At 36.5% G+C, this 72,089-nt stretch overlaps 1 protein-coding gene across 2 annotated transcripts; it reads left to right on the forward strand.

Moving 5' to 3' along the window:
* Positions 1–24,166: 24,166 nt before the first annotated feature.
* Positions 24,167–52,297, forward strand: LOC142336016 (endoribonuclease Dicer-like). Of its 2 annotated transcripts, none has more exons than XM_075384482.1 (12): positions 24,167–24,598; positions 29,384–30,003; positions 30,506–30,863; positions 31,133–31,668; positions 32,054–32,263; positions 33,165–33,298; positions 33,535–33,688; positions 36,546–37,073; positions 40,083–40,261; positions 43,150–44,206; positions 45,461–46,021; positions 51,911–52,297. In XM_075384482.1, exons 3-12 carry the CDS (start codon positions 30,688–30,690, stop codon positions 52,198–52,200), a joined length of 3,825 nt encoding a protein of 1,274 aa, XP_075240597.1. In that variant the 5' UTR covers positions 24,167–24,598; positions 29,384–30,003; positions 30,506–30,687; the 3' UTR covers positions 52,201–52,297. The 2 variants fall into 2 exon arrangements, with proteins under 2 accessions (XP_075240597.1, XP_075240598.1); XM_075384483.1 differs by having other exon boundaries at positions 29,384–29,985.
* Positions 52,298–72,089: the final 19,792 nt, after the last annotated feature.

The raw sequence follows: 72,089 nt of genomic DNA on the forward strand, positions 1-72,089 counted from the left end.
CCTTTCAACTGATTCCTGACAATTCATTTTGGTGGTACTTGCGACCTGATAATGACTCTGACATATAATGAGCTGGAATGCATTGGATGCTTTTTAATTAATTTCAATAGTCCCTAGTAAATTATTCATTCTACATGTGCAAAGAATGAGCAGTAATAATGGTCATTTGAAATTTTTTTTGTTTATCGACAATTACGTTCATATGCAACTTGATATGAACACCTGATTTTGATCACCAACTGTGTGGTTTTTTATCTTCCACAGGTTTTTTATTTATTTTTCAGCAGATGTGTTGTTCTGCAAGAATAGTGTCCTTTAAAAAATTGTAGGGCTAACAAAAAAAAACATTTAAGATCTTTAGCATGAGAAGATAATTACTTTGTCTCCGATATTAATAATGGTAATAAATTTCATATCAGAGAACCGAACGTAACATTTGTTTTCTCATTGAGTGTATGGTTTGGCTCACTGACTACAGCCAGTAGGTTTCCCTGGCTGCTGATTTTTGTTAATTCAATGTGACTGGAGTCAGTGAAACAATTTATTTTAATCGTTTGAACAATTGCCTATCAAAAGCTTGAACGCAAATCAAAATTTCCCGAGAAACCTTTTAATGATAATAACAATTATAATGGTATTAAAATTTAAGTGGTTGAAAACAAAACGTAAGCAAAGTTTTGATTTGAGCTGAGTATAGACACTCAAAGGGGTCAACTTCTGTATACTTATCATACATCAACCATATTCAACGTACCTTTTTTTGATTGTCAATGTTGTCCATATAACTCTTTTCCAAAATCTGGGAGGATATGTTGCAATTTTCATGCAAAAAACATTCAAAAACAGCTAATTTATAACAAGTTATAAGCGCGTTGTAAACATTTAATCAGAAAAAACTAACCACTGCCACTTGGTTTCAATGTTAATTTAACACTTTTCAAAACACAATGCAACTCGAGTCAATAATGCGACTGTTTTCAAGAGAGAAAACATGTATTAGTATTTTTTATATTAATGTTTTGGAGAGTCTGGAATTTTTTGTTGATATTCAGTAAAATGTATCAACTCAATGTTTCCAACACAATGAAAAACTAAAACAATCATTTAATACTTTTTCTCGAAATCCATATTTCAAATACCATGTCGACGATAAAACTAACATGAAATTTCGTTTTTCGGCCAGAGACAAAATTTGTTTTAATGCCAGAAAATCTCCAGCCAGTTTTTTGAAATTAAAGCTTTTATAATCCTATTAGAAGTGCCGTTTTGCAATAGAACGAGTTTAGAACGCATCGGAAATTTGACAAAAATGTTATTTACGAAATTCGCGAGTACGTATTTCACCACCGTGAAAAACGTTGTGTTAGCACAACCAAAAACGTATGGTTGACTCTTTGCCGAAGTTATATGTGTTTCTGTCCCAACTGATTACTGAAAATTAGATTTGGCACTATTTGCAATCTGTTAAGGATCCAAAATGAAAGGAGTCATAGAAAGGTCTCAATTAAAGAAAAAAAGGGGAATCAAAATAATATGAATCATGAGCTGAAAAGCTTTGGCGTCTTTTTTATAAACTTTAACGGTGCTTATTCTCGGGAGTACTGTTTCCGTGCCTGTTTGCGGAAGAGCTTCTAAATGTAAAATGGTTTAGGATACAATTGTTTTCTATGAATTGAGATTGAACCTAACAAAATCCTCGCACAGTATGACAATTGTGATCGAGGACTCACAGCTCAAAAGACTAGAGATCTCAAACAAAATTTTTCTCTCTTTTTTCTCTCCCTCCCTCCATTTCTGATTCAGGTGGAATCAATTACTGGTTCAAAATTTCTGGTTCAACTTCTCCCTACATTTTTGGTTTAGGTATCAACGGCGTAGTCAGGTATATACCAGAGCCAAGTCCATTCAAAACTCTTGGTTTTTACGTTGGTGGCAACAAACTTTTAGAAGAATGACGAATACCTTCCCTCCTATTCCCATTCGAAGAAGTTGCTGTAAACTCAGCTGTCTAGCAGACAATTTTTTTGACTTAACCAGCAGTTTTTGTTGTTCTCTACATAACCCCACGCATCTCACAGAGCCGGAGCTTGAACGTCTTGAATAGACATTAAATGACGGCGAGTTTAAAAAAGACATTTTCCACTACGCAACTACCAGAGCATATTTCAGGCGATCACTTGATTCCTTTTTGGGGCTACCCGAAAAAGCTTTCCCAAAACTAAATTTCGGGGAGCAATACTATGTTTTTTAACAATTTTTGTCTCAACCAATATAACCGAATCCTGCGAACAAAAGTTTTCTCGCAGAAATATCCGTCAAACCATATGAACATCGGAAAGTTTACTAGTGCACTCTCTACAGCGCCTGTTTCTGCTTTCTTTCTAAAGTATAAATAAACCACCTGAAAGGACATTCTCAAAACTACATTTCGCGGAGCAATACAATATTGTTTAACGATTTTTGTCTCAACCAATATAGTCCTATCCTGGAAACAAAAATGCTCTAGAAGAAATATCCGTTAAACTATATGAACACCTGAAAGTTTACTGGTGCACTATGTACAGCGATGCTTTCTGTGGTTTTTTCGAAAGTATAAATAATCCATATTTTCTTTTTGTTAGGATTCAATGTCTTATCTATAAATTTTTGTTTTCAACCGCAGTCTCCAGAGTGTAATTGCAACCTGAAAACCGGCCACGTTTTTCTTGCTTCCTACGTCAGGATTCAATGTCCTGATAACATTGAAAAAGTTTCAATTTTTTGTGTTTAAAGCTGGCCATTCTTACATTGTAAAAACATCTTGTTCAAGTTTATTTCTCATGACAAAAGCAGAAGTATGACTGGCAATCAAATATTGAAAATAAAACGATTGAATACTTGCCCAAGAAACATTTAGGCACAATCTTCCATTTTCCATTGCGTAGCATGTGGGGAACGAATGCACCTCACCAAAAATATTACTGTATGTCAAAAGTTAAATTTAACATCAAAAGTACAATGCAGAAATAATACTAATAAGCCAAAAGTTCCCGCAGTCAAAGAATAAGGAGGAAAAGGTCCTTGATGTAAATGTTATTTCGGAAAAAGACAAAAACCATCAAGGATTTAAAACAGGAAGTTAATCAAATACGAGATGAAGCAGAAATATTTGGAATTCAATTCAAAAAAATTGACAATGCTATTAAAAAATGCTATGTACAATTACCTCCGAGGGAACCATATCATGTACTCTCCTCAAGTAAAAAAAGTTCTGAGAAAAGTTGTATGATTGCATGCGATTCAAAGGCATTCCTGAACTAGTTTCCACTAACAGCATAGATAGAGATGAGTTTTTTTTGAAAACGTAAAATCTATCGGGAAGCATTTGAAAGCCCCTGCAACGTTACGGGCCTTAACTAAATAGGCAAATACCAGGAACATAAAAGTTGCACCTCATTAGTAAAAACTGACTGTGAATATGCAAAAAGTTTATTTCACTCTCAGTTGCTTATAATGGATAAAATGAAGAATCAATTTGAACCAGTAATTATAAGTAGAAAACTTAATCCAAGTAAACAACCTGTCAGAAACGAGATTCTCCAAGTAAAAAGAGGATTGAAAGAAAACAAAAAGTGGACACATGTTCAAACAATTGTAAAAACTACAAACTTACATGAATGAATATTTAATTCAGAATGGAAAACCTTAACTGAAAATTTTCGAAGAATAATCAATCTAAAACGGATAGCAAGACTTGCAAACTGTAGGACAAAAAGAACTATATTTCTTTTATTGCGCAGAAAATTGGTATTTTCCTAAACGACTATACGAAAAAAATGCACACGTGACTCAAACAATAAAGATAAAATTATCATTGCAGTCCGTAATATATCTCATTATAGGGTTCCTTTATTTACTGAAAAAATTAGCGTTTTGACAAGAAAAGTGTTTTAACGGAAAACGTTGTTAAGAAAACGTTGTTTACGGAAAACGTAGCGTTGTAGCGGAAAACTGTGACAAGACAGTTATCACAGTGACCATTAACATTGATAACACAATTTGGGAAACCCTAAATTCTAATGACGAGTACAAATATCAAGTACTTGAATGAGTAGGCGAATATTATTCCAATGAAAATCTGGAATAAAAGAAAATAAACAAGTTTAAGTGTTCCTTATTAAAAATCTCAAAGATGTAACCAAATGTTCAGCTTTGATTTTGACAGCTCAGAATAACAACAAGACAAGTTTTTCTGCTCTATTGTAATGTTTTCAAGGTAGGTCTATAATTAACTCATAAAAAAACTCAAATATAATCGAAAAAAGTTTTGCTTTCAAAAGAGTAGTTTTGTTCTCACCTAACGCAATAATTGATGGAAACTTTTTGAACACCTGCCGCCACATTAGCAAGAATGTATTGAAAATATTTTAGCAGAGAACGTCCCAGAGACAACTAAAAACAGGGAAAATCTCCCAAATTGAGTTTTAAAAGAAACATCATTTAATGAAAACCATCGACTCATTAACGCAAAATGTTTTGAAAGAGTGAAGTCAGTCAGAACTACTAATATTAAGGAAAAAATTCAACTAGAAATGAGCTGGTCGACGATCAAACTGAGTTTGAACAGAAAAAAATTGCTCAAAATTATCAGACTTGCAAAAAAACTTGATCGCAGTCGATCCATAAAAAGATTAGGTTTTCCGAGAAATGAAACACAACAATAAGAAATTGAAGGACGAAGCACCAAATTAAGTCCATTAGCAAAGTTTTTGCGAGAATTTTCCTGAAAGGATTCAAATCCATGTTGCTAGTGTTCACTGCTGCGCTCTTACAAAATTATTCGGAAAAATTGTCTTTGGTGAACTGTATGAAAATGTATAAGGGATACTGCAAAATGCACAAGGTAGTTGATGCTCTTCCTAAATCGTCTTTAGAACAAACTTGATGTGTCTGGATGTCAAAAAACCTTTGATGGTGTCCCAAGTGTTGTCTTACTACAAAAAATTGATCTGATAGAAAATAGCGATAAATTCATGAAAATTGTTGCCAGCTATGAAAAAAATAGCGATTGTAGATCGGAAGCTGTGCAAGTAACATGAAGGTTAAATGAATGACCTCTAATGGGTCCTCTTTTGTTTTTTTATCGTTTTTGAAGGGCCATTTCTGCAAGTATATAAATTGAGGCTATCTCCTGCCCACCAAAGATCAAGACAAACTCAAGATAAATGGGTCTAAATTGAACTGTAAAATTTCCTGAAAAATTTGCTCTAAAGCAGTAAAAGCATTCCATTCCTTAGAAACACATCAGCGTCTACAAACCTAAATGCAAAATTCAGTGCGTACACAGAATATGGGATCCCAAGATTTACATATGGCACTAAACTAACTTAAAGTGAAATAAAAGAAATTGAGAGATTTCAAAAGAGCGCTACAAGTTGAATCCTAAATGAACTACCAAATTCATTCTTGAAAAACCCAATCTGCTTCCTCTCTATTAAGGTGTAGCTTCACATCAGCTATATTATATATATATATATATATATATATATATATATATATATATATTTATATATATATATATATATATATATATATATATGGAGAGATAAAGAGAGAGAGAGAGAGAGAGAGTTAAATTACAAATTGTTTTGTCAACAAATTTATTAGTAAAACTCAAAAAAAATTTGCGATCAACTGGAGAAATTAAGCAAATAAATGATAACCAAAGATCAAAAAAGTCAGATTGAAATCTTTTGAGACGTTCCAGGAAACTGTTAACTATCTCTGAAATCGCAATGATGGCTAGGAATAGTTACAGCAAAAGCAAGTCCTCTGCAATATTATAGAATGACTTCTCTAGACATCATTTGGAAGCCAACTCTTGCGCTTGGAACTTTTTGTGCGACTGCAACAACTGCAAGCCGATACAGACGGTCAAACCAATAAAAGGAAGTTAACCCGAGTGCCACGATCATGAAAACTGAACTACAACAACATACTAACCTATGCCCATTCACATTTTTGTGAACAGAATTAATCACTAGAACAATCTTTGAGTACCTTTTTTTGACGAGAGGGTTTCAAATACTTTATTGACGGTATAAATGATGTATAAATTTTTACTTTGAGCACGATCCTCAGTAAACGAGCTTAACTCGATGGATAAATTAACTGTCGAGTGAATTAGTCCCTAGAATTGACAGTTTTGTTCTTTTTGACGTCTGTCTTTGCAAAAGCCGTGCAAGATAAGTTTGAATAGAATTTAAATTAAATTTTTTGATTGTTAGCTACACGCTTCTGCTGTTCGGCCCTTTGGTGTTGTCCATACCACTCACATCAATTCGAAAGTGTCCTACTCTTGAGAGGCTAATTGCTTTTTGAGTCTTGCTTTGAAACAGTCCAGTGAGGAGCTTGACAGCACTTCAATTGATTGCTGATTCCTCTCATTTGGTGACTTCGCTAATAAATAGTTCTTTTGCAATTCAGTTTTTGGCTTCTTGCTAAGGATTTCGCACTGATTCCCCTTGTATCTCTACAATTCAATCCAAATAAGCCAGTTGTCACCAGTGTTATACTTCTCCGTCAGTATCTTGCAGATAGCTATCATCCTGCCTCTCTTCCTGCGGTACTTTATTGTTGGTGGCCTTGGTAACTCGAGTCTGTCTTTTTATTTCTTTCTTCCGATCTCTCTCATCATCGGCTTTGTATATTCTTTATTAGAATTACGTGTTTCTTCATTAGGGGACATCGGACTTCGTTTGCTTATTCAAGGTGCGGTCGAAAAAGTGCCTAGCTGAAGAAAGGCCTGCTGTGTCACTTTGCGGAAAGTTTTCTCGATCAATGAAAAAAACGGTTTTGGCATTCGTTGCTTCTGATATTAACTGAGGTTCCAAGGTTGGCTTATACCGATCAATCAGTGCCAGCTTGTTCTTCATGCGTTTCCGTTTTTCTTGGAGTAGTCTCTGATCGTCATCTCCAGTGACTAATCTGAAAAACTTAGCGTCATCTGCGAAAAAGTAAGTAGGTGACATCGTGCAATCTGGCATTGAGTTTAAGTACATGATAAAAAGTATGGAGCAAAACTGGCCCTTTCAGAACACCAATTCTTACTGGTTGCCAATTGGAGTAGGTCTCATTTAATGCAACTGGTTGTTTGAGCCAATATTTCAATCCAACCCACTGTTTTGCCATTCGTTTTGTACTGTTCCAGCAATCTGAGTACGCGACCGTGAAGCTCAGTGTCGGCGGCTTTCTGAAAGCTTAGATATATGAAGTCTACTTCGTGTCCCTTGTCATGTTCTTCGGTCATTTTGTCCATGGCATTAGATAAACTGATCTTCCGGTCATAAATCGAAATTGCATTGCGCATAGCAACTTGTATTCGTTTAGATAATCCATTACGTGCTGCCAGATGAAATTTCCCATGATTTTGCATGAAAATGGATGTTAATTTCACCGTTCTGTAGTATTTTGGCTCCATTTGGCAACTTTCTTGCACATAGGGCAAATGTTAGCTCTTAGCCAATCTATGGGCAGATCTCTAGCAACCCACGGTAAGCAATAATTGTGTTTTAAACACTGAGACGTCAAATTTCTGACTTCAAACAACACACTTGGGTTTATATTGTTCGTTCCAGCCCATTTCACTTGGGATGAAAAGGTAGCAAGCTTCAAATGAGAACACTGCCGCAAGCTTTTTGTCTATTTCATAGCAATCCTTCGTTTGGTCCACAATTGATTTCATTGCATTGATTGCTTTCAGTATCTTTATTGTATTTCACGGAACAAGCGATCTGACTATTTCATCAGACTATTTCATCAGTTTGTCTCTAATTGTTGTGATAAACTTATGAAAACCTAATTGTTGCGAAAATTTTGTTAAACACCTCCGGCGGTTTAATAAGATCTCTTCAGATTAATTGAAATTAAAACATCAAGGCAAGCTGAGTTGTACTGTATATATACATCTATATATATATATATATATATATATATATATATATTTGAACACACATATATTATATATATATATATATATATATATATATATATATATATATATATATATATATATATATATATATGTATATATATATAAATATATATATGCAAACAATTTTGGTATGAAATAGGAGGGCAGAAATCATCGTGTGGAGTTTACTGGGTAAGGGGTCGATGGAAATGTCTGCGACATCTGGACAAAAAATTGGGTACTGACACTAGTCCGCTAAACTTTTTTTCACAAGGCCCTTCGTATGTTGTTTCTGTGTTCACTATGAATTGAAAAAGAAGTGTTGCCATGCAGTGGAGGACCTGTCTTTAGTCAGAGTGGCTGAAAATAATGATCGAAACGGTCGCAGGGATATGCGTAGTTTTGATGAGGATGAGGATGTCGTTGGAAAAGTGGTGAGTGTAGCTGAAAAGGTTCGTGTCATAATAATTTCACGTAATGTTAGTACATGAAACAGCTTACGAAGCGTAGATAAAGAACCAAAGCCAATAACTGCCAAGTTTGTTAGCTGTGACAGTAAGCATCAGTTGATGGAGAAAAAAGGAATTTGAAAACTAGTAACATTTTTGTTGACCACGACCCCGACTCCAAATCTTGCAAACATTACTAATGAACTGAGGAAATGGGAAAACGGGGATATTGTTCCTTCTGCTAATGATAAAATTGTTGTCTTTATTCTGGGTTCAAACAGCACACTTTGATTTATATTGTCTGTTCCAGCCAATTTTGAGGTGGCAGTCTTCTCTAACTCTTTCAGTACCTCAGTCGGTATAACTCTTTCGGTGAATGCAATGTCGTCAGTTATGCAAAATTTGCTCTCAGCTTGAATATCCCAAGATCCCGGTGGTTCCCAGGTAAAAACTAATGAAAAAACTCAAAATCTTTCCGGAAACTTTGCTTGTATATTACTACAGAGCCTACTTCATTAAGGATCGTGGTCTTTATTAGTCGGTGGTTGCTCTTGTCCAGTAGGGCACAATATTCTACGTTAGTGGGGATAAGCGTACTGTCCATGAACTGTAAACCACGAAGGGATGACAGAGTTTCGATGAAATTATCTTCTTTGATGTGCTCATTGTTATGTTTCACTATACGTTCCCAATCTGTTTCTGGAAGATTTAGATACCCTGCTCCTACAACATTTAAACCTGAGTTTCCAAAGTATTGAAAACCTTAAATGAGTTCCACGTCTTTTTCAGAGGACTATTTTGCACTACAGTAACTTGGGATAAAATTCACAGAACAGTGGCCAGCTGGGGTTGAAAAACTTACTTTTCTGTGACGTTCCAGGGTGTATCTTGTTCTACATAGTGAATCTCATTACCAACGTTTACTAGCATCCCCCGTTAACTTTTTGTGAGTTTCATGTTTTTTGGTTCAATATTAAATCTTGATTTTTGTGCCAAAGAAAATTACAGAAAGCTTTTTTTGGTTTGGTCTCAATTGTTGCGATTATATCCAGTTTTTTGGCTGAGCGCTATATTTCTAGGACTAACTCCTGCATTTTCTTTGGGTCCAATGTGTTAGCGTTTGTAGACTAGAACTCAAGGTTTCTTCTGAATCTGTTTTTGCCTTGGTTCTCACACGTTTAATATGTTTCCCCCTGACTATGTGCAGGTATTATCTTTTTTCCAGTAATGATAGATTTTTTTTGCTTTTTGTACAAATTCGCTAACGAAGTCTCGATTTTGCATTCAGATAAGAGTCGGATTTCAAGTGACCTCATTTTTCACCGTGTCATTTTTATTTAATGAATTCACTTCCCCTGTCATGGCCCGAATTATCCCTTAATTCCAGCTTTGTTCAATGATTGACAGGAGCATCACATGGGGACACTGTCGCAAGCTTCACTGTGCTCTATTTGATATCGATCCTTCGTATGATCCAGAATTGCTCTAATTTCTTTGATTCCTTCTACTATCCTCATTTTTTTTCCACAGAACAACTTCTTTTCTATCAGACCATTTCATCAACTTGTCTTTAATTGTTGTGATAAATTTATTGAAACCTAATTGTTGTGATAAATTTATTAAATGACTCCGGCTGTTTAGTAAGTGTCTTCATATTAAATAAAATTAAACTTAAACAAATATACTATAAAAATCTCTGCAAACAATTTAGGCAAGAAAGAGGAGGTCAGAAGTCATCCTGTGGAGTGTACTGGCTCAGGTGTTCATAGGAATGGCTACATCATCTGGAGAAAAATCTGTCTGCTGACACTCATCCATTAAACTTTTTATTAAACTTGTATTCAGTCATAGAGGCTGAAATGACGGGTGATCAATACGGGCACAGGGAAAATGTGCGTATCTTTGGTGTGGATGATAAGTCAGTTGAGGATGTCTTTGTAATAGTGGTGAGTGTAGCTGAAGTGGCCGTGTCGTAATCACTTCACATGATGTTATTATATGACACCGCTCACCAAATGTAGGTAAGGACTCAAAAACCGATAACTGCCAAGATTGTTAGATGTAACACTAAACACTAAACAGTCGATGGAGATAAAAAGGAAATTAAAAGCTATTAATAGTTTTGTTGACGACAACCTGACCCCAATTCTTGCCAAGATAACCAGTGAGTTGAGGAAGAGGGAAAACGTTGGTAATGTTCTTACTGTTGATGAACAAATTGTTGAGTTGATGCGGGACAATGAAACGATTATGTTCAAAAGTCTGTACAAACTCCAAAAGTGGGATAATGCGCTATTCTGTTTTAAAAAATGCTTAAAAAATGTAATTGAAACATTGGAATATCTGACGCCTCAATTTGCGTAGCGAAGCTTCTTTTGTGTGCTGAACTGTTTCTGAACCGCTGTGGTGACATGCAACTAAATCTGAGCTTTGAGTGTCGGAGATTTTTACGTGTTGGAAAAATTAACTTTCAAAACGTATCTGAAAAGCGTATGCAACTGAGGCTTTTTGTTAATGACATGGAACAAATTTCTATTTCGGGTTCATCAGAAAGTTGGTTGACAGCTGATGATAAAACATCTGTAAGTAAAGTAGTTCCCAAAACTCATGAACTATTCAGATATCATAGAAGTGCAACAAAATCAAAAGTGCAATAAGTTCAAAAAGAAAGGTGCTAGTGTAAAGTTTTTTTGTTCTTTAAACTTGCTCTAACGTATAATAAAGTAAAGATTTTAACTATTTGACCGGTCAAAATACGCATCATTGCGGAACAGATATTGGTTCAATTTTTCAAATCAGTGCGGGCATAGAAAGCTTTTGAATATATTATACAGCATCTCAAGTTATTTTAGACTGATTTCTTTGAACACTTTTGACTAATAAAAACAATTCATCGTGTAAAATATTTTCTATAATTCTGTTGCAAGATAATAACATAGATTACCTCAAAAATTGCGAAAAAAAAGTCTTAACTCAAAAGATCTACCCTACGGTTTCACAAAAGCTGGCCCAAATTTTTTTACACATTGATGTAGGATAACACAAACTCACATATATTAAGAGCGAAAAAGCTGCCGAAGATAATAGCTTTGTGTTTTACACTTTAGCTGAAAACCTGGCCGAAGATGGCCAAAAATTTCATCGTGCGAAATTTTTTCTATATTTCTGTTGCAAGATTATAACATAGATTACCTCAAAATTTGCGAAAAAGAAAGTCTTAACTCAAAAGATCTACCCTACGGTTTCACAATAGCTGGCCCAAATTTTTTTACACATGTATGTAGGATAACACAAACTCACATATATTAAGAGCGAAAACGCTGCCGAAGATAATAGCTTTGTGTCTTACACTTTAGCAATACCAAAAATATAGTATTCTCTCTCTCTGCCATTATAGCCCCTCCCCAAGCCTAGTAGTCAGATAACATATAACCCCCCAAACCTGGTAAACATATCAAAATGGGGGCAATAACTTCATGGGGGTGGTTATAATGGGAAAAAACCCTTTCCCATTACTTTGCCATAAACAAATAGATGTGGGCTTAATTGGCCTGTGTAGCTAATTGCTGCCGCATTTGTTCCAGATTTGAATTATGCTGAAATTTTTACTCTCAGCCAGTCTTGTGGCAGTTGTCTTGTGGCATAAAATACAAAAACCTGGGGGGGGGCAGAATAGATCCCAGGTCTGATTGATCCAAAATGTTTCACCTTTCTGATGATTTTAAAAGGTGAATCAAAACAGCACAACAAATCTCCAAGCTTAACGATGATGTCTATTTCGATAACCCTTCATTAAGCTGATAGTCTATTTGATAACTCTTCATTAGAGAAAACATTCATGAAAGTTGGTTGGTGTGAAGATTATGTAGCATGTGCTTCGATTTCAAAGACAGCTGTTCCTGGTTGGGTACGAAGAGTGTACAGGCTGAGCGTTGGTCAAGCATGTTTTAGCTGTTAACAACTCCGTATACAATGGCGCATCCTACAGCAGAGAAACATGGCTCCCAACCTGGACCCAGAAATATAGGACATACAAAATCTCAAGTTATTTTAGAATGATTTCTTAGAACAATTTTGAGACATAAGTACAATTCATCTTGCGAATTGGTTTCTGTAATTCTATTGGGTAATTGTAACATAGATTACCTCGGTATTTGCGAAAAACATTTTTACTCAACAGATCTACAATACGGTTTCACAATAGCTGCCCCAATTTGCCTACACTTGTATGTAAGATAACAAAAAAACTCACAAAGATAACACTTCAGCTGAAAACCTTGCCGAAGATAATAGCTTTGTATTTGTCAGCCCTTTCAAAACTGGCTGCTTTGGTTCTGTATTGGTTACGGGGCAAGCGTTCAAAAACAAAAGAGCGTCATAATAAAACGTTTTGATAGGACAAATCCGATAGGAAAGACAAAATCTGGTTTTGGAAATCACTGTCAGATATGCTATGGTTCGAAGTATTCAAATGCCATTTATAAGTTTATTATGTTTGTTTATCTTCTATCAAGTGCAGTGGAAAAGCATGCAACCCTTAAGAAGGTATTTAAAAAAAATGATTCAAAAACTGTTGAGGGGACGTGGTAACTGCGTGATTGTTGGACAGTGTATTGGAGTTTTTGTTTGAATTCGTTGCCAGAAAATTGAACACTATACATTAGGGTTTGAGACAAAAGATCCAATGTATTGAAAGAAAACCGAAGCTCTCCTGGAACTGTTTCCTATCCTTTAGTACTGCTAAATTTCGGTGGACTTTTATCAATAATGTCATGATGACAATTAGGCAAGCTGTAATAACTGAAAAATGCAGAAAAACTTCATTGGTGATTCGATTATTGACAACAAAAAATTGCCGCATTTTTTTAAATTTTTAAATCTCAAACCTAGGGCAGTTTCTTAGTGAGAAAATAGAAGAGATATCAAGTCTTGATGTTTTTTTCTCATCAATTAAATTGTCGGCAATAACGGAAACAGATTGTTTTGATATCGTTAGATATATAAATCCCAGCAAGCCCGATGATCCTTGTAAAGTAAAAGTAGGGGGTATTATTGTTCTTAAGCAAAATTTATCTACCCACTTGACTTTATCTTAAATCAATGCTCTAAGGACATTGCTCAAAAGAGCTGTCATAACACCAATCTATAGAAAAAAAATACATCATGGACCCTGTAAACACTCTTCCTATCTCGATAACTCTTTCGTCTTTCAAATGTCAGAACAAAGCTTACAAAAGCTAACCACAAGTCATATTAAGTGTAGAAAATTACTATTGCAGCTTCAAATTGGTTTTCGGTGTATGCTATCAGCAAAAGATTTTATTCTATTTTTCATTGAATCAGTCCAACGTCAATTTTTAATGGCAGTTTTGTTCATTCCGCTTTGCTCGATTTATCTAAAGTTTTTGAGTCAAAATCACAACAAATCTTTTTGAGAAAATGACAGTCTCTAAATGTTTCAATTTTGCACAACAGGTCAAAGTTTTTTAAGGTTCGCTTAAAACAAGTTTGTGTTAGTGGAGGGCTAAAGCATGATTTTCTTTGGGGGACAGTTTTAGGACCACTTTTTTAAACTTATAAGTAAATGACCTCCCAGAGCAAGTAAGTGAAACTAGTAATTATTTGGATGGCTGTTTTTTTGTTTTGTAGTCACAAAACTCCGATATCACTTAAAACAAATTGCAGGAAAACTTTATAAGTTTGTAAGCTTTATTTTATTTAATAGGATGAACTTCAATGCAAAAAAAATGAGTTTACTGCGTTTTCCCTCAAAAATCATAACTGGATTAACGATTGTGGGAATGTAGTTGTAGGGAAAGCAGTAGTAAAAACAAATCGAATCAGTGTAAGTATTTAGGTGTCACCATAGATAGCCTCCTTCGTTTTTTAACAGAAGTGAAGAATCATGCCAAATATCGGAAGTAATTTTAAATTGACAAATCGGTTTCTTATACAATATTTATTTTGTCAAATATTTTGTAGGCCTAAAGAAGGGCTAATTGCAAAGTAATTTGAGAAGTTTTCAGTGTTTTTAGCGTTTTAGCGAGTATGAATTTTATAGATTTACCGAGAGGGTGCATATTTTAGCTGCAAGATAGCTTCACCACGCTGTAAATTGTCTCCCATATTCAAGCAAAATACTGTTTTCAGGGAAATTTACATCGGTTACCGGATTCTTTTCTAACAGAAATGAAAAAAACTGGTTCAAAACGCAAAAAATCTCCTTCACAAAGGTCATCTGAGCAAGAGGAAAGACTTTGTAGTGTGGCACGACCTGATAAATAAGACAGTCTCACGTCACAGGTCAAAAAACTACCAACCCTGCAGCGTGCCGCCGTTGACATCGTTTCTTAGATGGAACAAAGACCGCTTTAGTGCTATTGTTTACTGTCGACGTATAGGCAGAGAGGATGTTTTTCAGGAGCTGCTGAAGTTTGAGAAACTGGTGCTAAGCGACACCAAGCACCTGATTTCGAAGAGAAAGAGGAAGACGCAGCCAGGAAAGTATTCCCAGCTGCATCAAGAAGCTGGGCTGGAGAATAGGACCATAATACAGTATTACGTCATCAGTACAATTTAAGAGGGCTGTTCCAGAAAAGAAGAAAGGAAAAGACAAGAACTTGGGCAAAAGGTTGAGGAAAGCGAGAGCCAAGGCAAGGAATGTGCAACAGACACAGACTGAGGAGGAGCTCCTGAGCAATCGGGCTTCATTGCCTCCTGTCATTGAGCTTCTTTGAGGTATGAGGTTGCTTCTACCAAAGACGTGGATCCGGTATATTTCGGAAAAATCAAATTGTTTACCTTGATTACTTGAAAACCCTAAATAAGTTAACTAGCTGAATTGAGTCTTAAACACAATGCCTTAACAATGATATAACTCCGAATTTTTTGAGGTTTCGCGCTTCTAAAAATGACATTTTTTCTGAGCAAGCGGTGCACAGTTTTCAATTAAAGCTCATGAAACGAAAAATAAGCCGTGCTGAGAAAGGCCGTAAAGTTTTCAAGGAAAAACACAGGTTGAGACAGATAGGAGTAATTTTAGGGAGAATGTGAAACCAGAACTGATGCAATCCGTTGTTGGCAGCATTAGTCGTGAAATGAGGAATCACTCCGCAATGGTTCAAAACAGACTTAACGGAAAACTTGATAAACTGTCAGAGAGACAGGACAGACCACTGCGGAATGGCTCCCATAGTAATGTTGTGATAATGGATGGCCGTGAACTCCCAGAGTTTGTACTTGACATCCTATCGTTGGGACCCAAATCCCTGTGAGAGACAGGTTTAATGAGGTGCACTTCTTTGCAGACGTAGACAAACTTGTACGTGAGTTACAAGAGAATAACACTGAGGGTGAGAAGTTTTGTAAAATTGAGGCGTCCGCAAATTGCTATGCAAAAAATGTTCGCGAAACCCGAGTGGATAGAAGGGTCAAAAAACTGCAAGATTACCTTAAAGCCAATGATTTGCTGGCAGTACCATTTGACAAAGGCTGCGGTTTATGTGTGATCAAGAAGTCAACGTAAATAGAAAATTTTGATGAGGTACTGAACTCAGATCATTTTCAAAAAATCAATGGAGCAAAAGATGATATTGTGATCAAAAATAAAAAACAGATCAATAAGAGCCTGCAACAATTAATGAAGCAAGGGAAAATTAGTGACAAAATTTATCAAAGACTCAGGTCAAAAGGTTCACAAACAGCCAGGCTTTATGGCCTGGCAAAAGTATATAAAAAAGATACACCTCTCCGACTTTCTGACATCCTTTTTCCAGACACTACCGGGTGCAAACATTGAAACCAACGCGCAAGATGCTAGAAAGGCCTTAGAGTCTCTCACTCTTGAAGATGACAAGCCGATAGAATCTTTTGACGTAAAAAAAATTGTACACCATCTTTCCGGTTGGAGAGGCTATAGAACTAGCTCTAAGAGAACCCTAATTAAGCAACCTAGCTCCAGATATCCCAAGATCCGCCATTGAAAAATTGCTAAAGCTTGCGGTGACGAATGTTCACTTCAAATGTAATTGGAATTGGTATGCTCAATCAGGTGGTCTGGCAATGGATGCATCACTGGCTGTAATACTAGCGAACGTGTGGATGAAATTCTTTGAGGCATTACTGCAAAAACCAGAGCTCATTGAAAATACTTCCAGATCCGACCAAAACGGGAAGCGCAAAGACTGTAACAAGAGAGTGACTTTCCGAGGAAGAGGAGTAGAATGTGAGTCGTGCAAAAACTGGCTTCAAGCAAGATGCCAAAAAATATCGAATGAGGAATACGCCAACATGCAAGATGTTGTTTGGATTTGTACTTATTGCAGCAACCAACAGACAGTGGGGCGTTATGAGGAATTGAAATTGTTTAAAAGGTATGTGGATGATATTATCCGCACAGTTCGTGGTGACCCGAACGAGTTTTTAAAATTTGCAAATTCATCACACAACAACCTGCAATTTACCTTAGAAAAATTTACATGGAAGGGGATTTGACTTTTTTTGACATAAACGTAAATGTGAGCAGCGAAAGTAATATCACCTGCCATTGGTATCAAAAACCAACTGACACTGAAATAATACTGAATTTTCGCAGCTGTGCACCGCTTCAGCATAAGAAAAATGTCATGCAAGGGACGGTTCATAGGGTTTTTAATGCAACCCCTAATTGGTTGGCCTTCGATGAGGCTCTTAATAGGAACAAAACCTGCTGGACTAAAAATCAATATCCAGAGGAATGTTCTTCAAAAACAGTGAACCAGACTCTAGAAAAGGTAGTAAAGGGCGATAGAGACCAATTGAGAAGAACACCAAAAGAGCCTTAAAAAAAGCAAGACTCGATCGTATGATAAGCCAATTATTTTTCTTCAATACAGAGCCAACCTTACTCAAAACTTTGCAAGCAAATTGACGAAACTATGCAAATTGCAAGTTGTCTTTACAACGCGGAAATTAAGATCATGCCTCCCCACCCTGAAACCATCTTTCGATAGAGACCTGAAATCCAAAGTGGTATATGAGATCAAATCTAATTGATGCGGATTCATCTACGTTGGGCAATTAAGCCGGCATACTACCACAATGATAACAGAACATCAAAAGAAGGATTCACAGGTAGGTCAATATCTGGTTGAATTTCATGCCGCCACGATAACATCAAATGAAAAATTCTTGACGCCTGTTGGACAATAGAGAAACTAATGATTATCGAAGCTCTATACATCAGCAAGCTGAAGCCCGGCACTAAACACACGCGATGAAAATAAGGGGCGGGAACTTACGTTTAAATATTAGTTCAAATCATAATGTTGACTAGATGAGGATACATAGGGCAAAAAACCTTTTGTGCATGACACAACGAAATTTGGAAAACCTCCTCAAGAGGGATACCTGAGTTTAGAGCAAATTCGGAATAACCCTAAAAAAACAAGAACATGACCAAAATCAAAAAACCCGGAATAGGAATGTTTTTAAATAAATTGATAACAGATATAAACATGAGTTGTAAATAGGCTAAAAATTGCATATAAGGAAAACGTTTTGATTGAATTTTTTAGAATAGTTCCTAGAATTGTTTTAAGTGTGGTCTCAGACGAATGTAAAGGCATATTCATTTTATCTTTTAACAATTTGTAAAACAGTTTTAACCTGACGACGAACGCAAAGTTCGAAAATGTTGGTTTTAAATATCGGAAGTAATTTTAATTTGACAAATCGGTTTCTTTTACGTTCGGTGTCTTCCCTGGAGAAACAGAGGAATTGGGTTTTGAGGTGTGTATTTTTCTTTCTAGTACCAAATTGTAAAATGAGTTAAGAAAATGTAAAATGTATTGGGTATAACACAGCTGATCGAGTCGAAAGTTTTAAAGTACTACTTCCAGTACATTAGAAATATGCAAAGAGCCTTTCAAGAGCAGCTTAAATTACCTACGGCTAGCTATAATGTTAAAAATGTGAGTGAAACACTTATTTATAAAAAAAGATGCAATGAAGACCTTGGGATTCAAGGTTACAGATTTAGTCTTAAACTTAATTTATTACCTGATTTATGGCTAACAAAAGGTTTATAGGTGTCAGAAAAGAATATAGACATTTGATTAGACAAAGCTCGGGCTTCGAGCCAAATCAACGAAAATGACATATCTTTGTTGACTTTGCTAATTCACCACGCTAATAGAACTGATATTGGGTACCGACCAAAGCAAGGATTGAATTCAATCATTAAACACCAAACCTACCATGAGAGCTAACCACCCTATTGAGTACTAATTGATTTAAAGCAACTTTTCTCCATTTCTCTACTTAATAATTTAACTTGTAATTTTGCATTATAAACAAGTACCACGCTCAATAGCTAAAGATATAATATATTGCGCACGGGCGGCTACTATAACAAGCGCTCTTACCAAAAAATCTTTTTAGGGAATATTGCAATTGTTTCTTCCTGTTTTAAGATGCAAGTGTTAGTTTACAATTATTAAAAAGTCTATTGAAAAAATTATTGATAGCCGAGTACACAGCAGTTCAAATGCAAAAAGCTAGCACATGGCGTGATTTCGGCTTCAAATGACGTGTGACTGGTTAAACTTAAACAAATACTTGTGTTTCTACATAAATTATTTTCACTTAATGTATATATAGCGACAGCTCTGTCTGAACAGTAATATAGTGTTCTCTCTCTCTCTCTCTTTCTCTCTCTCTCTCTCTCTCTCTCTCTCTCTCTGTACCATTATAGCCCCCCACCCCATCCCCCAAGCTCAGTAGTCAGATAACCTATAACCCCTCAAACCTGGTAAACATATCAAATTGGGGGGCTATAATTTCATGGGGACGGTTATAATGGGACAAAACCATTTTTCATTACTTTGCAATAAAAAATAGATATCGGCTTAATTGGCCTGTGTATTTAATTGATGCCGCATTTGTTCCAGATTCGAAATATTATTAAATATTTACTCTCAGCTGGTCTTGTCGCAGTTGTCTTGCGGCATAAAATACAAAAACACTGGGGGGGGCAGAATAGATCCCAGGTCTGATTGATCCAAATTGTTTCACCTTTCTTTTGATATTAAAAGGTGAATCAAAACAGCATAGCGAATCTCCAAGCTTGACACTGACGTCTATTTCGATAACTCTTCTTTAAGCTCATAGTCTATTTGATAACTCTTCATTAGGCAAAATACTCATGAAAGTTTGTTGGTGTGATGTTTATCTATCATGTTGTTGTTGTTGTTGTTGTTGTTGTTGTTGTTGTTGTTGTTGTTGTTGTTGTTGTTGTTGGGGACTTACAGTTGTTTTGAGGGGTCTAAAGTCGCCGTCATCAAATTAAAATAATGTCCAATAGTTTCTACAGTTTCGACAATCGCAGAACAATTGCCAAGTGCAAATATTTCGCTCAGAAAATTTCTTCTCGAAAAAATTCCACATTGTTCGAAATATTCGGTTTTTCAGTCCAGATGGTTCCCTTAAGTTTATTAAATTTTCTAGGCGGTTTGAAATTCGACAAGTTTTAAAGGTGAATTCGCTTCGCGCTTTCTCTGTTCGAGTTTTCGTCAGTTTGAAGATTTCGTTGTTCCTTGTTTCTTTCGTATGTACTTCTGGACGCTCTATGCCGCTAGTCTCTCCATTCAAAGCTTTTGAAACCAGAATAAGATCGTTATGCAGGATAAACATTGGTAATGGCAATATGTTTAATAGTCGAAGCTGGCTTTTGTTTTCTGTATCTTTTGTTCCCGTTATCCATTTGATTACCTTTTTTAAAACTTTTTCAGAAATTGAATTGCAATTCTTCCTCCAGTCAAGCACGTGAAACCATACAGCAATACCGGCCAAATAAAGGACTTATATAATCCGAATTTCACAAACGTGTTTACTTTAGTTGCAACATTTCGCTTAAGCATGTACAGAATTTTATTTGCAGTCTTTATTCTTTCTTCATTATGTTGTTTCCAAGATACATCAGCCGCCACGTGAATACCAAGATATTTGACAGTTGTGGATTTTTCCCATCTTTTCCCATCAATTGGTGCTGTTAGTCTCTACCTCTGAAATTCAGATACGCACACTTATCTATTGCCAGCTCCATTTTGTTTTGGATTATCCAGTTCTCAATCTCATGCAGATCATCTTGGACTTCCCATTAGTTTTTTCATACAGCCAAATTTTAAGGATCATCAGCTAAAATAAAGGGTTCAGAAAACATCAGGACATCTGGAAGATTGTTAATAAATATACAGAACACTATAGGGTCTAGGTGTGACCCCTGTGGTACCCCGCTTGTTATATCGAGTATCTTTGAACTGGTATTGTCCACAAGCACATATTGTCGTCGATCACTCAAGTAGTCGATTAAAATTTCAAGCAAACATCCTCCAACTCTAATGTCAATCAGTTTTTGAATTAACTCATAATGTGGTACTTTGTCAAAAGCTTTTGAGAATTCAGTGTAGAAAGCAATAATCTCTGATTGATTGTCGTGATCAAGAGCTACATATGTTCTTTTGAGAAACAGCAGCTAATTTGTTTGCACAGATCTTCTCCTTACAAAATCATGTTGACTCTTAGTTAGAAACTTTCGAAAATGATTGTACAACGCAATAATTATACATTTTTTTAGAATTTTGCTATCAATGTTCAATTATGAGACAGGCCGGTAGTTTTCAACTTCTCTTTGGTCTCCTTTTTTGAAAACTGTTGTTATGGCAGCAACTTTCCAGCTGTCGGGTATTTTCTGCAGTCTCTTTATATTCCGAAGGACAGAATGTATGATGTTGAGAGATTCTTGCTCGTCTGTACTTTAGTGAAAAAATTGATTTAACATATTTATTTGTTCGCATCGAATTGAACTTTGAATTTATGGCGTGAATTGATCGCGTGGTATCATTCATCAAATCTTTGGGCAGGCAGGCAGATTTGTTTAGGTTTTTCAGATGTATAAAAATTCTGTCTGTTTTTCTCTATCCCAGTAAGTTTTATTGGTACACCACTCTGTCTTCTTCAGCTGAATCAGTGACTTAGTGACTTGGTTTTCCAGTTTTAGAACCAACTGTTTTCTGTAAGCTGTTGGTTTATTCTCCAATAAACGTTTCTGTGTCTTCAACTTATTAATCAAATTTGAAATACCACAAAAAATGCAAGGTGGCAGCGATTTTCTATGCCTTGTTCTTTTTGGGTCATACAAATCAAAAACTCCATCAAGATACCTTGTGAATTCTTCGCTCATTTTGTTGTTGGTGTAACAAATTGACTGGAACGGTTTTTCAACAAGATGCTCGTTTTTAGCGTCATAGTAAGCATTATATATCCTTTACAATTCTGTATTAATGATTTTGTTTCAGTAACTGGGTTTTGTGAGGATAGAAGAATGGCTTCATGGTCAGTGAGATTACAGATAGATGGAAAAGATTTGTCTAATTCAGCTGATCGATGACATTTTTGATAGAAGGCAGTATACAAGATGTTGTTTCCACATGTCGGTAAGTCGATGAGTTGCCGAAACAATTTTCCTGCAAACATTTCGATGACTTTGTCTTCAGTCTCGTTGGGACTATACAGTGTCATCCAGTTTGCTTCTGGAAAATTAAGGTCTCCACAGATGACAATTGGTTTGTTTTTAGGAATGTTTCTCAGGAGCAATTGGAAGTCCTCTATCGTGTATGGATATGAGCTTGAAATGGGTGGGTTGAAAAACGCATATAGAAATACTTGAGTGTCATTCAGAATAATTTTACACGCTACACATGAGTTGGGTAGAGTGGAATTTATTTTTTTCCGATATCAGAGTATTTTTCACAGCAATGAGCGTACCTCCATGCGCATTTCTAACGCCAATTGTGGCCCGATCACTTCTATAATTTTTGTAATCTATAAAAAAGAGTTCCGAGTCATGAATGTTATCGTTCAACCAGGTTTCGCAAAGACATAGAACATTATAATCTGAGTTGATTATCGCATTCATGAACTTTGATCTTCTTTCAATATTTACTAAGCTTCTTGTATTTAGTTGGAGGATATAGAAAAAGCCTCCTAGCCAGGGGACATTCTGTACAACCAACTGCACTTTGACCCCATCATTGTAAAGTTCAAGATTTCGAACTTTCAATTTCTCCTTAGGTACACCTCCGTCAAGCAGCTCCCTTTGTTTTTTTAACATTTGATTTTCTTTCTGTGCGTCATCCCTCGTCAATGCTGGCAGCATGTAAATGTTTCTTTCATCCAAATTATTTCTGAATTCTCGACTTTTTGCAAGAGTGATTCTTGTTTCGTGTTCATTTACCAAGGTTACTAATACCGCCCTTGGCTTTTTTCTATCATTTCGAAACTTTTCAAGTCTTTGTTTTACCGAGACATGTGCATTCGCATCTATCGAATTGAGCAGATTGTTAACTTCATCGTTTGTTGGGAGAAGATTTTCGCATTTCGTTTTATTAGGATGCTCAGGTATCCCTTGTATTCTTATAGTTTTTGATATTGTGACTATTCGAGTTTTCATCAGTTTTGACGTCTTTAGGTTTTCCTGAAGTAATTTCAACGGCAGCAACAGCAGCATATGTTTTTTCAACTTTGTCACGCGTCATTTTCGTAGCATTCCCAATTTTCTCATCCACCAAGTCCGTTAGTCGCCTTTCCATAGTCTTCAGTTTTTTCCCCAACATCCAAGCTTTCGATTTTTTCAGCAACTTTTGCCATGGTTCGACAACGAATAAAATTTTCCCTTTCATTTTGTTCAACACAATTATTGCAGAGTAGCATGGCATTCTTACCAAGCTTTTTAATGCCAGTAATTGCAGCTGGAGAAAGAGTTGTACATTCAGGAGTCAGATGCATGTTACAATTATAATGCCAGCTGTAATTGCCCCACAAGTATAGCTCTTTTCGTTTGCGTTAACGGCCTTCTTGCAAGTTTTACAATTTTTCCCCATTTTGTGTTCTATTATTTTCTGAGCAAAACCAAGGAACTTAATCTCTAGGAATTTCTCAAAAACTAATTTTAACGACTGGTACTTTAGGTTAAAAGCTGTGATCCGGACCAAGGAACTTAATCGATAGGAACTTCACAGAACTTACGGTTTTTCTTTCGTTGTTTTTGGGGTTTGCTATTCTTCTTTTTGCAAATTCGCTTCAAATCACCGTTGTTTCGTACGATTGAGAAGAGCGTTTTCAATTCGAGAAATGGATCCAAGTGAAGCTTGCTGTACTTTTTCAACACTTTCTTATCTTTTTGCTTTCGGTGAGATAAAAGATTCTTGACAATATGCAACACTGGCATCTCAGTTTCTTTCAATTTGCTGTAGACGTCAGGGGCGCCTTCTCTGACACAATAAACAATTCCAACTATATCAACCTTTCGTTGTAGACGTTCGATTTCAACTTTTAATTGATCGCCGTTGAGGGGTGTTCTATTATCGCTTTTCGGGATTGTTATCGTGTTATTGATAATATCGTGCCACAATATAATTTTGGTGTTATTACCGTGTTATTGATAATATCGTGCCACAATATAATTTTGGTGTTACGATTTCAAAGACAGCTGTTCCTGGTTGTGTGCGAAAAGTGTACAGGGTGAGCGTTGGACAAACATGTTCTAGCCGTTAACAACTCCGTATACAATGGCGCATCCTACAACACGAAACATGGCTCCCAACGTGGGCCCAAAAACATAGGAATCGGGTCTTTCCCATTATAGCCCCCCCCCCCCCCCCAAGAAATTTTAACCCCCTGGTATATTTACATCAATGGGCGGGGGTGGGCTATAATGAGAAAGACACGTTTCGTCATAGGTAAGTTTTGTTTTCAGATAAAATGGCGGACGTAGATCGAACTTTAATCGGTGTAAAAAAGGTTTTGGTTGACGTAGATTGCTCGCGTTTAAATTCTAAAATCTGTCAAACTATCAACATTTTGCGTTCTCGACAGCGAAAAGGATTTAGTGATGTTGAGCGAACAGTGATATGTATATTTTGTGCCAACATTGAAAGAAAACAAGAGCTAATTAGTTATTCTAGGCGGCATCTGCCAAGTGAATTACGCATATCAAATTATGCAGACGAAAACCAAATTACAGCTGGTAGCAAATCTACATCTATTGTGGACACCATTTCTTCTCTACAAGGGTTTGTGGACTCGGAAGTTAATGAGGCCAAGCACTCAGTTCTCATCATTGATGATTGGTGCTGGGTGCAGAAAATTTGGGCCACAATTGGTTAGAAAATCATCGTATTTTTGTGCATACACGTTACAAATTTTAGAAGTGAAACTGAATTGAATAGAGCAAACAACAATTTGCCTTGTTTTGCGAATTGAAGAGAAATGTTCCCAGGGTCTGCCGTACACGCAACAATTAAACCGGTGTCAGGAGAATTTACCCAATCTTATTTGACCCAGTGCCATTATATCCAATACCACTTTACCCAACCTGTAATTTTACCCAATGCACTTTGCATTTTCGTTCAAAAATCCAAACATGGCTACGAAGAAAATAAGAGAAAACATACCACTTGTCACCAAACATCTGGCTAGTTTACAACCATAGATCTCGAGTGCAACATCCCATATTATCAAATAAAGTTGAATTCTGGAAAGCCATTTGAATATCTGATCTGATTTTCAATCAAAAGTTCCAAAAAATAGAGGCTGAGGTTCTAGACTCGATTGACACTGATCTTTCCATTTAGGAAGCTGAAATTTTTGAAAGCCGACAATTTAGCAAAATTCGTAAATGTCACATAGATCCGTAAAAATCCATGAATACCACCCATAATGTCTTGGAAGGATATGAAGCTTACGGCCAATAAATAGATTACTTTGTACCGATAATGTCATAGTGCTCTCGGGCATGGTTTCGAAAAAAAAACTGCAAATGAAAGATATTGAAAACCTACAAAAAATTGCTACAAAATGGATTTAATTCAAAACAGAACTATAAACAGCGACTTTCAAGTTTAAAATTAATCCCTTTCAGTATTTATTAATAGCCGCGAAGGGATAGCGGCTATTATTGGGGACATCGTGGTTTTACACTCGGAAGAGGAGTATTGGAGAAGTCCTTTTTTTAATCAATTTTATCGGAGTGATTTTTGAAGCTGAAATGAAACGCGTGAAAAAATTTGGAGTGATTTTGGCGCTGAACAAAAATGAAGAGCGGAGCGAAAAGAGAGTGGTTTTTGTTCATACCGCTGTTTTTGAGAGAGCGAGAAACTCATGTGTGAAAAATTTTCTCCAAGCGAGCGAATTTTGTTGACGTGCGGCTTTTAAAAGCTTTTTTTGCAACTTTTGTTAGTTATGAGGCTTGATTTATGATATTGTATTAGCTTCAGGCTTTTTTTAATAGGAATTGAAGGTTTCAAGTAGTTAATTTGATTTTTAATGCTAATTTGGAGGTTTTTGATAAGTTTTGCTGATTTTTAGAAATTTATTGATTTTTACCCGTTTTTTGTTTTACTGCTTTAAGTGGGATTTGAATAGAAGCTTGTTACTTAAGGAATTTTCAGATACCAATTGATGAAAGTTTTGTTTGTATAAATCATTTTTTAGGAAAAATGACAGGAAAATTGAAAAATTTTAAACCATTTTTTTAAATTTTTTTGCAGGTTTTCTTTTTTTTAAGCTTAGACAATTTTCTTACCATATTATGACTGGCGATTGCTTTGCAAGCTTTTCATTGATCTAAATGCAAAGAAACCTTATTCGGTGTATATGTTTCCTTGTACTAATAAAAAAAAACTCATTAAGTTTTTATTGTTTTTTTGTTCAATTTGTTTTTGAATGCCGTTTCTATTCTTCCTTATTTTTTTATGGCATTTTTGGAGGTTTAGGGTTTACAATAGTTAATCTAGTTGTTTAGTCATAAGTATGGGCAATTTTCTCCTTCGAGTCGTTTCCGGAATTCTTCGGCTATATTTTTTTTTAATTCGTCGTCTCCATCGATGATTCTTATGACCTGACTTCTTGGAATTGACTTTTTCAATGACTTCAGTGACTGCTACTGCTTTGCAGTTAAAATTTGTGTGCGTGAAGTCATTTCTGCTTTTGGGTCAATTGCGTGATTTTCCTCGCTCAAAAAATGACTTCTGAACTGACTTACGGAACTTTAAATTTTATTGAACATTTACTAGTTAAAGACCAATAGTGTGCATCTAAGTAGTGCCAAACTTATATGCCCTAATTCTTTTGTATTAGTCTTGAGTTTTTGATTTCGAATATCTTTTTTGAAATAGCTCTTTAAGGGTGTTTTCCTTATAGAACGTATGTGTCAAAGATTGACAGTCCGAAGCTAACCCGAAAAGTCTAGTGGTCTATTGAAGGACTGGTGGTCGATCTGTCTATCATATTTCTTTAGGTGTTTCGATTCATGGAAGGCCACAAGCGTCTATCGCGGCTATTTTCCGGCAATCTGCTGGCTATGTTATTGAAATACATGAATATTTGTACCTTATTTCTTTGAAAGAAGGTAAACATGGCATCAAACCTAGAATTTTTTCAAGAAAGTACTACCCGTCAACTTTTTTCGAAAATTTTTCCGTCAAATTAAATGAAAGAAATGATTCATTTAGCAAAAAAATCAAAGCCTAAAGCTGTTAATGCTAAAATGTCACGTAAAAACTAATTGTACAGTAACTAAAAAGCCGACTAATTTAACGGGTAAATTTAACGAGAAAAATAATTTAGTTGTCCCTCAAGGTCATATTGTAGTTCATCAGATTTCATGAAATTGAACGATATTCCCACAATTTACTGCAATCAAAAGATTTGGTTTCAAAAATTTGCTCCATGTATATCCCTGGATCTCTTTGGAAATCCCTGAATTGTGATGCAAGCGATTTCCTTTTTCTTGTTGTAATCTGGAAAAGCAGCTGGCTAGAAAAGCGGTTGAACTGTAGTCTTAAAAAAATAATTTGTGAGCGTCCGTTGATCAAATAAATTGAACTTGATAAAAATTGGTTTATTCTCTGTTCAAATCCAGTTCAAATCAGCAATGCTGTAGACGAATGGTGTTTGGGAGCGAACGATTAGTTTCTTTAACCCCAGTTCAACTGGTTCTCTGGAGATATCATTGGATTTTTTTATATGTGGGTTAAAATATGTTGAATAATTAAAGTGATACCAATAATCGAATGAACTAAAATTTCTAAATTCGATAGTTTCATCTGAGTTTAGTTGAGATCAATAATTTTTGTTCCTGAGCCTTCAGAACTTTAAGCTTGACAGAAAGCGTAAATAAGTGCCTACAATGCTTCTTAGATATTTGCATTCGTTGCTTAATAGCCGCACAGCGATAGGTGAGGCTATTATTGGCCTTCTCTTGGTTTTTTATTACAATTCAAAGAATTTGAATTGTATTGGGGCGCTGTCTTTTTTTTTTTTAAGATCTGTTCACACATTTTCATGATTTTTGAAGTCAAATTGGAGTAGTGATTTTGGTCACGCCGAAACAGGAAATGGAGCGAAAAAGCGAGTGGTTTTGCGGCGTGAATTTTTTTCGCTCTAATTTTAAAGTAGAGTGCGAAAATGGTGTTTGAACAAAAATTCGGATTCTCGGTAGTGGTTTTTTGTTCACATGCGGCAATTTCACTCTGATTTTTACTGTTTTTTCGATTTTTTGGATCGGATTTTTTTCTAACTGGTTTTCCCAATCCATTCACAGCTCATTCTAGGCCTAAATTTTTGTTTGAATTAAATTTTCATTTCTCGCTAGTGGTTTTTTTTGTTCACATGCGGCACTTTGACATTGTTTTTTTGTTTTTTTTCTTATTTTTTGATCTGATTTTTTTAAAATAGTTTTCTCAATTCACTCATAGTCCATTCTAGGTCTAGTTTTTCTGGTTAGTCAATGAAAATTCTTTGAATTGTACGTCAGGACTTGTCCTGCTATGTTTTTTTATTTCGTCGTCATGATTTTTGTTACGACCATATGACGTCACAGCCATTTTTTGTTCATTCGTTCATGCAATTTCAACTGAATTGCATGTGTGACGTCATTTTTCGCTCTTAGTGGAGCGAGTTTTTTTGTTCATGCGCGTGATTAAATTTTTGGTCACACTTGACTTACCTCACTCTCAAAAATGACTTCCTCACTTTGAAATTGACTTTTATTTACTTTAATTCAAAGAGATAAGGTCAAATGGGTGTGTATCACTCTAAATGAAGGTTATTTGAGATCAGCTAATAGAGGCAGCAATAACTTATACAGATTTTTAATCAAAATATAACAGATCAGCCTTCAATGAAAAGACGAATTTTTTTGGTCTGTCTTTTTTACTGTTTTTTTAGACTGCCGATCTACGAATCTATTGCGGCTATTTTCTGGCAATCTGCCAGCTATGTTTTTCTTTATTTTCGACCACATATGTATCCTGCATTGTTTCGCTTGCTAAAACAAAAGACTTCTGTACTTGAGACACTCAAGTTGCGCTTATAATCTAATGGTGCTGAACTAAGGGCAAGCAGTAAAATGAGTCAAATGGCTTTGTCGCTTCCACTTGGTTAAGTGTATTGACGTTTTTTTGTTGAGTTGAAATTGATAAATAGTTCATTTTCTCAATTGTGAAAAATATCGAAATATAGCTTACTAGGATCTTTCTTTAAATAAGTAATCCTATTTATTACTTGGCAAGTATCTGTTTTTAGCCAGTGTATACACGCATTTTTCAATGATTTACGCAGTGCGGTTCAACGGTGTTCTTAATTGACAGAAATGAAAGAATTGCAGTAGTCCTGTCGGATTACTAATTGCGAATTAAAACGACAGTACGCATATTAGCATTTACGTATATCATGACTCTTTAGAATTTTGGTTTATAAATTTGATATAAAGTAGTTAATACCAAAATTCGCCCAATAAGACTTGGCTTATTTCAAACACTTTTTCGCGGAAACTAGCGTTAAAAGATTGGTTTGCTAAAGCGGCTATTTACCAAGTAATGGAGTTTTATTTTATGCTTGAAGAGACCGTAAATTAAATCTCGAATGAAAATAAAATTTGTTTCAGGTGAAATCACTCGGCATTTCTCTACCACCATAGCATTTGTAACTAATGTTGTAGAGAAAACCTGTCATCATTCTCAATTGAGTGATCTATTAGCCAGTAGCCAAAACGTGTTGGAATGCGAAGTGAGATTGTTTGATGCAAACCGTGTGTTTAACAAAACAAAAGTAGCTACATTTCAAAAGAAACTGAAATTTGTGACCGCAGAGACATACAATGCTGACAGTGAGTGCTTGTCTGAAAAATTTCTGGATGAGTATTTAATGAGAATGAAGGCAGTCTATCCAAATTGCGAAGTTACAAATAGACTTTCGGTGGATATTTTGAAACCAAGTTTTTCCTATTCACCCTGCCATTTGCTGAAGTCTATCGATAGATGTCTGTCCTGCATCGGACCATACGGTGCTTTGGTGGCTGCCAAGAAGTTCAAACTGGACATCACAAAATTAATGACAATGAAGTCCTCAAAGGAGGCAACAGCTGAAAACTCACAAATGCTACCTTTTCAAGATCTGTCGCTGAGCTATCAAATAGCGTGTTCAGTTGAGCTATACTGTCTGGATATGTTAGATGAAAAGAGTGAGGAAACGTGGCGAGATCTCTTTGTAAAAGGAATCATATTGGTCAATGATGTTTCTATTTCGCATGGCTTAAAGTAATAATCTTCAGGATATTGTGTGGCTCAGTAATTACTAAGAAAACCTAATTAAATTGCAACAAGACATAATTTAGAAATCCGGTCGTGTGTGGTAGCACTATTCGTTCTGAAATTCCGAAAATAGGAAACATTGAACACTATAATTAAAAGTATTAAAAATAGATGTTTTCCTCGCCCCAGTTTTGGACATTCTATGAAAATATTGTGTTGCATTGTTGTGTACTTTCTAAGAAAAAGACGTATGTATTATATGCTCGTGTAGTGTTGTTGGGAGGAATCTTAATAATGATTTGCCGGCTTCTTGAAACAATTGTAAATCATTCTGTTCATTTTAGTGGTTTCTTAATAGCTGTTTGTACCCCCCCCCCCCCCCACCGCCATTAGATCGAGAGCAACTCGTCTGACGTTAATCGGTTTTGTTACATATTTTCATTCTGGAAGTCATTGACCATTATTGATAACCCTAGTTGTCGACTGTGTCAAAGAACAATCGAAAGGTTCCATTCTAGTCTTGTGCTGTGACCGATTGTTATGCGTAGCACTCGCAGCTTCTCTCAGATTCTGTCTGAAGAATAAACTGGAAAACCAGAAGTTGGAGTCTTCTATCGGTCACATTGTTGGCAGTTATTCGCTGGACAAAACAGTTCAAATGGTTGCAAGGCAACAACATTCCGACATTTGGTTTGAGTTCGGCAAAGGGAAGTTTAAATTTGTGGTTGTGACGTACGATGAGCTGAAGGGTTTGACGAAGCGGCCGCTGCAAAAAACAAAACTTCTGTGCTTTGAAGCTCCTCAAAGTGTCGAAGACCTAGCCTTGTTGTTTAGGTACATCATTTCCGTCTGATTTGTGCTTTCGACCAAGTATAGAAAAGGTTTTTTTGAATTAGTTTACGATCAAGTTAAAATGACATTTTGAATATTTCAAATCCATTCATTAGGCTGTGAGCAGATAGAAAAGTTTTGAATTTCAATAATTTCAAGGTTTGAATTAAATAAAAATGGAACCTTTGTGGATTAAGATCCATCCTAATTACTGAAATTTTTAATGATATATTGGCTGTCGAAAGGTAAACAGGAAAGATTTACTGTTTCAGGACCTCGGAGCAAGTCAAAATATTCCACAATTCGTCCGATTCTGCAGTTCAGGCTTCGGTCTCCAATCTGATTGAGAAGGTCAAAATAATTTCACCTTACATCAAAAGCAAGTACTGCTACGTTTCGCCTCCGATTGACAATGATCCTCTTAAGACAGAGCTTTATCAGAAATATGAATGTCTATGTGTACAGCTTGACGCTTACGTAAAGAAGCAGACGTCATTTCAAATTCTGAAGAAACATCAGGATAAGTTACCGAAAGACACTTATTATTTTCCCCTGACATCATTTAACATTGACACCGAAAATAAAAAGATAAAGTTGTTTTATTCGCGGTGGAGAACGGATGTGAAACAATGCGCTGAAACTAATCTGCCGGAACCAGATTTGGTGGCGTTGAAAGAAGCTGCTAAAAAGTTATGTGATGAAGCTTTGCAAGAGGTGATACTTTCGGGCGAGATTGATGGACAGACCAAGGAAGTGTATAAGAGGTCAAAGCTGATTCGACACGTTATACAAGATCTGAATCAAGAAGGTTAGGAAGCTTCGAATAATGGCAAGCTGTTATCTGAATTTTTTCGCTAAATGATTGTTGGTGATCTCATGATACTCAAAAAATACAAAGTAATCGTTATTTTGATTTCAATCTCTCGTTCAAAGAAAAGTTTTCTAGGGAAAGAGTTCATTCCCAGACAGCTATGCTGGTATAAAAGATAGCTGAAAAGTTTGTCGAGTATTGTCTAAAATGAAAAAGAGAAATATTCAAATGAACAAATTATCATCATAGAGGTTATTTGATCGAACTTAAAGGCTTATATAAAAAAGTGGCCATAATGAAGTTTGTCTGGATCATTCTTATAATTGTCCTTCGCGTATATTTGTCACTCTAAAATCTTGAAAGTAGAATTTTGATTGTACAGAGGACGAGGATATCCTGCTGTCAATAGAAGCAGACACGACAACAGACAGTATGATGAAGGGACACCAGGGTAGCAAAAAGAGACGAAGAGTGTACCCTAAGTCGTTCCCCGCTCACTTCACAGCAACGTCCCTTCCCACGGAGTCCAAACAGTGTTTCTTCTACACAGTCGACGTCAAAATGTACAAGCGCATGCAGAACTTTGTGAAAGGTCAGTCAGTAAATAATGTTGCATAAATTAGGCAATGTTCAGTTTGATTGATATATTCAAATTTTAGCATTTTAAATGAATACTTCATGATTCAAAAAAAATCTTTTCTGTAAATACCCGCCCGCCTTTTGTTATCAGTTAAGATCAAGCTAATAACTTATCATTTTCTAATTGCTCTCGAACGAAGTTTGAAGCAATTATTGTAAACGTGTACTGGACTGTTTTTGCACTTTGTTCTAAAACATTCTTTGACTTCTTTAGTGACTTTTGCACACCTGAGTTCTTCATGTTTTAGTGATCAAAGTTGCTCTCATTCTGAAATAAGTTTTGTTGCTAATAAAAAAAGCGATTGTAAGCGATGAGAATCAGAGCCATTGTAGCTTAGTGGTTAAGCAGTCAGACTGCCATCCTTCAGGTTTAGGGTTAGAACATCCTATGGGGTCGTTTTTGTTGCATCGATAAAACATTTCTAAGCTACAGCACCTCGAAATTGATTTGCCCCTGCTTGTCTTTCGAAAGCAGTTAGTCGATTTACGGTTTATTACAGAACTCTGCAAAACTTGTTAAATTTGAAATTTCGGGTCTTTCCCATTATAGCCCCCACCCCCAGCTTTGTGGTCAGATAACCTATAGCCCCCACCCTCCCCCTCCCCCCCCCTCCCCCACAATCATGATAAATTTTTACATGGCACGTGCGTGCTCTGTAGCTGGGGGGAGCATAACGTACTGAGGGGGGGGGGGGGGGGGGGGGCACAAACCGAAAAGATCTTATATACTAGAATGGAGGGGGGACTATAATGGGAAAGACCCAAAATGTCTCAAAGTGAACAAAATTAGCGTTAAACGTTAAGTATTAAGTTCATTTAGCATCTGTGAGAGTTTAATTGACGCTGTGCTTAAGGCGTGGGTGACAGCAATGTCAGGGAGACAGAACTGCGGTTCGAGACTGACCAGTGTTACGGCATACTGACTTCAATTCCCTTTCCTTCCTCCCTGCCCACTTTCACAGTTCACACAAGAGAAGGCGAAGAAGAGGTTAGATTCAATTAGTTTATACGAGCATTCAAAAATTATCTTCCTTTTTTCTTTTACTAGTCCTTTGTGCAAACATTGTTATAACCGTTAACGCATATTAACAATGAAATTTCCCCCTCGCCAAGCTATACCCTCGTTGTAGTATAATCAATGTAATTAGGGGCTCCCGGGGAGGGGTTCTGTAATGAGAAAACGCTTTGTTTGAATTGAACCTAAAACATGTGATACTTGAGCAGGTGTCAATATCTCTGCGTCAGTCAGTGTGGCTATCAGATGACGAGATAGACTCAGTGGAGATATTCCACCAGTATGTGTTCAATGAAGTGCTCCGAATTGAGAAAGATGTCCTCCTTTTTGATCCCAATGAGTCTCCTCTGCAATATTATGTCGGTTAGTTGAAATTTGAGTCGTAAGCAAAGGAATTACTTGCTTGTTGGTGCAGATCAGGTCTTTTTTACGACTCGAAGAGGAGTAATAAAGCGTAGGATGTTAGGCAAAAAGTCGATTAGGCGAAATGAATTCTTGTAGCCATTAGGCGAAAATTCTGAACTAAAGTTTTGTGGAAATTAGGCGAATACCAATTAAAATACTGAAATGAGGTACTGTACTGCAATATCCGCTCGACATTATAGTATAATTAAGAGAATATAACATCTGACTTCGTAGAAAAATAGCTTGGAAAACACACAAAAATTGCCCAGACGTTTCGAGTTTTGAGCTTTTTCAAAATGAAGTTTAACTCTAACTCCCCCAATTTTATTCTTTTTTCGACTGGTAGCAGTGAATGACTTGCATTAAAGCTATTAATAAGTAGTTTAAACATTCATCATTCGTTCCCTGTTACTTTTTTAAATATCAAAACCATTGGCCGTGATGACAATGAGTAGAGTAAATGAGATGCAAAACATTTGAAAGCAGTGATACACACATCTAATAGATTTTTGTCCAATTTTTCTAAGTTGGTGTTTTTAAGTCAATTACTAAAAAAATGACTCTCTCTGTGCAGCGTTACGTTTTACGTTTTTTAAATATTCATGTTATCATTAAGTGACTTAGTTTTTCGCTATAATTCTTTGAATATTTTTTCATAATAGGAGTTCAACAATACGAACATTTGCTTTTTTCAACACCTTTGACTTCTGACTTGCCTCACTCACTGTTTCAACTGGATTCTAAATTCTTTCACGCATTGAATTAAGCAATGTAGTGAATACGGTCAATGTCAAAAGAGCAAAATCAATAGAAACTGGATAAACTGAAAATTCCCGGTCAATAAATCATAAAGCATTAAGTTATCAAAGTTCATTAGAGTGATTGCTAGCTGATATTAGTATTAAGCATTAAGCTTAATACCCTTCAGTTTATATGCTAAAGTAAGAATAGGTTTAGAATCTAACTGGAACCACACTGAACTAGAACAGTTTTTGAAACTTAGGAAAAATTTTTGTCAATTTCTATCTTATTTTTTTCTGTTTCAATCCCGATGTGCGTCTAGCGCGTCAACGGCGGCTATTTTTTGGCAATCTGCCGGCTATGTTTTGTTTGTTTCCGGTTGATTTCCTAATGCTGTTTTGCTAATTTGCTTGAAGTAATCTTAAAATTTTCTGTGGTACTTATTTTCTGCTAATATTTTTGGGGTGGGTTTTATTAATTTTATTTTTCTTAGTAGAAACAATTTTCTACTTTTCAGTCTTGTTCTCTTTTTATCTTTTCAGTGATAATTTAAGTTTTGTATTCTTTTGTATATTTTGTATTCTTTTGTCTATTATATTTACTAGAAGAGAAATATATCTCGTTTTTTTTCCTTTTTGCTCTAATGCCAAGTAGAAAATTTTCCTTGTCTCAAGTTTGTTTTCTTTTGAATAATTCAGTTTAGTTTCTAAGAATAATATCAGCTTTATGCTTGCCAATGTGGTTTTTGGGCAGCTAAGTTAATTACGGAGTTCTAAATTTTTAAAACTTATGTGCTATTTTTGACAGTTTTTTCATCAGTATTTATTCATCCAATGATTTTTGGCTCCTTTTTCAACGTAATTAGAAAAATTTCTAATAGAACTATTTTTTGCGGTATCAAGATTTCGCTGTAAGTTTTTTCGGTCAAAATTGTTATAAGTTTTAAATCTGTGCGGCTTCTTTTCTATGATTTATGAATGTTTTCATGCGTGGCTTGGCTTGGTTCAGTAATGTCAATCTTATTTTGACAGCTGTAAATTTTCACAAAATGTATTAATCAAATCTGTTGGGAAAAGAATAAATGTTAAAAGAGAAAAGATAATTATTTGGAACGCAGACGGTGTTTTTTGTGAAGTGCCGAAGCTTCGAGTCGCTTCCGGATTTCTATGTTTTATAGCTGCGAAGCTGAGCGTAGCTAAATTTCGTCATCTAATGCCCTTTTCGTTTTACATTTTATCACGCCTCACAGCTCGAAAGATCGTTTTTGATTGCAGGTTCTTGTCGCTGTTTAGCTAATTTTTATGTGCGTGGAGTCATTTGTTACGCTCAGGGGCGTAGATTTTGCTGAATTGTTTGATTAGTTTTTTATCATAACTTACCTTAATCTCTAAATGAATTTTGAAGGTCATATGATAGGACTCCGGCGGTTCAAAATCTACTTAAGAGAAACTGCTTAACAAGAGCAAGTTAAACAAGGCTTTGGGAAAAATATGGGATTTAGTTTTTTAAAACTCACCAATCCCTCTTTTTTCACTTTTTTCTGATTTGGTTTCATACTTAGCAAATAAACTATCCAAGACATTGCGTCTTGTAATTGATCAATTCTTTATATCTTGGATATATCAAGAATATTCCACTCCAATCAAAATTAGTGGAATTAGAAGGCGCATGGAAAAATTGTAATGTGGGTAAAACAGGCTACATTTTGCCCCTCCTACCTTTGTGTAGAATGGTTTTACTTCAGGCAGAACAATTGCAAGGATTATATTATGAAATATTGCTTCAATTGCTCTCAAGCGAAGTTTCTAGCTAATATTTGGGTCCTGTTCTTTTTTCTGCTATTATTTTTCGTTTGGCTTTTATGATACAGAAACTAGTAAAAACCCGGAAGTAAAGGCTCTGAGCAGCTCTCCTAGATTTCAATTAAGCTTGAAGTGAATAATTCACGGAAGCTGCTAAGGTAAGCTTCAGGGGAAAAGCATTCACGTGAACGACGATTGAAGTCCTTGACTTTTTAATTAAGCTAGATTTATAGTCAGAATAGTTTGAGAACAGTTGGTTGGTTTTGTTTCAGTTCTCGCTTCGCAGGATGAAGACGGCGTTTTCATAGACTTCCAACTGATGTCAGACATCATTGCTGAGTCTCAGATACCATTCAAACAGCAGCATCCATTCAAATTCAACCCTCACGCTTTTCGGAATGCAGTTGTCTCGCCGATCTACAGGAAACAAGAACGTCCTCACCGAATGTACGTGATCAAAATCCGAAATGACTTGAACCCGTTATCAGAGTTTCCTAGAAGTAGTTTGTATGAGACCTATTCGGACTACTACAGAATTAAGTACGGTGCTGATATTACCAACTTGAAGCAGCCTTTGCTCGAAGTCGAGTATACCAACTTACGGTTGAATCTGTTAACTACACGGTTCGGTCGCGTTGCCAATTGCAAGAATGAGAAATTGGTTAAAGTTGGAGGTCTCGGAGACCGCGATAACAGCGGTAGAGAGAAATCTGTGGTTGAGGACGAAAATGACAAGCAGTTCTTTGTTCCTGAGTTATGCTATATATGGCCCATTGCAGCACCACTGTGGAAAAAAACAGGTCAGTTATGCTATTTAAGTTGCTGTGTTTCAAATTACTCCCAAAATTTAGTTTCCCGCATTTATAGTTATTGTGTGTCTTTTTTAATAGCTCTAACTTGAGAGGAGCTATAATGCGTTGGTCTTGTTGTTTTTACAATCGAATAGTTTGAATTGTATTGGGGCGCTGTCTTTAAGATCTGTTCACGCATTTTACTGATTTTTGAAATAATGATTTTGGTCACGCTGAAACAGGAAGTGGGACGGAAAAGCAAGTGGTTTTGTGGCGTGATTTTTTTGCTCTAATTTTAAAGCAGAGTAAGAAATGGTGTCTGAACAAAAATTGCTTGATTTTTCTGATTGAATTCTTCCTCTAACTAACGGCATTTGCTCGTGTGACGTCATTTCTCACTCTGTGGCCAGCGTTTTTGAAGTAATTTGTGTGATTAGACTTCAATCATACGTGACTTTGATCTTACCTCACTTAATAGAATGACTTTTGCATTTTTAAACTTAAGCTTACTTTGAGTTAGTTTTAGGTCAAAGGAACTCATATGTGTAATAAAGGTCACCAATGAAAATTTTTCTGCGGAATGAATTTTACAAGCTTAATTAATTTATCGCTGAACATTTTTCACATAGCTTTTTGAGCATTGTCTTTAACGTTTTCAACCTATATCTATCTGTTTCTACCTCTTTTACGCCACCCAAGTCTTTTTTGACGACTATTACGGCAAACTGTTGGCTATGTTTGCTACATGCAAATTTTTCGCTTGACAATTTTGGACTTCTGATTTGACTCAATATACATTCTTGCTTTTTCCTTGTACAATAGCATCTACCGTTGTGTTGTTTGGGTTTTCTTCATGATTTTATTTTAAATTTAATTTAATTTGATATTTTGAAATCCTAAATTGCCCTAATATATCATCTGGAAGCTTTTTATCAGCGGAAAGAGTTTTCAAATTCTTCGTATTTTGACTTAAATTTCAGAACACCAGGTTTTTGGATTCATTTTTTCAGCGGTTTTCTTGCGAAAGAGAGGAACTCACCAACTCAAGATTTTGCCATCCCGCAAACACTCGACCCATGCTCAAAAAGAGTAGAATTTTTCATCAAATTTATAACTGTGTTCGTGCCATATGAACTCATAAAAACTCAAACGTACACACACGTGTTCAACTAGAAGCACATAATCAAGCACGCCCATAAAGTCTCTCAGACATGCACACACATAAGCAAGGCTAAACACGTGCACCAGACATCAGCACACTCAACACATACGCAAAGGCAGTTATTGTTGCGGTTGCTCATGAATATCAGCGGAACCAATCTTCACAGACTGGTTATCGAATTTTACGCCGGCCTGGTTCGGTACTTTGTTTCCAATTGACTAATAATCTCGTTGAAAGTAGTAGTAGTCGCTCGGTCGTTTAAAAGGGCTAACTTTAATTGATTGAATCTATGAATATCATCAGTAATAAACTCGTTCAATCTCGTTCCGCAATTTGTAGGGCATCAGGCAAATGATAGTATTGTCGCCGATTGCTTGTAAGAAAGCTCAGCTAACTTGAGCTTTAACGATTAAGAATCAAATTAGTCAAATCGAGAGCCAACTGCTCTTTGTAAAAGTTTCTAATGGTTGTCAGTACAATACTTGTACAGTATTCAAACAATTTGGTCTAAATAACATTGTGATTAGATGCATTTCGGTTAGTTGGGTTCCTGAGTTTAGTGTTTAACCTAAGCACGTGATAATAACTTTGGTAGTAGCTCAGTTTTTCTCTTCCCAAAATCGGGGTGAACGGTTTTCAGTCCCAATTTTTAAAATTTTTCAGTTTTGAGTGTTTCGAGTTTTCAGAAATTCTGTTTGTTAGCCTGATAATTCATTTTTTGATGTCTGATGGTTCATGCTGCTGTGTAATGGTGGCGCCAATAGATGTTAAACAAGGGTGGGGCTATGAACTGTAATTGTTTTTTTTTGGCAGAAGTTAGTTTTTTCATTGTTAGTTGCATCATGATAGCGACCGTTGTGTACCTAAATGTGGTTATCGATTTAATTTTGCTATATTTTTAGAACTCCTGAAACTTTTTTCTCAGTCTTGTGTGCTTTCATTTGCTCTCAAATGAAGCAATTATGAAGCAATTTGAAGCAATTATTGTACGGGTGTTGCAATATATTTGCTTGGCCGTTCTGACTTTTCGAGTGACTGTGCCCGACTTTTTGTTTTGCTCAATCTAATTTTTCTCATTCACAACTGTCATTAGCTGAACTCAAGTGTTGGCATTTCACTACTGAAGTGCAGTACTAACACGTCTAATGACGTCATATGAAGTCCCATTGGTGAATTTAATCTCCAAGACTGAATGAAGCAGGTTGTAATAGATTCGAGCTCTCACTAGTCGTCTGAGTGCAATTGTTCCGACCATAATGGGTTATTTTTTTACTTGTATAACCAGGTTGTCCCCATAATTGAAAAAGTTATTAAATGGCAACTTCATCTTATGGCGTTTTTAAAAAGTTGTCATAAAAATTGATGCGTTGTAGTCGTAATAGATAAGTTATAATCGTAATCCGAAAAGACGCGAGAACAAAACGTAAAAAAAATGTGTTCAAAATGTGAGTTGAAAAATCCAAAAATAATCTTTTTTTAGTGCTCGGGTGTTCATGGGAAGGTTGTAGTGATAAAACGCCATCCAAAAAATTTTGTCTACAGATGGAACTGAGAGGGCCAAGTTTAAGTGCTTTCGGAAATCATTGATTCTAACCCTGCATCGTTCTATGGAGGTGTCATAGTCATAGAATCTCATGAGACAAAAAATATTTCAATCAGATATTAACCGTGATCTTAACAGTTATTAACTGATTTTTAAAGAGTTTTAACCGATTTTTTAAAGAGTTATTGTAAAGGTCTAATCATCACATTCAGATATTATAATTTAATGTATTAATCAGGGTTAAAGTCAGGCTATGGCAGAGTATTGCCTGCCTTCCATGCTAAATTTCTGTTAGTTATTTCCATTGCTTTAGTTTGTCTGCCGTCTATTTTGTACCGACTGGAACAACTGCTTGTGAGTCACAGTGTACAAGTGCAAATCACGACAGAAGCTCTGCTGAAAGATACCAAGTATCAAATTCCACGAGAGCCAACAATCATGTACAATTCCGAGTTCGAGAAGAACTGTTTCGATGCGCAAAATAGCAATTTTGTAAGTTATACTCCAATACTTATCTTATATCGGATATGTCGATATTTGCGATTGAAAAAGTTTTTTTACAATTCAAAGAATTTGAATTTTATATGGGAGTTGTCTTTTTTACGACTCGAAGGGGAGTATTGGCGAAGTCCTTTTTTAAGTCACTTTAGCTGGAGTGAATTTTGAAGCACGAAATGAAACGCGTGAAAAATTTTAGAGTGGTTTGGGTGCTGAACAAAATTGAAGAGTGCAGCGGAAAGAGTAGTTTTCTGTTCATTCCGCCATTTTGGAGAGAGAAAGAAATTGAGTGTGAAAAAAATTCTGTAAGCGAGCGAAATTTCGTGCTCAGGTGCGGCTTTTTAATATAGTTTTTTTTTTAATTTTTTGGTTTAGAAGTTTATTATATTGTATTATTTTTAAGGTTGTTTTGATAGTAGTTTGTAGGTTTCTGCTCATTAGTATGAATTTTATACCATTTTGCAGGTTTTTCAGCTATTTTGCTGAATTTTAGACGAGTTTTAACAATTTTTTTGCTTTTTGCTCTGTTATACTGCTTTACATGGGCTTTGAATAGACGCATACTGGTTATGGAGTTCTTAGATACCAAGTGATTACAGTTTTATTGGTATTAAATGATTTGTCGTTTAGAAAAACGACAATAAAGAGAATTTTTTAATTATTTTTCTTAATTTTTTTGGGTTTTCGTTTTCTAATCTTAGTAACGTTTCTTAGCCGATTTTACTTGCCTATTGTTTTCGAAGTTTTTCAATACTCTATTTGCTCCAATGAACGTTTTTTGGCTCTATGTTCTATCGTCAAATCACAAAATTGCATAAATTTTTAGATTTTGTTTCCAGTTGTTTTTAATTGCCTTTTGTATTCTTATTATAGCATTTGGGGATGCCTATATTCCGAATTAGTTGATTTTGCTGCATGTTGATGGTTTTGATTTTAGTTTTTGAGTACTTTTGGTAAAGCTTACTGAGTAATTTTTATCAAGATTTCAGCAAAATTTCGTGTTTTTTGTCTTTTTTGCTCAAATCTGGTTGTGTTTTTTGCGGTTCTTTACTGTTTTAGCTTGTAATAGGAACTTTTCTAGAGATGTTGTTGAAGTTTTTCGAGTGTACTTGTCAATGTCAGATATTACCAATTTCTAACTTCTTTTCTTCGTTTTTACTTTTTTAAATCGACAATGTTTTGGATTGGTGGACGCCGACCAGAAGTAGTATTAAAAGTTTTTTATAATGATTTGGATTCAGCATGATGGCAGTTGATCCACAATTTGTGGCTAACTTTTGTTGCAATTTTACAGAATATTTTTGGCTTTGTTCTGCATTTCCTTACCTCCGTTTTCTCTACTTGAAATTTTGGTGTTGGTTTTTTCTCTCAGCTTGCAATGGTTGATCGAATTAAAACTGAACGTATCGCATGGGTTTTCGTGAAACGTTGTTTTTTAAGCTGGCAACTCCGTGTAAAATTTTTAATACATGCTTTATCGTCTTTTCTGGTGCGATGCGCCTTCCTTGTTCTTTTTCATTGTCTTGTAAAGTGTTGTGTTATTCAGTATGAAAAGCATTGTTATTTATTGTGGTCATTCGGTAGGATAAGCTTTGTTATTTAGGGACGTTAGTTTTTTTTTTACTTCGAGTCGTTTCCGGAATTCTTCTGGCTATGTTTCTTTAAGATTTGTTCACACATTTGCATGATTTTTGAAGTCAAATTGGAGTAGTGATTTTCGTCACGCCGAAACAGGAAGTGGAGCGAAAAAGCGAGTGGTTTTGCGACGTGAAATTTATTTGCTCTAATTTTAATGTACAAAGAGAAAACGGTGTTTGAACAAAAATTGGCTTTCTCGCTAGCGGTTTTTGTTCTAATGCGGCAATTTCGCTTTGACTGTTACTGTTTTTTTTTCAATTTTTGGATCGGATTTCACAACATAGTCCGTTCTATGTCTAGTTTTGTGCTTAGTCAAAAAAAATTCTTTGAATTGTACGTCAGGACTTGTCCTGCTATGTTTTTTCATTGTTCTTAAACAATTTTTTAGCAATTATGTTAGTCCTGAGGTCTTTTTTTAAATGTGAAGTTTCCTTTGACCGATGTTTCGTCTGACCGTTTTAACTTAACAATCGTCCCCAAATACTGGATAGACTGGTAAAGACCGTCGAGCATTAAGTTCTCTTGGAGCCTTACTCCTTACTAGACTCTATGTATCCGATTCGCCGAAACTGAGTTTGACCTCCTTCTACTTCAGCCCCACTCCTCGCCCCCCCCCCCCCCCTCAACCTCATTACACCCGTAACACCGCACGACCGACAGGAAGTTCATTGTCATTAATGCCTTGGACAATGCGCTATGTATAATAAATGGACCTGAGACAGAATTATACATTAACAGGAAGCAATATGGAACCAGTTGTAAAGGATGTAGATGTCAGTGCTAAAGCTCATTTATTCAAATTGGAAGCAAAGTTCGGAAAAACTGTTTATTACCACAAATAATTCGTTTTGCATGACGACCGTATGCACTATCCAAACTATGAGCCAATGGCGCCACAAATTCTCTCAACTACCTAGGTCTAAATTACTGTCAACGTCATTCCTTTCTTCGTTACTGGATTCGAACCCGCATCTCTTACTCGCAAGCCTAGTGTGCTACCCATTTACACCTGGTCTTAAGCCCTCGAACTTGGGCATCTCTTATAATCCATTATAACTATTATAACCCATGTTCTTTCTTGCTCCTCAAGGCTTCCTTTCTCTAGCCACGTATACGTTGAACAAGTAGAGCTTTTTGTCAAGCTTATCTTATGCACAATTTAGATTAGGTTGTTCTCTCTCAACCTTCTAACAGGTTTAAATTTATAACTAAAACATGTGGGCGTTACTGTAATTTAATTTCAGGAGGGTTTCGATGTCCCTTCGTGTGCTACATGTGTCCCTTCTTCCCTGCACGTGCTGCAGTGCCTCACGATGGCCTCGTGTACTGACGTAACAAATTTGGAACGCGTAGAAACCATCGGTGATTCGTTTCTAAAATTTGTAACGTCTGTGTCCTTAGCTGTGACACACCAAGATTCGTCAAGTGGAGAATTATCAGTGAGGAGATGCAGATACATCAGCAATGAGAATCTGTTCAAGATCGGAGTTGAGAAGAACTTTCCCGGATGTGTTTACTATCAAACATTTGACCCATCATCCAACTGGCTACCGCCCGCTTACGTCTACCTAACAAACGACGAACCCGCAGAATTGGAAAACGAGAGAGTTAAGCTGAATTTCTCTGAAGCCTGGAGCTCTGTTGAGACTGGTGTATGGAGCAGTAATATTAACGCTTCTGGTGCTGCAGACATGACAAATACAAATCCGGATGCTGTCAATTCGGCAACATACAGGCTCTGGTCACAGAACACATCAAATACCCAAGGAGGTCTGGACTGGGGAACTTTGGATGTCGGCGGAAGTCCATCAGGAGCAGACGGCATTTCGAACCTCATGCCTGTGAATGGAACGAATGGAATCAACGGTTTAAATGGGAGCGCTGTGCTTCGAAATGGTGGTACAATGTCATCCCCCTTCGGAGTGTTTTCATTATCTGACGATCTGTTGTCTAGTGTGAACCAATCTGAAATGGATCAAGAAATTGAAGACTTGTTTTTGGATCCGGAGGGGGAAATCTTGTCACCTCCTGTAATGTCTGGGTCCAGTGTGGGGACATGGAGTGCTTCTGCTGTGCTTTCAAACTCGAATTCTCGCAGGAAAACGAAATCTGGATTCGATAAAAGCGCATTGCCATCACCTTACATGGAAAATTGTCTCTCGGATAAAAGCATAGCCGATGTGATTGAAGCTCTGATTGGGTGCTATTTTGTGCAATCTGGCTCTGAAGCCGCATTCAAATTGATGAAGTGGCTGAGTCTGCCGGTTGTTGAGAGCGAATCATCGTTTGAACGCTTCCAAGGTGAGTTGCTGTTTTTCTGTTTTTTTTAGTGCTCCTTTGTTGAAACCCCCATACGCTGATGCTATTTGAACTAATTATGAGTTGACATTTGCCACCACCGCTAAGGTAAATTGCGATTGGCTGCAGCAGAACCTTCTTGGGGGGGGGACTTGTGGGTGAAGATCCAGTTCTTGGATTGACGACAATTTGATGGATTCTAGTTGTAACAATTTGATGACCGCTAAAGGCGATGCATCCAACGAATTTCTGTCACTTCAGAACTACTTTCACTCAAGGAGACTCACATGAATTCTTGTTATTGTGTAAACAGCATATTAGAGATCAATATAGCACCAAAAATTGCTCAAAGGAATTTATCTAGACGGTCTCCTTGAAAGAATCTCCTCTTATTGAACGTCAAGGGTTTCGCACTCAGTATTCACCTTTCCTTTTGCTAACCTTGGTGGAAGCAATTCAATTGGGAGAATCTTGCAAAACTAAGAAAACATCAGTAAGCCAACTGCAAATAATACCTAACATCGTAATTGTAAGGTTGAGAAAAAAGGTTTTGTGCAATATATACATTAACAACAGTGCACCAGCTTTTACTGGTTTGAGATCTCAAATTGGCAAGGTGAACAGAAACCAAAGAACTGGTGATATGATTTACAGGGAAAGACTAATAATCTTTTTTTGAGAAATCTGTTTTAAATTGAACCATTTAGAGGTGAGGTGCAAACGGCTTCAAATTTGGACAAAGATATTAGTTGTTCTGATAATTAAAAATCTGATACGAAGATTTACCCTTCCCACATTTGTATTTCTTCTCTGATTACGGGTCTGAATGTATTAATGCAGTGTTCTTTTCTTTATTCAAATTTTGGAGCTTGACCGTTTTGACTTTTCCGGTAACTTTTGCGCCCTTCGACTTTTTTTCGTTTTGCGTGATCAAAATTTCTCTCATTCACAAATGTCAGCAGCTGAACTCAAGTAGCGGCAGTTCACTACTAAAAGTTCGTCAAAAGTGGTGTCATTTTCCACACTTAAATCTCAGCGTTATATAAGAACCTCTAATGACATAATTTGAAGCGCCGCACCAATTTTCTTAGCCCGCCTTCCTCCAGTTTACCTTGTCCCTACCCCCCCCCCGCTAGAGCGCGCTGCACTTAGAACTCCCACTAGTGGTTCGAGAGCAATTCTTCGGACGATGGTTGGTTATGTTTGTTTGCAGTAAGAACCAGAATAATCATGGATCTGACGAAGAACTTGTTTCAGGAAAATTGTCAGATTTAGAGGATGATCTTTATAATACACGTCGACTGTTTGATGTTGAGAGAATATTGCAATACGAGTTCAACTACAAACGGATCTTAATCGAGGCATTCACCCACCCAACTATGTCAGATTCCTACCCGACTTTAAGAAATTACCAGCAGTTGGAGTTTATTGGCGATGCTGTGCTGGACTTCATTATTACGAAAGAGGTATTTTTCCATGCAAGGTACTTTTCCTCGGGTGCAGTCACAGATATGAGAGCTGCTCTTGTGAATAATATAATTTTCGCCTCCTTGGCGGCTGAAAACAATCTCCACATGTACATACTGCACAAGTCATCACTATTGTACAGTCACATCGACGAATTCATCAAGTTTAAAGAAAAGAATGCATCAGGTGCCCAGAAAAGTGAAAATTCTGATGATCAAAAACAGCTGCAATTTAGCTTATCGGATGATTTGAGACTGGGTCTGGACTCGATAGAGGAACTCGAAGTTCCGAAGCCTCTCGGTGATGTGTTTGAGTCACTTGCGGCTGCTGTCTATATTGACTCGGGTTTTGGTTAGTAAATACAAGTTCATGTAAAAAAATGTTCGTTTGATAGCAACTCGCGCGAGGCTCGTCGGTTATATTCCCGTTGACTTTTTGTTGCCGGTCCTAATTTCTTGGCGCTCTCCTAGTTACATCACAAAAACAAAGCTTCACTGTTATGAAATATCAATTTATTGTTTAATTGCTTTTGAGCACAGTTCATAGCACTTATTGTAAACGTGTTGGTCTTTTTTTCATGCAAAATATTCGCTTGACGATTTTTGCGCTTTTCTTTTAGAACATTTTTGATTGACTTCTCAAGTGAATTTTTCACGCTTTCGTCTTCATTTTTGAGTGATCTCGATTGCTCTCACTCCGAATTAAAGCTTGTTGCTAATATAAAATCGATTGCAGCATAGCAACAACAGAGGCCTGATAGACGAGTGCGCAGTGCTTCTGGTTAGGGATCGGGAGGTCAATTTTTTGCATCCCATTGTGGTCAAATGTTTTTCCACCCGCATGTCGTTCGAGAGCAATTCTTCCGACATTAGTCGGTTTATGTTCAGAAAAATTATTATAGCTGCGAAGCTGTGAGCTGAGTGGGGCTATATTGCGGTGCTCTTGGTTTTTTCGTCGTCTGACGCTCTTTTTTCGTTTTACTTTTGTTCACACCTTAAAGCTGAAAAGTCAAATTTTCTGAATGACTTCTTCCTCTCACTAACTGCTTTTGCGCGCGTGACGTCATTTCTCACTCTCTCTAGCAAAAGTTTTTTGCGTAATTAGATTTTGATCATCAGTGACTTACCTCACTATGTTTGGTGGTAGAAGCTGGCAGAGCAAAACAGGCTGGGGGTGAAAAAAACCATTTTTTGTAATCTGGAACATTCAGAATTTTTAACGGCTGAACTCAATTTCTTGTTATATTGTTATAGCTGCTAATCTGTAAGCTGGGCATTTTATGCAATTTTTCGCTTGACCAATTTTGCGTCCGAGACAAATTCATGGCCTGGAGGGTGGTTCTTAATCTTAAAAGTTTGACCCACTCAGGAATCGAAGCAAACCACTCGGCGGACTTTTGAGAGCAAATCGCCCGATTTTACTCGTTTGTTTCTTGTACAAATAGTTCTTGATCGATGCTGCTTTAATATATAGGCTTCTGCAATTGATGCCACATTGTTTTTGAAAGCCTAATAAGTTGTTTCAAGCGCAACAGAGGCAGATATTTATCAATTTTTTATATAACGACGGTACTTCATTAATTTCTTTATTTTAGGATAATTGGCCGGACTTTTTTTTTTAAAAAAAAAACAATAAGTTCATATGTTATTTTCTCTTTGATAATACATGCGTTGAACGCCCATTTTAAACGCGAGGTCCTTTTGTTCAATGGAATTAAACACATAGTACTCGAATTGGGCTGTTATTGTCCAATTTTTCCCAGTTTCTTGGTTTTTTTGTTTTTATTATTAGAAAACGTTTTTTGGGCACCGCCAGGACGTTAAGGTTTGAAAATATGTTTCACAATGGCAACTTTAACACTATTTTGATATTTTTGGATTTTTTTTATTGTTTCGAATCTTGAAAGTTTTTCAGCCTCGAATGCTAATTAATCAAATCTTTTTCTTCTACTTTGTTTTTGTTTATTAAAATGCGTCCGTATTCTCCTTATCATTGTAGTTTCTTAAGACACATATTTTATTTATTGTGTTTAGACTTTTTCTTTTTTTGAAATTTTATGGTTCGCATTTGATTTTTTCAACATTATGCAGATCGGAGAATTTAAAGATTCTTGGTGCTCGATTTTGATGATTATCCTTTGCCTTTGTATTTTCATGTCTTATTTTGCATTAGTTTGAATTCTTTGTGTTTTTGCATCGTTTCTGCTTGGTCCTGTGATAGCTTTTATCTTAGCTTGCTTCAATGATGGCAATGCTCAAATCTTGCTCGTTATGACAAGGGTGAAATTTGTCAACGATCTTTTAAATAAATCTGGTTGGGCAAAGACCCAATTTTAAAACAAAACAGTGATTTCGGTTGTAATTACGCTTCTGTTTAAGAGCTTGTGACGCTTTGAGCAGCTTGCGTAATTTTTTGGCTTTTATTTCCCTGCCTTAGATCTGACTTTTTGACATAATCATTTTTATGGCAAAGTGGTCTAAATAATTTTTATTGAATGGTTGCGTTTCTGACGTTTTGTGATATTGTTGAAAGGTTGCACATACCTCTCCCATTTTGGCGGTTTCATGTCGAATTTGTGTGCTTTTCCGTATTTTGGCTTGAGTTACTAGAAAAAAAAACATTGCTTTTTTTGATTGATATCAATTTCTTCGTGACTGATAGTTCAATTTTTTGGCGCCGGGTTCTTGACATTCATATAAAATTTGTTTCCCAATTGGGATTTTAAAAACGAAGTTCAGAGCAATTATTGTCAACGTGGTCTTTTTTATGCTAATTTTTCGCTTGACCGTTTTTGCGCTATTCTTCTTGAACATTCTTTGACTTCTCAAATGAATTCCACGCTTTTGGTCTTCATTTTTGAGTGATCTCTATTGCTCTCACTCTGATAAAAATTGGTTGCAGCATATGATTAACAAGAGCCTGATAGCCGAGTGGGTATTTCAATGAGTTATGGATCTGCAGGTCAAGGGTTTGAGTCCCGGCGGGGTCAAATGTCTTCCACCCGCTTGTCGTTCGAGAGCAGTTCTTCCGACATGAGTCGGTTTACGTTTCTGTATCTGCTTGTTAATGTTCACATGCAGCTATTTCACTTTGATTTCTACTGTTTTTTCGATTTTTTTTTGGATAGGATATTTTTTAATGATTTTCCCAATCCATTCATAGTTCATTCTAGACCTAGTTTTTTTTGTTTGAACCAGTTTTCCCTTTCTCGCTTATGGTTTTTTGTTCATTTGTGGCATTTTGACATTGATTTTCTTTTTTTAATATTGATCTGATTTTGTTGGAAATGGTTTTCCCAAATCACTCATAGTCCGTTCTATGTCTAGCCTTTTGATTAATCAATGATAATTTTTTGAATTGTACTTCAGGACTTGTCCTGCTATGTTCTTTTTCTTTTCCATGCATTGATGAGACCAAAATAGAGATCGGCCTGTCCAAGTCTATTTTTCAGAATTAAATTTTTCTTCCAATTTCAAACTGATTTTACTCTGTTAATTGCAGAGGAACATCCTTTTTTGGCTGAATAACATTATCATTCTGTTTTTAATAGCCGTTCTCATCTCAGCCGGCTATTATAGCGCTCCTATTTTTTTACTTCGTCGAACTTTTTTTCCGCTTTACCCATTTTGCCGCTTTTTCAACATTTTGCGTGATATCTTTTTGACTTCTCTAGGCTAGTTTCACACTTCTGTCATTCTGCTCAAAGTCCTTTTAAACAGCAGCTGCTCAGAAAAGCAATTCAAAATGAATAGAGTCAGTATTAAAAATCAAAGTCAGAAATAGAAACGGGATAAACCCATAAAACCCATTTTTAGATGCCCGGTACTTGAACTTTGTTCTCATAAGTTTTAGTTACTATCTATAATGCTTATTGGTATTGATATTGGACACTGTAGCCTCTCACTGAGAGACAGGAGTATGTTCAATTACGATTTAAATGGCACTTAAAAATGTTTTTGTACAAAAATCAATTTTTGTTGATATTTTCTTTTCTTTCAGTCCCAATAGAGTTATGGGAATAACGGGGGCTATTTTCCGGCAATCTGCCGGGTATGTTTACTTTTCCAGCCCTACTAGTTAGCGCAGGGTGAAGTGCCATCCGGAAGTGACCTCTGATCATACGATGTCCAATGCACACGGTGTGTTCCCAGACCAAAATGAAATGGTCTGGGTTTTGGTTCTGGATGGGAATGGTCTGATCAGAGGTCACTTGCGGATGGGAATGGTCTGATCAGAGGGCACTTGCGAATGGGAATGGTCTGATCAGAGGTCACTTGCGGATGGGAATGGTCTGATCAGAGGTCACTTCCGGATGGGAATGGTCTGATCAGGGGTCACTTTCGGTTTTTAGGGGTCACAGTCTTTTGTTTAGTCAATAAAAATTCTTTGAATTGTACGTCAGGACTTGTCCTGCTATGTTCTTTTAATTTTCTTTACCTTTTGATCCTGTTTATCGTTTTACATGAGTCACGATTTTCACCTTTGACTTCTGGCTTACTTAACTCGCTGTTTCAACTGAATGGATGAATTCTATCGCGCATTGAATTACGCAATGTGGTGAATACGGTCAATGTCAAAAGATCAAAATCAAAAGAGACGGGTTAAGCCGATAAAGTCCGGTCATTAAGTCATTGTGCATTAGGTTGTCAAAGTTCACTGACTGACATTGGTATTAAGCTTATTAGTTTTCAGTTTAGAAGCTGAATTAAGTACAGTTTTAGAATCTAACTGAAACTCTACGCCAAATTAGAGCACTTTTTGACACTGCAAAAAAACTCGGTTTAAATTCTGTCTTTTTCTGTTTCAATTCCGATGTGCATCATTTGCGTCAGCGGCGGCTATTTTCCTGTAATCTGCCGGTTATGTTTTTAATGTTGTCAAAGCTTCAATCTTTACTGCAGGGATTCGAATTTGTATCAAATTTCTAGTTACTACAGGGATTCGAATTTGTATCAAATATATTTTAATCCGCTAAGTCCAATGAACAATTGTTTCCAGACGAGAGGTAATGGTATTGGCTATAAGTAGGGTTTTGTTTGTAAATGTTTTAAGCTTCTAGTCGCTTCCGGAAATCTGTTGGCTGTTTTTTTTGTTCACTGGCGCTTTTTTTCGTTTAACATTTGTTCACACAGCAAAGTTGAAAGTGTTGATTTTTGAATGACTTGCAATCATTTCTCTCTCTCTCTCTCTCTCTCTCTCTCTCTCCCTAGCAAAAGCTTGTAAGTCTTTTGTGTGATTAGATTCGATCATAGGGGACATTCTTCACTCAAGAACATTGTTTTATAGCTGCGAAGTAGTAAGCTGAGCGGAGCTATATTGCGGTGCTCTTGGTTTTTACAATTCAAAGAATTTGAATTGTATTGGGGCGCTGTCTTTTTTTAAGATATGCTCACATATCTTCATGGTTTATCAAGTCAAATTAAAGAAGTGATTTTGGTCACTTCGAAACAGGAAGTGCAGCGAAAAACCGATTGGTTTTGCTGCGTGAAATTTTTTGCTCTAACTTTAAAGTAGTGAGAAAACGATGTTTTGAAAAATTTCGCTTTCTCGCTAGTGATTTGTTGTTCACATGCGGCTATTTCACTTTGGTTTTTATTGCTCTTTTCAATTTTAGGGCCGGTTTTCTTAATTGTCTTTCCAATCCATTCATAGTTCATTCTGGGCCTAGTTTTTTTGTTTGAACCAAATTTCCAACTAGGTCTAGTTTTTTGTTTAGTGAATGAAATTTCTTTGATTCGTACGTCGGGACTGGTACTGCTATGTTTTTTGTTTAGTCGTCTGGCGCTCTTTTTCGTTTTACATTTGTTCACACAGCAAAGCTGAAAAATCAAATTTTCTGAAATACTTCTTCCTCTCGATAACGGCGTTTGTGCGCGTGACGTCATTTCGCTTTTTCTCTCTAGCAAAGGATCTTTTGCGTGATTAGATTTTGATTATACGTGACTTACCTCACTCAATGAAATGACTTTTGCACTTTAAAACTTAAATTTAATTTGAATTAGTTCAAGGTCAAAGGAAGTTATGTGTGCAGTAAATGTCCCTCTTAAATGGCTTCTGCGGAATGAATGTTAACAAGCTTTAATATTATATCGCTGAATGTTTTTTTACCTAGCTTTTTCTGTTTTTTACCTAGCTTTTTCCCTGCTGAAATTAGTAGTAATGATTCTAACCTGGTCAATGAGTAGAGACTATTCAGGCGTTTAATTAGCAGTTACGGTATTGCATAGTCTTGATGTTCAGATTTAAACGTAGTCTGGCGTGTTCTGAAGCCTATCATGTGGCCAACAATGGAGTTGTACGTTGAGAACATTCCAGTTTCTCCTATGCGAGAATTGATGGAGTTGAAACCGGGTAGAGTGACGTTCGAAAGGATGCAGGACACGATGGATCATAAAGTGCAAGTCAGAGTGACAGTCGCTGCGTTGTCATCGTATGTAGGAATTGGAATCAATCTTAGAGCTGCCAAGTGTGCAGCTGCTCAGCAGGCCTTGAAAGACATCAAGGCTCGGAACAAGGAAAACACAAACTGATTTTTACATTTTTCTCTATTTGTTCTATTTGTGAATGATGTGTTAAATGCTATATGAAAATTTTATTATACGTCTTCGATAATTGATTTTTGACTGATTGGTTTTCGCAAGTAGCAAGTCAACAGATTTTTGAACGTTTAGTGCAGTTTTTTCGTGGTTAATTGTCCTAAATTGTCGTTGTTAGTTCTCAATAAATTAGCTACTTTTATCAGGACTCATTTTCAGACCCAACCATTCGTTGGCTCGAATCACGGTTGAAGGGATAACTATGGTTGAACTTCAGTTTTTGGGAAACGAGCAACATGCAATAGTTTTTTTACTCATCTTGAGCAAAAGCATAGCTAATTAACTTCGTGCGAGTTGTGGCATGAGGCTAAAACAAGACGCATTTTTCTCCAAACGTTTAATGGAAACTCAGCCCGTGACGTTCTTGAAACAGTATTAGGCTAAACAGTTAAGTCAGCACGTTGCTGACACTTCTGAATATTTTTCTGCAGGGATTGAAATATGTTCAAATCGATTTTCAATTGCTCTCAAACAAAGTTCAGTAGCTATAGTAGCCCTGTGTTCTTTTCTATACGCTGGATCAATTTTTTGTCTGACGCTTTCTAGTTCTTATTCTCAAAACGTGTTAAACAGTTAACGACAAAATTATTATGTAGTGGGTAGTTTTTTGGTGGTTTGGGTCCTCTCACTTGGTCGGAACCCGCGCTCCATTTTCCCCACCATGTCCCCCGCCCTCTCCCACCACACGCATCTCAAGCCGTTCAACTTCAGACTTCCACTCCCCGCACTTCTCCAATGCCAACCCTCCCTTAGCCCCAGGAGGCTGCTGCCGAAACCAGCTGGCCGTTTGAGATAATTTGTCCAACGGTAGTGGATTTTATTTTGTGTTTTCAAGTTCTGATAAACTGCTGGTTGGAAGTTGGAATACCGTGCAAACTCACATTGCGGATCATACGTGTTAACCTAAGTTCTCAAAAAGCAAGCTGAGCTTCGCAAACATTGTGCAAACAACTACTGTTTTATTGTCTGCCATTTCAGCTACGAAATAAGGTTCCAGCTTATCCTCCCGAAGACATGAAGTGCAAATCTAAAGATAATCAAAATATCACGTGATTGAACGCCTAGGTAATCGAAACCAAGAGAAAGGCAAATTCCTGGGTAATTTTCCCACTAAGGTTTGCGAAATCGGTACTACATTCCCGACGAGATCTCGCTTTCTGGTTAGTAATGGTAACATCCGGACCTGACAGTTAGGAAGTTAGAGTTGAATGGCAACAAAAATCGAAAGATACCGTCATTAGCGACCTTTCGGGGAAGATGTTGGGATGATCGGGAATCATATTGGGTAGTTAACGGAAATATCGGGCCCTTTGACTGCAATTGTTGGAATTTTTGACAGCAGAACTAATCGGATTACCAGCGATGCCTACAAGAATGCTAGCAGCTGAAAAGAAGAGTACAAAATTTTTATGGAAATGAAAAAGTTGTTACACAAAACTTTTGTATCCAAACTATAAATTGAAATCAGATATAAGAACTATTACCAAAACATTAACTGCTTTTATTCAACCCCTCTGGCTAAATTAACAGTTGTATAAAGTACTCGTAAAACAACTTAATAGTGACCAATGAATACTCGGATAATATGAAACAGTGGCGAAAATCGGCTTTGGTATTAGACAATCTTTTACCGCCACTTTTCTTAACACTACTGCTTCGTGAAGAGTGGTAGAAAAAGATAGTCTAATCAGTTTCAGCGAGTCGTTTGCTATACAACCGTTATCTGCAACGAGAGTTGACTAGAAGACACTACCACGCAGTTGTCATCGTTTTCTCGAATTTTTTGCATACTCGGCCTTGCCTCGATGTTTGGTAACTTCTCGTTGGCCATAACCAACGTGATAAAATGCACTAAACTTGTTGAGAACTCACTCCTGTTTTGAAAACTTTCATTAAAACAAAAATGCGAAATTCTCAAAACAACTCGTACAGTATTATATTTTCCATTAACTTTTTTTAAGCTTGAATTCTCAATTTTTATGTAATATAAGTTGCTATCTCATTCACATTTTTGACCAGCTCAACGCAATTTTTGGCCGTTTTCTTTCAAAACTCCATATGTTTAATTAGTCTCAATTGATATATAAAAGAGTATTGTAAATGCGTTCTACTCTTTGGCCAAATATCAGTAGACAGTTTAATTTTTTTAGACAAGGATTTTTGAACCCTTGATTTTTTTTATGTTATCTAAATCTCTTTAGATAACATAAATCTAGGACAAAATAGAACATTTTTGACTTTAATTTTTATTAGTGGTTATAGTGGTATGTAACAACTCCTAATCACGTCATTTTCGGCCCCCATTGAAGCAAGCTGCAGTAGATTCAAGCTCCCACTTATAACTCGAGAGCAATTTTTTAGATATTGTTCGATTTTTTTATATTACGTTTCTAGCGCCAAATTTGTTCGGAAGCAAGCTTAAATAAGCTTCCCTGTTTCCTGGCTCAAGCGGGCTACAAAACACTCTTGCCCGCCTGTTGTTTGAAAGCAAGTGGTCTGATGTTAATGTATTTGTTAATCAGTTTTAACTTCTTGATCTATAAAAAATTTTCGAGTCATTTTTACAAAGGCCATTATTAATTATAGTGGACGCTTTTTGAAAATTTGGCTTTCGAAGCGCACCTACTATTTTATTTATTTGTGTTTACTTTTGAAACAATAATTAACTCCAATTTGATATTGTACCTTTGACCAAATAAGATTTTGAATTCAACTTATCTTTTATACTTTTTTATTTCGATGTTAAATGCTTCAAAATTGTTTGCTATTGCAGAGCAAATTTTGGTACCTTTTGTTGTTTACATTTTTATGGGCTAACTCACACCATATACTCAAATTCGTTGTTACCTGTGACATAAAGAATGCGGAGCGTTTATAGCGGTGCAGATAACTTTTTTTGCGATTCGTCTCATCTTTTTTTTATAGTTTTAAGTTAACGCAGTGCCCACTGAAATTGACCTAATTGTTTTTATCTACGCAAATATAAATTTTTATCACCAATTTCAGCAGAAATTTTTATTTTATGACAAAAAGACTTTTAATAGCATTTTATAGTCATTTATAATTTGATTTTTTCCAATATTTTGGCTCAATTTTTGTTGAAACAGTTTTTTAGCTTAATATTTATGAAGTTTAAGGTTTTATTCGTCAATTCAATTAATGAGCCAAAAAACGTTTTTTCCGGATCAACTTTTCAGAATTTTGTAGTTTTTGGAATACTCCAGTTAAAGTTTTTCTTTGCTAAATGAAAAAATTGTACAACGATGATAAAATTAATTTTTTTGCTATTTTATCTGACATTTTGTTTGGTTTTTGTTCTTCGTTGTACAAAAAAAAACAAACATCTTGCCTATCTGAAAAAAGTGTTATTGAAAATCCTCATATGCAAAACACTGCGCGTTTTTGAAACAAAGCTTTAGCAAAAAATGGACAATTTTACCGCCAAAACGACTTGAAAACATTTTCGATCAGAATTCCGAAAGAAAACATTAAATTTCGTTCTCAGTTTACTTGTCTCGTTCTGAAAGAGCTTTCAATTTATTATCATTATTATTCTATATTAGGACAAGAATAAACGTTGGTATTGAAATCATAGAAAGTCGAGGAGAAATTTTTTTGGCTAATTCCTTAACGTACAAAAGGTACAATTCTAGGAGAGAAACGCTAAAACGAAAAAAAGCGGACGCTAAAGCCAGGTCCCGGTATTGTCTAAAGAATAACGCAAGAATTGGGTGAAAAGCGAGGGAATTTTTTTTTCAGCGCCGGAATCTTTATGTGAGGAATGCGATGAAAGGGATGAATAATCGCAAATATTGCGGTTTTTAGCGGTAAAATTTTTATTTTCAACCCATTCACAGCAATTCGTACCACAAAAATTTCCATAACCTATTGAAACATCAAATTTTCTGCATGTCATCCACTTCTTTTTTTCACTCTGCCGCCGGTCACTTATTCCAATGGATTAGCTATTCCAGATGTCCTCGATCTATATTGTCAGTGTTTAAGGTTAAACTATTGACTGGCGTTATTGGCAAATGTTTCCCAACTAGCGAACCGAGGCAAGTACTGAGTGTAGTTGCTCTTTGTTTCTTTTTGTAACCTTCATTGATATTGGATAATCTATCAAATTTATTTCGAATTGCTCGGTCTGGCATTAGAGTGGGTTGCTGCATCCCGGCTTTTCGGGTCATTTTTGGTTCGCCATCGGTTTCCTCTTCTTCCCTTTTATTTAGCCACGGAAAGTCAATTCTGTGCAATTCTTAACTGCTCTGTTGCTCCGCATCAAAGAAGATTTTGGTAAAAGTGTGTCTGCGCGTGTGTGTCTTCTCCATATCACTATTTTATGATGATTTTGTACGAAAACTGTGACAAAATAGGATTAATGATAATATTGCTTAGCGTATTAAAATCTCTACGTTACTGTGCTTTGATAAAAGATATTCTGGCACACAGGTACCACCGTTATCACAATTTTTAATCATTCGGTTGCTATTTTATCATTTCCAGTGGTAATTTCCATTTATAGTTGTAGTTCAAGTTGCCCTCTATTCATAATTTTTTGAATGTCTGTGATGCTCCTACTAATAATTTGTTCATCCCTTATACCTTCCATATTCAAGACTGTTCATACTTCCGCGTTGTAAGCATTTTGGAACTGTTCATAACTTTCATGTGTGTTGCTTAATCTTAATCTACTGCTAAGTTATTCAGTCAAGTCAGAAATCTCATTATAATCAATGGTAATTTACTCTTCCTGTTTTTTATTCGCCAAGCGATTACAACACTGATAAATTAGCCTAATCTCCCGGCGACTAGCAACTCAACTAGAAAAAGTAATAAACCTGATTCGCTCCGCGAATAAGCACTGCGGAAATCCAATAGAGTATTCGCAAATCTAATAAGCCTGTTTCGCACCGCAATTTTGCCCATCATTCTAAATCAAAAGATTTGCGCTGCGAATTGCTAAAATTTCCTCTCGTACAGTGAGCGTGTACAACGTGGCGCAATCAGCAGGAGCCCGAAAAACCCCAACTGGCGCTTCATCTTTTTTGAAAGAAAATTCACCAGAACCACCGCTACGCTGCGAAAAGTGAAGGACACAAGTAAATCTCGCCAACGAAGGCATCAAGCTAGACGAAGTATTCAATCCAAAGCCAGCCAATCACAGTAAATCTACCACTTGAACCACATTACGAACATCCAATCGACGATCCAACCTGGTTGACCGAACGAAAGAGGAAATTCCGAAACCCGCGGCTGAAACTCTCGTGCGAGTTGAAGTGCCAGAAAATAACAGATGCAGGAATACTATGCTGTGATTGCCTATGAGACCTGTTTGAGAAAAATGCGTTTCAATACTGTATCTTAGCATCAACACCGAGCGTGGGCGCGTTTTAAACAACACGGAACAACAAGCAGTAAAAATTGAACTGTCAACGATTGAACTCTGGATCATCATGGAAGCAGCATTCGTGAGGCCGAGCAACATCACCTTTGATAGGTATCCATTGTTTCCGCGAAAACAGAAAAAAGGGAAAGTGTAGAGCAATTCTACAACAATCTCAAAGATTTAGTGGAGAATTGTTATTTCAGAGACTATGAGGAGACAATAATTAGGAACATACTTATGACAGATATCGAAATACAACGCCATTTGCTCCGCGAAACAACAGAACCAAAGCAAGCAATATGGAAATGGGAGTACTGAACCAAATGACACTAAACAGCACCACTCCACTAACAACCAATAGCGTCCAAAAAACTGATAGTTTTTGCCTCACGAATAGCCAAGAACAATTGAATACAAATTTCATAGAAACCAATCAAATCAATGCCACAATTGTGGACAAGCGTGGAAGCCAAATCACAAACAAAACCGCATTGAGTTAGGACAAAAGTGCAATAACTGCGGCATAGTGAACCACTTTGCCAAATTGTGCAGAAAACCGAAACCAAGAAATTAGAAAGGTACAAAAAATCGAAAGTGAAAAAGAAATTGACGGAGAAACGTTAAATTACGTAGAAAACTACAACACAAAATACAATTCAGACTACAGCTCATCAGATGACAATTGCATAGCAATTATATCAAACAAAAACACAGACCAACTCGGACCGCAAAACATACTGGTCATGATTGGAAACAACCAGGTAACACTACTACTCGACTCGGGAAATGTCTGCTCAATAGTCACAAAAGATCTAGCAGTTTCGATCATAGATAACTGCAAAGAAGCAAAAAGGTTAACAGAAAAAAAATAAATATAAAAAACTTCTCAAACGAACCAGTGAAAACCCTCGGAACACTAATAGCACCAGTCGAATGTAACAACTGGAGTACTAAAAACGCACACTTCGTGATTTTGGAAAACGGGCTAAGACCATTGATTGGAAGAGATTTGTTGTAGATTTTTGTTGTAATGAAGCTTTTGCTGACTTAAGCCTGGTATTTTGCAGCGGCTTTAACTTTTCATCAAATTTTGTAGCTGCAACACCAACTTTGAATAGCCAGTAGAGGCATATGTTTTGACGTCGCGAAAGCTTTATTGGAATTTAGAATAAATTTAGGTGGTATATGTTGATGGTACTTGTTTGGCGGAATGACCCCAAAATCAATTCTGGTGAATTGTGGGACACACATGCGCTCACATTTTCGACAGTCTAATAATCACCTAACAATTGACGCCTATTTTGCATCGTGGGTGAAAAAGTGAAAAGAAGTCTTGTCAAATGCATTAGCATTTTTGTGTTTTTTCGAATGTTGTGTTGAATTGAAGTACAAGTTTCTTGTATATTTGCGACTACAATTTCGTCATCATGGGAAATTATATGTTCAGCTCTAGGATGAGGATTTCTAGGAATATTTTCAAGTAGGCCCATTTTGTCATTCACAAAAAAAAGAATTTTTTATGTTTTGTCATCCACAATAAAGACAATTTTTTTTATCACTTTGTCATCCACAAAAAAAAGACAATTATTTCTTTCACTTCGGCAGGAGCTTTCATAGGGAGGGCTCTTTTTTAGACTTCGAGGAATAAAATAATTTTTGGTACCATCTTTTGCAACTGTTGGTTCCAGTGATGAAACCATTTTCAATTTTTTTGCAGGTTTGATACGTCTGATACAACTTTTAGAGTGATATAGTTGATTTTGGTTGATTTTTTGAGTTGAATTTTGAATTTAATGGTGGTTGGATCGGTAAAACGTAGAACGTCTTTCTTTCTCAATCGTCTAGCAAACCGAACCGTTCAGCCTCCGAACATTAATTTACTACAAGACATGCTATAATGACAGATTCACTAACAATGATACCGAATCAACCATTAAGGAAATTATTGTCCATAGGAAATAAAAAAAATGAAGGTCTATGATTTTTACTGCGGTATTTTGTCATTCGAGCTATCAATATTTGATTCAAATTGGTCATTCTATTCTGTTTTAATGCTTATACTATGTTACATGTTTGCAGCATTTTCAAATGACAACATTTCTCAGTCGAGTCTTGGATTTTGGTAGAGGAGACTGTCATTAGATCTTGCAATATTAGGTTTGACAGATACGTTTAAGAAATACAAAAACAAACAGGCGGTAAATTAATTGAACTTTTCTATGGGTAAACAGAAAATTAATAGCAGAAAATTAATATTGGGGGAAGAGAAAAAATGACCTGAGGGATGCGTATTCATAGCAATCACTTGGACAGTGAAAGGCCTAGGGAACTTCTTGGTGAGGCTGCTGATCCGCACCGCGCATTGTTGAACGAGTAAATTGGGACACCAAGTCAGCAGAAATTGGTGCCCACCGTGCTGCATCTTTTCAAAGTAATAACACAGCAACGTCCAAAATAGTTAATTGATAGATTGTCGTACCTTTGGTCAATCTTGGACTTCTACGGACAAGTAGAATTTTAGGACGCAAAATACCCAGTACAGCAAAATACCCAAAATACGCAGATTTGTCAACCAGGATAGTGAAAATCAATTAACATGGTTGAGAATTTTCAAGTTTTGTTCAGATTAGAATTGATGAAAAAAAAACAATGCCTAGATTTGTAAAAACACACCGATTTCAAAAATTGGAATCAGAATACGAGTAAAACCAAAAACTGTTGATAATTGTCTGATGAAGCCAACGATGTGAAACTGTTTTGAGAGACGGGTTCAACGGAAATTTGAGAAATGGATTTAATGTGCTTATCAATGTTCAACAATTCATATTTCTTTTTTTTATCATTTATTGGGACAATCATAGGTTACTTTTTTGTGTTCAGCGCTAAACAATAGGCTTCTTGTAAAAAGTTTAAGAATCTGTTAGATATATAGAGATAGTGAGATAGAAAGGAAAAAAAAACAGTGAAAGAGAATCGCTAGAGGGGTAAAAGGTGTGCGATAGAGGTAAAGAGTTAGGGAAATTGGGTTTGACGTCCTAAAGTACGTTTGATATAGTTATGGATATATCCTTTTCTTTTCTTACTGACCCTTTTATAAGTTTCTAAATCTTTTATAATCTCAAGGTCATATATAGACATGATTCCTCTACCTTATTAAGATGAGAATATGTATATTTACTTTGGTAATATCCTGAAAACTTTCTCAAGTACACTTGCTGTAAACCACTTAGTTATCTTTTGTTATTTGATTTACTCATAACTCAGGAATTTGTGGGAGTGCTAACTGTTATTTTCATTTACAATTTACATTTTTCTATGTTTACTTTATTTGTGCGACACGTGCCAGCACGCACCAGAAGATCTATTTATCTTGATTTAATCTTGATCTATTTGTACAATGATTACTCAATTGCAAATACAGCCTCAAGGTCCTGAAAAGTATTAATGGGAATAACACAAACAGAATTATCCAGCTGATGATCAGCAGTAAAAAATTCAGTCTTAGATTGAAATCTTTTTCTTCAACTAGAAAACTTTATAGTTGTCGGCCCTGCTCCGAAGTAAAAAGTGAAACCGCTCAGGCCCTGCAAAAAATATCCGCGAAAAGAATGGATTACGTGACAAAAAACTATGCTACTGAGTAGTTAATTAATTCAGCGAGAAAAAATTAATTCAACAAATTTTTTGCAATAATAGAGCGAGCGAAGAAATCGCATTACAATGCGACAGCATTATAGACAGCTTTTTCAATTAGTTCCTTTAAAATCGTTTAAATTTAACCAATTTTTATTGATGCCAATGTTATTCAAAACCTTACTTACACTTTTGTTTTCTTTAATCATTGCTTACTATCTGATCACAGCACTCTTTATCATTTACCTCTTCATGGCAGCGCCATTTTTTTTAAAACTACCAAGAGTGAATGCATCAGAGTTTGGAGCCTAAAAAGGGTGACCCCCTAATGACAAAAGGACAGCAAAAAGAAACACATACTAAAGAGAGAGAGAGAGAGAGAGAGAGAGAGAGGGACAGAGAAACTGCCAAAATGGCAGCGGAACTGATTCAACCAGGAAACTGTGAGTAAGAGTACAAAAACTTTTAGTGCTAAACTAAATTGTCTTCTCAGCTGTTGTTGAGAATTGCCGCTATTCTGATCATTTTATTGAATATGTAGACTGTATTTACATCCATTTCATTGACTCCCCCCCCCAAAAAAAAACCTTATTCCCTCAACAGTCATAAGTTTCTTTGATAAAACAAAACAAATCGTGCTCGTAACCCAAAATGCTATTGACAAACGTGCCTTAGTAGTATTTAACCCCTAATACTTAAAAAGCCTGTGAATATTCTGAAATAATAAATCTCATGATCCATGGCTACAATAATGATTAAGATGACTTTGAAACTCCGCTCATCGTAATTTCAGAATAATTATCCTCAAAAATTAATCAAGGGCTCCCAACCCGGTCAGATCATCACCTTTATTATCAATTAGTGCAATTGTGAAATTATATGAAACTAAGATGACCGCTAACGCCCAAATAAGAGTAGACCCTATAGCGGAGCCGAAAGTCAAAATGGCTGCCAATTCGAGCACCTTTTCCTTTTTCCGAGGTTTCATTGATGTCGCAGCAATCATCGTTAACCAGCAATTGAACCTTCTACATCTTCAATTAAGAGATGCAGCGTTGCGATGTTTTAAGACGCTGCCTGATGCAACCCGAAACGATCTCGATCTAAGCCTAACAGCACTCAGAGACCACTTTGCCAATCAACATTTTCAAGAATTTCATGTTCTTATATTTCAACAGGTACAATTTAACCCAAAAACTGACAGCCTCGAAAACTTTGTGGTGAATTTACAAACAAGAGCACAAAAGGCCTATCCAACGACAAATCGAACAGCAGTTGCAGCATTAGCGCTTCCAGGAGATGGGGAGCAGGTTGTAGAGCAGAACACGCACGTTTTAATGGAGAAACCAACGCACGAGCCGCTAGATTATAAGCTGCGGAGGACAACAAAAATGATCAGGTGAAGCGAATTTTTTTAAGGCCAAGCCTGGCTGGCTTAGATCAAAAATAATGGAACAAACCACAGCTACGCCCATGACCGATCTCTGCACCACTCCTAGACAACAGACGACATTTGGAGACATGTGTCGAAAGAACTATTACCCTGAAAACAGATTCGATGAAATCAACAATGCAGTGTCTGAGAACTTAATAAATGCGCTCTCTATATTAAACCAGGCGCAAGATTCTTTTGAAAAAAATCTTCAAAGAATTGATAATTGCATTACGACAGCAAAGATGAAAACTGCCACACAAAGAGATAAAAACTACTCCCCTAACCAATCAATTAACAGAAATTGGCAACTCCCTGCTGCTCCATATAAGCCTAGAAATAAAAATTTGAGGCAAACGTACCGCAACTTCTACAGGGGAATCAATTTTAGAGGCCGAAACTTCTTTAACAGAAACCAGAGACCGCGACTCCCGAACACCAACGCTCAATTGTTTCACCCCCGAAACCTAATACAGTCACAACTTCAATTGCCCACCAGACCAGATATGCCTGTGACTAGATCTGGCGGTACATTCTGTTATACCTGTGGTTACTCAAACCACCGATGAAGTCAATGTTCTCAGAGAGGTAGAATTAATAACATAGGAACATCATTTCAATTTAACTTCCTATCAAAAAACTAGTAAAACCGCCCTTATTGCCCAAAAGTCGCAAACAGTTCACCACATCTATAGAGCAGTCTAATAAACTATTTACAATATAAACCCATCTTTACAATATAAACCCAAATATGAGAAAATCTCTTGTCCCCTATGTCAAAATTAAATTTGATAGCGGAATAAGCCGTGGAGCGCTAATTGACACCAGCGTTATATGCAATAGACTATTTCAAGAGATCATAGAAACTGACAAAAGTGCAGCCAATATACTCAACAATATTACTCAATTGCAAATACAGCCTCAAGGTCCTGAAAAGTATTAATGGTGTGTATCTTGGAGTGTTATTTATTGGACGAAGTTGACCAATTTGAAAACAAAAATGGAGTAATCACACGAATGAAACCCTGGAAAAAGAGACAGAAATTAACCTGTTCGCTAATTACAGGAGGAAAGAATAATACATTGTACGTATCTACCCTAAACCTGACTGAACATTCGATCACAATCAATAGTCGAACAGAGTCAGGCAGATACTCAATTCTTTTAATCGAGCAAGCGGACCAATGAATACAAAAAGACCCGCAATTGATATCGTAAGCAAAAAAAAATCAAAAACGATTATCTTGCGGAATTGAACCACCTTATCCAAGACTTTACTGAACACAAATCAGGCCAAACTATAAGACCTCCACCAGAATACAGTAATCCCAATTTTTCAGTAAAATACAGTAATTATGGACAACGTGACAAACAGTTTAAAAAAAGACAATTTATGCCCAGTATCTTTTGGATCATAACTTTTCACGACAGCACAGCTGAAGATTCCCACTTTTTAGATAGAATCCTTAGCACTTTGTTTTGCACTGGACCAGTTTTTTTACTACATCTGGGCATCTAACCATCCAATCATTGTACTCACAGATAAAAGGAGTTTAACGCATTTTGTTCAACCAAAACAATTCCTCCAAAATTAACTTTTTTGACCGAGTTCTTTCTTTTATCATAGTGCTTGCTCGTATTCTGGGCACAGCAAACTATGCAGCAGACTTCCTCTCACGGGTACAAACGGATAAACTCTCGCTCCAGCCTCTCCCTGAAACTAACACACAAAAAGCCAGTTCGTGAAATATATGTTGAATCTGAAGCAAAATCACCTGATGCTTCGATTACCAATATCAATCAATTAATCAATTTCTCAGAACTGAATGAAATTAATACTTTTTCAGAACTACAAGAACTTGGAATTTGTGACGCGTACTTTGAGCGCAAAACGAGAAAATGGAGATAAAATAAATAGCCTCCTTAAATTGAAACGCGAAGAATTTAATGCAATACAGTTTGTGATCCCAGCGGATGTTTTAAACGATTTAACCGACAGGGGAGAGATATTAGAACTGGCGAGTGAACAGACAAAAAACGACGAGACCATGCAAGCAATTGGGTGGAAACCTAATGGCTTAAATAGCTACTTGAGTTATGCAACCAAAAGATTGAAGAAAGACGTGAAACAGTTTGATCGTTTGGAAGAAAAACTTTACACGGGCAGTTCTTTGATAATACAGGCAAAATTATGCTTAAACAGTACTGCCTGCTAAAGCATCTTTGGAAAGAGGTAATGTTTAGTCTACACAACTCATCAACAGGAGGACATTTGGGAATACTTCAAAAAATCCGAAAACGATTTTATAACCCTGTTTTTACAGAGCACTTCATCGATTTCATCAAAAACTGCATTTTATGCTTACACCTTAATCAAACAGCGAACAAACAATTGCAGCAACCATTGCAGCCTTTATCTTCACTACAGTCATTTCCCGGCGAGATGATGCAAATCGATGTAGTTGAACAAAAAGGACAAATTTCCATATTTGTTTTTATTGGAATTGATGTCTTTACAAAGTACTTATTCGCAGTACCGCTGACAAATTGTTGTGCCGACACGGTTGCCAGAGAGCTTGTAAAGATTTTATTTCAGCACAGCTGTTTGCCAAATGCGTTATTGAGTGACTTAGGCACAAATTTCACTTCAAAGATAATGACAAAATTAACGAAGTTACTCGAAGTTAAACTAAAACATGCCACACTGAAACAACCACAGACAATTATGAACCACTTGCATTTTTTATACACAACACGCCTTATCACTCTGCATTTAATTGCTGTCCAAAAACGCATTTTCATTGACGTGAACCAATTAAACCCCTTAATTCCTGTTTTTCCACAAGAGCAATGCAAGCAGTTGAAGTCAATTCAGATTATGATTTACGGCTACAAAAACGCAACACTTGAAAAATTTGATGAGAGCAAAGAAAGACAATTGGATTCTTACCAGCGATACAGAAGTTAGTATGATCAGAAAGCTGAAGCACAGCCACTCAAAATGCATTTTCATTGCCTACTACTGGACCCTTGTTTAACACACACGGCAAAACGACTTTACTCAGAAAACAGTACAAACATGGCTACCGCTCTATAGAGTGGAAAAGGTCCTGACTAATTCAAACTATATTATTCGAAAAACAGGGACAAATATACTCAATTTGTACACCGCATTAGATTACGGACAATCAGCTTAAAGAGCCCTCCAGAAGACCCAAAAACAAGCAATCCAGATAAATTTGCCCATCACGGAGAACAACTAGAAACGAACCTGAATTTTTCGATGAAATCATCCAAAATTTACTCGAACAAGAACATCATAACGCTTTCAGCAACAATTTGCAGCACCAGCCCAAATACGTTTAAAGTACCCAAAACAAAACCAAGAGTTCCAACTGCACCACTCGCACTCCCAGTTCCGCCACTAGCGCCAGCTTTACCACTAACACCAATAATTCGCCCTCCAGTCAATATTGCAACTTCCCCTGCAAGTTCCTCAAACAGTTAAGCGCAATCAGGTGATTCAGAAAGTTCGGACGATGCAGAACCCCCACTGCCCTTCCACATGCCAGCCAGCCCGCCATCCGATTCTGGAACCACGCAACCACCAGAAAACGATCCTGAATCTCCTCATGATCAACCAAGTTTAAGTACCGCCTCTCATGACAGATCGGTCAACTTTGCTCGAAAAATGACAATCAGAACACAGGAAACGTGACAACAATCAATTTGTTACGGTGAAAACTTTAGAATGCCAAATAGCCCACCATTGCTTTCCCTGCCCGCAATATTAACAATGGAAGAAAAACGAAAAGATATTCGGGAATTGTCACAAAGAGCACAAAGTGATCCAACACCATCAAGAGAAAGATAACACGACCAGGTACAAGCTTGCATCCAACGCCATCAACGAAAAACTCAGGAGCAACCACCTGGATCTACACGAAGTCGCGCAAACCAGAAAAACTTGGATCTTGAAATTTAGAATTAATTCAATTACAACCAACAGCCAACTTTGTCAAATTTAAAGGGAATATTCTTCGCTCATATCCAACATCACTCAATAACCAACCGTGTGTCTGCTGATATGATGATGATCAGGGGAACTAGCAAAAATGGTTGCTAACATGTACCCCTCTGTGCAAAAAGTTTGAGTGAACTTGCCTCAATTTAATGTCGGATCAGTAATCTTGTACTTTTACTCCTATAGAAGTCGTTATATCTTCAATTTGGTTACAAAAGAAAAAGAAAGCGATTATCCTACGTAATACGCCTTCCAAGCAGCCCTCATTATTTTCAAAGACGTAGTTCAGGAATACAACATGCGAGTGATAAGTATGCCATAACTGGATTTCACGATTATTCAACTCGGAAAATCAACCATTTTGTCTAAACTTCACAACAATTTTCGATATCTTAATGTCACAGTCAACCCCTACAACTACTGACAAGCTTGCCAACAGTCTCTACAACACAATTTTGCTCCTCAGAGCTATCTAGCGTATCACCAAAGTGACCTCCAAGCCGACCAGATTTCCTAACAAAAGTTTGAGAATTCGGCTCTCGATTTGCGCAAAAAGCAAGTTCGGCATCCACTCAACCGATTGGTATATAAAATAGCCTAAACACTACCTAACGCCTTTGTTTTGATTCGGACTAGGGTTACTTTTACATAAATAAGCATAGCTTTCGAGATAATGACAGAAAAAATCCAAAAACACACTTCAAAATTGCCAATGTTGTGACCCCTCAAAACGAACAATGTTGCAATTTTATTTCCTACAAGCTTCATATCTACCCAGAACTGAAATCCAATGCGCTCAGAACGACCCTAACCCGAATAGTACCGGAAATTAACTCAACCACACTTGAGACTAACCTATGGCAAAAAATTTCAGACCTTGATAATCTCGAAATTGAATTTTTAACAGTATGAAAACATCACGAGATCCCCAAAAATCTTTAGTTCCTATTTTCGCTGAAAAATTTTTAGCACTTCTTTCTTAACCATTGCCTGGAATTGCATGGTAAATGGCTCCATAGCATTATTTCAATATTAAAAAACGCTGTCTGGTAAAAACTTCCGGTAATTGTTCAAAGGCGAAGTCTATGCAGCTTTAAATGAGAAGTGCCGATATTGTCAAAAACTGCTTAAAATTCAATCGATCAAAAATCTACTCAGGGACGTCTTATACACTAATAGCCTCTCCGATCAGTTGTTGCTTCGGTAAGTATACCGTGGAATGCACAACTGGACTGTACAATCACATCTCCAGGTTCAGCATTTTTGTAAGAGTAGTCCGAGCTGGTCTTCCTCTTCCTCCCCGAGAAGCTACACAACTGACACCCCGCTTCACAAAGTCCACTAACAAAGGATAAGTTGACTGACGATACAATTCCACACCCGAGTTAACATCATTCGAAATGATCCACATTTGCCGAACACCAACGACTTTGGCTATCGGTTCGCCGCCGCGCCACACAATGTGGCCAAGACTACACCAACCTCCACGTTTAGCAATGCTTGCGTCGGCAGTGACCTGCAGGTTTGAGTGTTCAGGAAAGATGACATTAAGGCCAGCTGGAATCTCGAAGGATACTGTCTCTGAACCAGGATACCAGAAGTTGCGCAAGACTACAGTTGCTTGAAATTTTCTAGATCAGGTCAATAAATTCACAATTCACTGAGTTGCAAAACGCTTGCAGCTTAGGATCCCAACGATAGAAAGAAGTTTTTTGTTGGAATTTCAGAACTGGGGTTCGAAGCACAACCGCTAGGGAAAGTCAACATTATGTTCCTTAGGCAATTTAACGAGGCACAACCGCTCCATCTCATCTTTCCCGGCAATACCAAGAACATCACCAGGTCTGATTTTAAAGGTCTGATCTTCAAGTAAAGTAGACTTTATATTTCTCTGAAAAATAACCAAATACACGAAAATTATTAAACGTACAGAACACACGGTGAGAAGCAATCGTTAAATAGAAAAATGGGATGATACAACAACACTAAAATCAACTCAAAGTTAACAGTTAATCTAAACTCATGCACTAATAACAGACGACGCCGAACAATTAACACTAAAAACACAAAAAGCACATATTGAGAACACACTACGGCCGTTTAAATACGTTCTAAATAAACATAAAAAGAAAAAGGAGATATGCATTAAATCTCAGACATAAAAGCTGAAAATGGCATATACATCATTAAACTAGTTTCTACACACTGCAATGCGAAGCGAAATAACTACATGTTTTAATTGTAATTTGAAATGCATTTTCTGCAGAATATGACGCTCTTACAAAATGAAATTAATAGTACAAAGGGTCCCCAATAGTATTTGCGGAAAAATTTGCAAACATTCAATTTCTTGTGCCATTCCCGAAAAACAATTTTACGATGAAAAACGGGTAGAAGATCCTTTAGAAAAATTAGCCGAAATGCAATTCCCATACTACTTAACTGGACAAAAAACACCCACACGAATCTTTATTTCCACGCGAATCTTTTATAGCAGTCCTCAATTTAGTACACGACGCCCAAAAATTGCCAAATGATAAATTGTCTTTAGCAATACCAATGAAAGACCTGATGTCCTACTATGATGCAAACTTACTCAACGAAATTTTAAAAGTAAAACAACTTCTTTTAATTTTAGTATTTCCATTAGCGTCAAGAACAACATCATTTACAGTATACATTGCACATCTAGTACCACAGCCACGAGAGGATCTCTCTGAAGCTTTAGAATGGGTTATCGAAAGCTCATAGCTATTTCATAGGACTCGATGGAAATAAAATTTTTAGCACAAAGACAACTGGATAACTGCATTGGATCATGAACATATAGAATATGCCATTAGACAAAAGGAAACACGTTTAGCTATTTTTCTTTGCCCTTCAAATCTCTGCTACCAGGAACCAATGGCAGCATTAGCTGTATGCCAGACAATAAAAATCCTTCAAACTATACCAGAAAAAGCGGCCGACCTTGGATTTGGATTATGGTTAATCACAAGTGCACGAAAGTTTCAATAGAGACAACATAAAGTCATTGGAAAAGAAAGCACATCAAACTTGAACAAGATTGGATGTAGAATATGTCTGAAAACTCTCAACTGTGGGGAGCAACCTATAAGTAAACATATTAAAATACGTTCAGATTTATCAAGTTGCTAATTAATACCAGCATTCCAATTGAATATTAAATTGGATGATAATTTACAGAACTTAATTTTGACGATTCCCGACTTAGACCAAAACCCTTGTATAAGTCATAAGCAGATGCGAACATAGCCATTTTCCAACAAAAAAAATATATTTGAGCAGACACATAAATCAAATATTCTCAATCTTACTTTTTCATTCAACCAGATTACAATCATCAGCCTCAGATATGCGTCCAGGAATTATTTTGATCTTTGCTTTCGTTTTAAATGGAAGTTGTAGTACATTTTCTTCAGAATAAGACGCTCTTACAAAGGGAAATTAATTCCACAAAATTCCCAAATATTACTTGCGGAAAAATTTGTAAACGTTCAATTTCTTGTCTCATTCCCGAAATACAATTTTACGAAGAAAAACAAGTTGAAGATATGTTAGCAAAAGTAGCCGATATATGGTGTCAGCCTTCGGGCGAATGTCCGCTAGAATTTTTGCACCCTTTCTTTTCCTCGCACAAGCCATTTAATTCGAACTGGATGCTGTCCGAAACAGAAAAATTTCTATCAAACTATAAAGAAAATGAATATAAAACAAAAGAATTCATAGGGAATCCAATCTCGTAAAAAACGGTGCACATTTAGTAGCAGCCGCTGCTGTAGCAGAAAAATCGCTGTTTGGATCCCTTGGAATATCAATGGGAGGATCAAGTGATTAAGAATTTCTTGGAGTTTTCGGTAATTGCCAAAACACAGGGCGGAAAAACGCAGAAAACATTGAAAAACTTAGTCTGTAAGCAAACCAGTTAACTGATTTTGTCTTAGCAAATGAATATGCCAGCAACAAAAAATTCTTCCCGATTTCCGACGAAATTTCCAAGTTAGCAAAAATCCAAAAATAAATGCAAGAAAAACAAAACGAAAATTGGAAAATCGTTCAGCAGCAATTTGAAATCTTTCAAAAGAGCTTTCACGTTTTGCTGGATTGTACCCAAATGCTTTTTTCGAACCAACAACTAAATTTCAATTTCGACACAGCAACCTCATTGTTGAACATTTTGTTTGCAGATGTCAAAAGTTATCGTTCAATTTTGTACGCCTTTAGCATAAACTTGCTCAATTCAATTCCAATGCTACTTGACAAAAAACACCCATGTTTTAGTTACACGCAAATCTTTTATAGTAGTACTCAATTCTGTACACGGCACCCAAAAATTCTCAAATGATTATTTGTCTTTAGCAATACCAATGAACGACCCGATGTCCTACTATGATGCAAAATTACTCACAGAAATTTTAAAAGTAAAACAACTTCTTTTAATTTTAGTATTTCCATTAGCGTCAAGAACAACATCATTTACAGTATACATTGCAAATCTAGTACCACAGCCACGAGAGGATCTCTCTGAAGCTTTAGAATGGGTTATCGAAAGCTCATAGCTATTTCATAGGACTCGATGGAAATAAAAATTTTAGCACAAAGACAACTGGATAACTGCATTGGATCATGAACATATAGAATATGCCATTAGACAAAAGGAAACACGTTTAGCTATTTTTCTTTGCCCTTCAAATCTCTGCTACCAGGAACCAATGGCAGCATTAGCTGTATGCCAGACAATAAAAATCCTTCAAACTATACCAGAAAAAGCGGCCGACCTTGGATTTGGATTATGGTTAATCACAAGTGCACGAAAGTTTCAATAGAGACAACATAAAGTCATTGGAAAAGAAAGCACATCAAACTTGAACAAGATTGGATGTAGAATATGTCTGAAAACTCTCAACTGTGGGGAGCAACCTATAAGTAAACATATTAAAATACGTTCAGATTTATCAAGTTGCTAATTAATACCAGCATTCCAATTGAATATTAAATTGGATGATAATTTACAGAACTTAATTTTGACGATTCCCGACTTAGACCAAAACCCTTGTATAAGTCATAAGCAGATGCGAACATAGCCATTTTCCAACAAAAAAAATATATTTGAGCAGACACATAAATCAAATATTCTCAATCTTACTTTTTCATTCAACCAGATTACAATCATCAGCCTCAGATATGCGTCCAGGAATTATTTTGATCTTTGCTTTCGTTTTAAATGGAAGTTGTAATACATTTTCTTCAGAATAAGACGCTCTTAAAAGGGAAATTAATTCCACAAAATTCCCAAATATTACTTGCGGAAAAATTTGTAAACG

Source organism: Convolutriloba macropyga, chromosome 3, assembly GCF_964194025.1.
Source record: "Convolutriloba macropyga chromosome 3, txConMacr16.3, whole genome shotgun sequence".
In the NCBI taxonomy this organism is placed as follows: Eukaryota; Metazoa; Xenacoelomorpha; order Acoela; family Convolutidae; genus Convolutriloba; species Convolutriloba macropyga.

What these genes read in the sequence shown, in the direction of transcription:
- LOC142336016 (XM_075384482.1), top strand. Translation starts at nt 30,688, where the DNA reads ATGGTTGCAAGGCAACAACATTCCGACATTTGGTTTGAGTTCGGCAAA. An exon ending in CAAGAGAAGGCGAAGAAGAG is followed by an intron (nt 33,299 to 33,534) that starts GTTAGATTCAAT and finishes ATACTTGAGCAG; the next exon opens with GTGTCAATATCTCTGCGTCA. An exon ending in ATCGTTTGAACGCTTCCAAG is followed by an intron (nt 44,207 to 45,460) that starts GTGAGTTGCTGT and finishes AACTTGTTTCAG; the next exon opens with GAAAATTGTCAGATTTAGAG.